Below are 72,089 nucleotides of genomic sequence, written 5' to 3'. Positions count from 1 at the left end.
TGGTTTCCTGTGTCCTATTTCTGAGGTCATCCTGGTCTCTCAACTCCCCTTCTGTAACTACAATGCAATCCCACATATCTTCTGTGATTTTCCACCCCTTCTGAGCCTGGCCTGCAAGGACACATCCACTAATGTTCTGGTGGACTTTGCTGTCAATGCCTTCATCATCCTTATCACTTTCCTTTTTATCATGACTTCTTATGGGAGAATCATTGGTGCTGTTCTGAAGATAAAAACAGCAGCAGGAAGAAGGAAAGCCTTTTCCACATGTGCCTCACATCTCATTGTGGTCCTCATATTCTTTGGTAGCATCATCTTCATGTATGTTCGACTAAAGAAGAGTTATTCACTAACTCTTGATCGGACTCTGGCTGTAGTCTATTCTGTGTTAACACCTTTGGCCAATCCTATTATCTATAGTCTTCGAAACAAGGAACTCATTCAGGCTGTCAAGAGGATCATCTTCAAGAAGGGAGAGAAAGTTAGTCCGACTCATCATTGACTTTCTACCAAAGTTCACTCCTTACTTCAATGTTCACCTCTAGAAGTATCTATGTACATTTGAGCTGTTCTTAATCTTGCTTCCTTGTTACACAGGCTCAGGAATCCATCTCCTTTCATTTTACCAACGGTTTCTTTCTTTCTTTTTTTCTTTCTTTATTTATTTATTTTCTGTATCTGTACACTTCCTATTTTAACTTGATCAGTGTTCTCGACATTAAGAACATTCAGTATCCAATTCATAGTTTTAAACAAGTACCCTCTTTTGCCACACATTTCTGACCACGTAGAGGTCAATTTTTCTTCTCCCCTTTTCCAACTAAATAGTCCAACACTTATCTCGTTTTCCCTTTCATTTAGTTTCAACCCATTTCCCTGTGGCTTTGTTCCAGATTCTAAAGGAAAATTTGCCAAAGATATTAATGAAGCTGAATCCAGTGTGCCTATCTTATTCCTCCTTCTTTAAATCTTAACATGCATGACCAGTTTTTCTCCTTAAAATATGTGTGTCTTGACTTTCATGATATCAATAGATTCTAGATTTCTCATTTCTCAGTGAGTCTCTTTTGGTATTCTTTATTTTATAGTACTGTGTCTCTAGATTCTTAGTTATTCCTATTGCTTTAAATATGATTCTTAGCAATATTATGATAACAGAAGTTTTCTGCATCTAAGACTGAAATAATCTCTTTTGAGGTGTAGATTATGTAAGACATAGCTCACAACCCTATGTGGATATATTCCAGGAATTTGCATTTTGACATTCCAAAAGTGAAAATTTCACAGTCTTGACCTTGGGAATTAGATGCATTTATATCTCTGTAAATTTGCATTATTATATTTGCTTCATTTTCCTCCACTCTATTTTCAGTTCATAATTAATTCATGTTGATATTTCCTCAAAATACATTTTGAACCTGTTTCTGATTATTTTTAGTGTGCTATCCTGGTATGAATTAGCACCTCTCATATATGAGCTGCATTATATGTTTCCATATAAGATCTAATATTTTAAGGGTTTCAGAGATGGCTCAGTAATTAAAAACATTGACTATTTTTATAAAGGTTCAGTGTTTTATTTCCAGAGTCAAGATGATGACTCACAACCTTCTTGTAACTCGAGTCCCAATCCCCTCCTCTAACCTCTGGTGGCGCCATGAATGCGTATGGTCCACAGATATCCACATAGGCAACACACAGCACACACACACACACACACACACACACACACTAAAATATATCTTGTAAAAGATCCAATATTTTAAACCTAAATTATATAAGTAGTTCCAAAACCTAGGAAAATCAGTTACTGATAGAGTGAAATCTAAAGCCTTACCACAGCTTTTAAAACTAGACAAAATTCTTCTGTGCTATTTCCCCTAATATAATAAGGATATTTCATCCTTTATCTTTCCCTTAGTGAATCCAGGGTCTTTCTTTAGAGGTATTATCACTTCTTATATAATATGATGTTTTTTGGTTTCAGAACCTTAACACTTCCCCCAACACTTATGTGACTCATTCTTCCCAATTGTGTTGGTTCAATATCACTTTCAAGGCTGGTGAGATTATTCCGTGAGAATAAGCACTTGTGATGCAAACTGATGATTTGGGTTCAAGCCATAGAACCATGGTGGAAGGAGAGTACGGACTCCATAAATTTGTCCTCTGACTTCCACAGGTACTCTATGACATGCATACATACCTACCCTCACACCAAATCAATCAGTACATTAATGTCACTTCAAATGACAGTGTCTTGGAAATCCTTTGTGAATACTCAACCTGATCTTCACTTTCTTTTTTTATTAGTTCTTGGAAAATTTTTTATAGTGTATTTTGATCATATTCTCTCCTTCTTCCAACTCCTCTCAGATCCAGCCCCCTTCCCTACCTACCCAACTTTGTGTTTTATTTGTTTTTTTTCTTTTTTACTTAGTAAGTCCCATTTCTACTGACCATATATTCTTAAATGAGTGGTCTTCACTGGAGTATGATTGAGCAGGAGCTAAGTTGTCACAGAAAACTGGCTTTCCCTCTCTCAGTAGCTATCAATTGCTAATAGCTCTTTACTACTGTTGGAATCAATGCCCACCTCCCCCTCCCTGCTGGGATTTTGTCTGACCTAAATTTACATGGCTTTTTTATATGCTATCACAACTGCTGTGAGTTCATGTGTGTGACTTCATTAAATTATTTTTTCCTTCAAAATATGTGAAATTATTTCTATGTGTAGGTATATTTGCTTTTATGCAATTAGAGAGTTAATCACATATTCTAAGACTAAGATTTATGTTCTTAAATATATTTATATAGTGTATTACTTTCATGGATTTGCATATGTTGAACAAATCGTGCATCTTTGGGCTGAAACCTGCAAGGTGGTGGTAATGCATGATTTTCTTAATGTGTTTCAAATTTGTTTTGGAATTGTGTCATTGATAATTTTTGTACACTAGGTTTCTTTTTAAATTTAATTTTATTTTGTCCTTATCTCATTCTGATATTGGATTTTGTAGAATGAGTTTGGTAGAGTCCCTTCCCTTTCACAAATGTGGGGTCATTTGTGAAGTGTTGGTATCACATCTTAACTGTAGAATTGAACAGTGTATTTAGCAGTGGTCTTTTCTTTGTAGAGGGTCTTTTACTTACTTCTTCAATCATGCTACTAAATATGGGTCTATATGAGTTGTTAATAATGTCTTGATTTATTTTTAGTAAAACATATATGTTTAGGCATTTATCAGTTTCTTATAGGTTTTACAGGTTTGGGGATATATTCTAAGCATTTTAATTTCTTTGGTTTGTGAAATAGTTGCCTTCCATTGTTAATTGTGTTACTTTTGATCTTCTCTCCCTTTTAGTAGCTTTTCTAGTGGTATGCCAGCTTTGTTTCTTTTTTATGTATTGTTTTTTGCATCCCTATTTCATCGATTTCTGTCCTAATATTCACCATATTTTACCATCTACTGTATTTATAAAATATTTTCCTCAGTGATAGCTTCAATGGATCAATATTCCTTCAAAAGTTCTTTGTTCAGTCTCCAAATATTCATGTAATTTCTGTCTCTGTAGATTTCTAGTTTATTTCTTTATGATATGATGATGCAAGAAATTATTCCTCTCTTTTTTATTTCTTATGACTTACTTTGTGAATTATAATGTGATTGATATTAAAGTAGTTTCCAAGTACCACTTAAAAAAATTTGTCTTCCTAACCACTGTGCTAAATATTCTATAGATATCATTTAAATTCAATCAATCTGTCATATAATTTCACTATGAAGTTTCTTGCTTGATTTTTTGTTGGCCGGAGCTAAAGATGAAATATGGATATTACATCACCTACTCTTAATGTATCTAAACATATCTGACACTTGGTGCCCTTTAGTATTTTTTATATAAAATTGGGAGCCCCAGCATTGGATATATACATACTTAGAGTCATTAAATTATTTGGTGATTTTCCTCATTCTTTATCTCTTCTGAGGAAGTTTAGGTAAGAGTTTACTTTATCTGATAATGGAATTGCTATGCAAACTTGTTTATAGTTTCCATTTCTTTTGTAAGTTAATCTTTATCCCGTGACGCTCATTTTCAATATCATTATCTGTATTTTTTGGTGACAAGAGATAGCTGAATCTTGTTTTCTACTCTAATCTAGGGGTACACAGATATACATACAGGTAAAACTTCTACATACATAAAATAAAAATAAATTTAAAGTAAAAAATGAATAATTTAGTAGAATGGACAATGAATTAATAATTTAGAGCTAAATAACAAAATTAACTAAAAGGAGAAATACATCATTTTTAAATTTTTTTATATTTTATTGAATGTAGAATTGAGTTGTTACTTTCACTAGGATTTTCCATTGGATGTATTTTTGACTCCTCAAAAATGCAAATTCATGTTGTTTATTGCATATAAATAAGAGAAGTAAGAAACCAGTAAATGATTAGCCAATATAAAATGTAGTTAGCCCAGATGTGTTAGCTAGCTGTCAAGTATCTAAATTTAAACTCTGTCTTCTCCACAAAGATTAGGACACTTCAAGCCAATAACTTTCAGGTCCTCTTAAAGGAAAAAAAAATTAAGTATAGAGAGCTCATATGCATACCTAAGAAGGACCAAGGAACTACTCGCAGCTGTAAGTCTAGTGGGTGGGTAAGGAATAATGATGAGGACCTACAGATGTTGACATGAAACAACATATGATTTTGACAGTCTTTAAATTTTTGGGCACTTGAAGAGAATCTAGAAACATCCTAGAACTTAACCATGATGTATTACAAAATACGTTAAAATTAACTTAAATATTTTAAGAAATTTCAGGGCCACATGGAACAATAGTCAATAAATCAGTGTTTATTTTCAATGTTTTAGACAAGGCTATATAATTCTCTATCTAGCCTTGACTGTTACGGAGCTCACTGTGTAGACTAGGGAGACCTTGAACAAAGAAAAACTCTGACCACTATCTCCTGAGTGCTTAAATTAAGGCATGTGCCACTATGCCCAGAAATAAGTCATTTTTTTTTTATAAAAGCCAAAAACTTCAGAATGAAATCAAGTCTTTCTCTAGAAGATGGATTGGGGCCAGCAGGATGGCTCAGAAGGCAAAGTTAATTACCATGCATCTCTAGTAACATGAGTTTGATTCCCAGAACCTGTGTGAAGATAACCACAGAGAAACCCTGTCTCGAAAAAACCAAAAAAAAAAAAAAGTGAAAAATAAATTTCATGAGTTATTCCTCTAAAGTTCATATATGTCCTGTAGCGTGTGAACACACATAGCACACATAATAACAGCAATAATAAAGATGATGACGTTAATGATTTTAAAAAAGTAAAAATGATTCCTCGAGCCTGGCCTGTTTGGAAATACAAAAGACTTTGCAAAGAAAATTATAGTTTTTGAAAAATTATCAGGAGAAGTGCAAATAGAGTACCACTTAGATGAGTGATAATGATCGAGGTCAGTTAAGGGCATTAAACCGTAGAAAATGAGTGATTCTAACGAGAAATCTTAATTGATGGTGGGAGAAATGAAGAAAAGCCTGCTCAGTAGTTAAGAATGCTTGCTATACATCTATGAGAGCCACAGTTTTGAACCTAGCATCCACAGAGCAAGCTGAGGTGTGTGTGGGGGGGGTGGGGATCTCACAAATACCTGTAATACCAGCTCCAAGGAATCTGATATCCTCTTCAGATCTCCAGGCATGGACACCTGAACACACTTGTGTTCACACACACACACCATAAATGTATAAAATAAATCTTAAGAAATAGGAGAGGTTAATTAGCTAATAATCGGCTTATAGAGAATTAGGAAATCTAAGCAAATGAAGTTACTGATTAAAATTGATTCAGAATAATCAAAGCATAAACCAATACCTTGATTCAAAATCTACCTCCATGAGTCAAAGACTACCTAATAAAAGAATTCTGTATCAGACATGAGAAGCAAATTTTTGAGTTGCTTACCAGGGCTGTCCAAGAGGCTCTCAAAACATACAGCCTATTGCTATTGCCCTTGACCGCTTCCTAGAGGTGGAAGTTGAGTCTCTATTGCTGAAGACATCATGCACTTCACACACAGGGCCCACTGCTTCCTGAGCTAGAATGGATCTGAATGCCTAACCACTGAGGACTAGCTTCTGTGATACCTAAAGGCACAATTCTTCCAAAGCAGGAAAACAACCAAAAATCCTACCCAGCAGATGTCCCCAGCTAGGTCCTTGGGCAGCAGAGCAGAGGGTGCCTGACTGTCTTTGCCCCACTATCACACTGATGATTATCTTGAATATCACCATAGAATCTTTGTCTGGCGACGGATGGAGATAGAGACAGAGACCCTCATCAGAGCAACGGACTGAGCTCCAAAAGTCCAGTTAAAGAGCAGAAGGAGGGAGAAGATGAGCAAGGAAGTCTAGACTGCAAGGGGTTGGGCCACCCACTGAGACAGTGTGTTTGTTCTAATGGGAGTCATCAAATCCAGCTGGACATGGTCTGAATGAGCATGTGATCAAACTGGACTCTCTGAATGTGGATGACAATGGGGATGGACTGAGAAGCCATTGATAAAGGCACTGGGACTTGTTTCTACTGCATGAACTGGCTTTTTAGGACCCTAGTCTATTTGGATGCAAAGCTTCCTAGGTCTGGATGTATGGGGGAGGGCCTTGGACTTCCCACAGGGCAGGTTCCCTGCCCTCTCTTAAGGAGGGAGGGGGGAGGGAAAAGGGTGGGTGAGGGAGTGGAATGTGGGGGGAGTGTAAATTTTTGAATGGAAAAAAAAATCCTACCCAGCTATAGTTCCTATGAAGCACATGAAAGACCAGCATTGAACAGTAACCCTAGGGGTGAATGGCCCACAAACCAACAGTTATATAACTGTACTCAAGATCTGTTCAACAAAATGGGGAACCATGCTTGGTACTGGAAATCTAGCTAACTATTCAGTGTTGATAAAGTCATGATTATTGGAGGAAATTCTACAACCCTTACATTACTAAATCAGTATAATCACTAACAAAAATCTATAAATGTTTGTATTTATACCCACAGATAAATGTAGTCTTCACTCCTCATCAAAGATAATTCTCTTTAAAACAGAAGACACCCACTACAGAAAACCACAATCAATAAAAATCAGAGATGTGGAGACCAGTCCCAATGGATACACCAACAAAACACTCATACACCTAAGGCACAAGGAACATTACAGAAGAGTGAGTAGGGGTGTTATAAGAGCCAGAAGATCAGGTATTTTGCTGTGAGATTGTGCTTCCTCGTAACGACATAAGCTATAACCATTAGTATGATCAATGTAATTGCCCAAACATTGGCTGAACAAGAATGACACCAGTGAACATGCCAAAGCAGACTGAGAGAAACTCATGAGGCCTCAACTCAACACAAAGAACTATAGGCAACTGAAGAAAACTGGCAGTGAGAAATTTGGTCTTCCCCAGGGAAAACCTCACCAACTGGATGTTCAGTGCTAAACAGTGTCAGACCTGAAATCATACATCATATAAGTAATATTATATGAGCTGAGCAGTTTATAATTTAGGAATATATGTGTATATACATATATACATACACATATGTGCATGTAATAACAATGAAAAAAGAGTCAATGGAATAGAAGGAGAGTGGGAGGAATGTGAAGAATGGTTTGGAAGGAAGAAAGGGAAAGGAGAAATTCTATAATTATGCAATAATTTCAAAAACTTAAATCAAAGTAAATCAACAAAATCACAACACCAGTTTAACATATCCCCAGGATAATCAAAAGACAAGTAACCTTTGTAAGTAAATGTGTGAATGTAAACTTCGAGTAAGAGGTTAGGAGATAGATAAAGGAAGTTTATATTAAGAACTTTGAAAACATGATTGTGATTAAAAATGGAAAGCCTACATAAGTTATCCCACACAGCCCGGAGTCCATAATTTTTCACACTCATTATCACACTTAGATATTTCTTTAGCATGAGGAAAATGACATCTCTTCTTTAAAGATATATTCAGCTGATAAATAACAATTGAATATGCTTACATGGAAATGTGATTTTTTTTTAAATATCTATGTATATAACAGGATCCTCAATACCTCTCATACTTAATTTTTAAGGAATAAATATGTACACTACATTCTTTGGGAAAGTTTGAAATTAAATGATTAATCAAGTAGCTAGCTAGTTTCACATGAATAGTTGAAGTTGCAGCTAGATTGAAATCTAGAATCCTGGGGTAGCAATATGTTCAGGGCAAGCTAACACTGTCATGTACTGGTGGAAGAGAGGATGTAAAACTGCTCTAGTTTTACTAATAGTCAGGATTAGGGCCTGCAGTGATAGTTTCTATGTTCTCAGATTGTGTCTCTCTTCATCATCCCAGGGACCAAGACAGTCACATTTTATGAAGGTTCTATTACATGTATGAGAAAGTGTAAATTTCTTTCTCTAAAGTTTTGCAATGCAGGGACCCAGTTTGTTTTGGAGTTTTATGGTGGTAATCACTAATGAAAAAAACACTGCAGCAAGAGAGTCTTGCATCTTGAACTGATGGTAATTGTTGCAATAAGCTAAGTAGGCAGGAGGCAAAGGACTCCTGGGTAATGAACTTCATGGATGCCAGTTCGCTTCCCAAAGGAACACCTTAGTAACCTCAAGAGGTCTGCTGTGAAGGCCCAGAGACCTCTGCCCAATCAAGAATATAGATCTTGAAAGGGGAATATTTTAAGGTTTGATTTACTTGTGCAGGTTTTCTCAAAGTGAGAAAGCTCAACTCATGCATCACTTATGCGTGGTTACACGTTTCTGCAAAGAAATGAAATAGGTCGTGATGGGGGAGTTCTATTTCAGCTGGAGACTCACCTGTGGCCCCAGAGTCAAGCCCTAAAGGATCCTCATTATCCAGCTGTGAGTAAGAATGTGTCAGGCAGACACTTTATCATCTTTCTTTCTAGGTTGGTCATTAGGAAAAGACCAAGAACATTCAGAAATACAAAGTGCGCCAAATGATTAGGGTTCATGGAATGTTCATATTGTGTAGAACACAAAACTAATATTGTTGAAAAGTCACTATTTATGCTCATACACAGTCATTCTTTCTTGAGATAGGTTCGCATACAATAGTTCAGAATGTACCAGGGTTAAAAATGTGCCACCATGCCAGGCATATATTCCCCTTTGTAAATGTGAAGAACCTAATCTCAAAATTAACGATTTTGATATGCTTTTAAGCAAGTATGTGATTTTTGACAAGGCATTTTGCCTTCCTTGATTCCCATGTCCTTCTTTTTAAAATGGAGAAATTGAGGGAGTTGATCTTTTAAGTTGCAACCCATTTGGACTTATGTCTCAGTAGATACAGGTCAGAGACAATGAAGTAGAGAGTAAAATGCAAGACACTAATTCTGAAAGCTTCTTGGAATATGAGAAGTGAGATATGGCCTAACTAAGAAAAGTACAAATTTGTAAATATGTTATGTCTTCTAACAGCCCTTACTCCAGTTCTTACACCAAAGGAGATGGCCCTCAAAAAAGACCCGGACAAGCATTTAGATTGACATTATATTGTTCATCAGCCATCACCTCTCTGATACATCAGACATTGTGCAAGAATTCTATGTAGTAACTAAAGTACGGAATTTATATTTTGATTTCAAAAGGCTTGCAGTTGGGCTGATGAGATGGCTTAGCAGTTAAGAAACATCCCTGTTCTTCCAGAGGACCTGAGTTAGGTGCACAATGCCCACATTAGGTGGCTCACTACTACTACTTTTTCTGACTCCAGCTTCTTAGGATCTGGCACCTCAGGCCTTCGTGGACAACTGCACTCATGTGCATATACCTATATGCAGACCACACACAGACACACACACACACATATATACATTCAAAAGTAATACAAATAAACATTTTTAAAAGCTCACAGAAAGCTACTTCTGTAGGGTAAAATACAAGGATAAGAATAACTTAGAATCTGAATCAGTATATAAGGGCAGTGAGGAAGTATGACTGGATCTCTCTCTGTCTCTGTTATTCTCTCAAATTTCTATCTCTGTCTCTTTGTGTCTGTATATTTCTCTGTGTGATGTTCAGATGACCATGAGTAGGATTCTGGGATGTTGGTTCTTTTCCTCTATCACTCTCTGTCTTAATTCTTTGAATCAAGGTCATTAAACTGAAATTTCACCACTGAAGTTAGGATGGCTAGCCAGCGAACTCTTGAGAACCACCTGTTTTTGTCTGCCAATGATAGGTAACAGGCTCAAGCAGCCTAGCTTGATTTTTCATGCAGGTGCTAGACATTCAAACCAAAGTCCTCAAGCTTGACAAGACAGAGTTCTTACCCACTAAGACATTTCCCCAGCCTATGACTGCTGGGAGCAGCAGAAAAAGATACTTTTATCCTGCATAGCCAGAGAAAGAAGTGAGCATGAGGTAAATGGAGATTTAGGTGTCTTCAGGGTCCTACAGATGAGACAAAGTTTTAATGTGCGAACAATACAAACAGATGAGTCAATATTGAATGCATGGAGCCCCTGACAATGAAATTTTGATGATAATGGTGAACATATTGATGATGATGATGTTTAAAAGCATGACTCACAATCAAAATGATAGGGTCACTCCACAGAATAAAAAGAGTGCTTGGAAGTCAGATTTCATGTCAAAGGAGGAAGAGTTTTATCAGTCTAAGTATTTCTATAATAGAGAAGGCTGTCGTATCACCACCTGGCATCGTCAGTGCTGGCAGGGGTTTGATGTTCATTTGTAGGAGATTTTGAGGACAGTTTTCTTCCTGCAGGAGAGAGTATGAGTCTTTGCTGGTCTGAGTCAGCCCAAAGAGGTGCTGCATCTAGTGAGGATGGATTATGCTACTGCATCCATCCTTCCTTCTTTTAGGTGGTGTTGAAAGCTCTTTTATCTTTATGAATGGATAGGAATAGATGGAATAGATGTTATATTTAAAAATTCAAACACTTCAGTGACATTCAAATGTATGATGGTCCTTGAGCTTCTTTTAACGTTGTATCAATGTTTATTACTGCTAGAAAAGACCAATTAAGTCGAAATGATAAAATATTTTTGAAATAAACAGAGATTTATAATTATATTGAGTGACTTGGATCTGAAAAAAATGAGTGAAAAGAGATGTCAAATTATATGAATTATATGAATAGTATATAAATATCATGAACTAGGGGACTGAGGTGCATGTGTTGTGTGTGGAGTCATGTGCATGTGTACATGTTTGTTTTGTGAGTGAGATTATTGTCATGTTTTTTACTGATAGAATAGTCTGAGAAAGTATTGTGCTTATTTCTTTATTTAGTCTGTTAGAATATTAAAATCTTTAGACAACAGGGTGAGTTTAGTTAATAACAGTATATTGTATTTTAAAAATTATATTTGTGTGTGTGCACATGTATGTTTGTGTGTGTGTTTGTAAGTGTGTGTGTGTGTGTGTGCCATGGCAAAGGTGTGGGGGACAGAGGACAAGTTTTATTAGTCTTTTCTCTCCTTCTACCATGTGGGACACTGGATCAAACTCAGATCTTTAGGCTTGGTGCCAAGTGCATTTGTGCACTGAGCCATCTCAATATCCCAGTTCACTGTATTTTTTAAAATACCAAGAGAACAGGTGTCAAGTATCTTCATCACAAAATGACAGTTACCTGACACCATACTTAACTAGCTGCGTCCAATCCTTCCTCACTTTACAGCACAATGTCCTACATAACAAATACATATAATTTTGTATAACAAGTAAAGTAAAGAAAAACATACAAAGAAGGAAACAGGAGCTTCTTAGCATTGGCCACTATAGCTTAGTTAATCCCTGAGTCTGTGCATAGTTATAATGTTTAGGAAATATTCAACAATATTTAGTTATATTGACCATAAATATCTTTTATCTGTACCAATAATGAGTAAGAGAAGTGCATTTAAGATTGGAAATAGGGAGGATTGAGGAAGTGGCCATTTTGGAGGAGAGAAGGGTGGTGTAAGATTTGCTTGGTCTATTTGAGTCTCCTTCATTTATTTAATCTGTCTTAGTTTCTATTGCAATTTTTACTAGTGCCTCAAAGAGGCCTAAAATTCTGACTGATATTTTTGAGAATAGTGGTGTTAGTTTTGTTTTCATGAGTGAATATAAGGAGGTAGGAATGAAAATATCAGTGTTTCAGGAGACAAAATCTTGAGGAAGCAAACAAGTTGAAGTTAGAACGCAGGAAATGTAATGGGAATTGCACATCCTTGGTCTGGTACACTGTTGATACTTCCCAGTATAAGTGATGCTCTTACACAATATATAAGGCAACATGCACCATGAATTAGGAAGACAAAGTTCTGAAGCCTACAGTAAGCAAGATAAGTGAGTTATAAGGTGGATGTGTGGCCAAAGATTGGTTGTGCAGAAATGGGCAGTTTAGTTCTAATTATTGAATAATTCTAATTACTGAAGACTGGAAGAGTGGGCAGGGATGGGATTCAATGCTTGCCTCTCAAAGCATGTACTAGGGGAAGTTTACACTAGCAGTCTGGGGAAGGCATTAAAAGTTTCCTTGATAAGATGCCAATGGCTAATTCCCCTCATATGTCTTCTAGATCTTACTTTATAAGCACATGAATGCTAAGCAATGGACACTGGAAACTGGAGCCAGGTAACAGAATTCATCATTTTGGGCTTCCCTTACCTTCAAGGTGTCCAGACTTATCTCTTTTTCTTGTTGCTTGCCATTTACCTCACTACAATATTGGGAAACCTGCTGATATTCTTGCTGGTCCACATGGACTCTCGGCTCCACACACCCATGTACAAGTTTGTCAGCATTCTCTCCTTCTTGGAGCTTGGCTACACAGCTGCCACCATCCCTAAGATGCTGGCAAACTTGCTAAGTGAGAAGAAGACCATTTCCTTTTCTGGATGCCTCCTGCAGATCTATTTCTTCCACTCTCTTGGAGCTACCGAGTGCTATCTCCTGACAGCAATGGCATATGACAGGTACTTAGCCATCTGCCGGCCCCTCCATTATCCTACCCTCATGACCCAGACACTCTGCACCAAGATTGCTATTGGCTGCTGGTTGGGAGGCTTGGCAGGGCCAGTGGTAGAAATTTCCTTGGTGTCTCGTCTTCCTTTCTGTGGTCCCAATCATATTCAACACATCTTTTGTGACTTCCCTCCTGTGCTGAGCTTGGCTTGTACTGACACATCAGTCAATGTCCTGGTAGATTTTATTGTAAACTCCTGCAAGATCCTGGTCACATTCCTGCTGATTCTCAGCTCCTACCTACAAATTATCCGCACAGTACTCAGGATTCCTTCTGCTGAAGGCAAGAAGAAGGCTTTCTCCACATGTGCATCCCACCTCACTGTGGTTCTCATCTTCTATGGTAGCATTCTCTTCATGTATGTGCGGTTGAAGAAAAGTTATTCCCTTGACTATGACAGAGCCTTGGCAGTGGTCTACTCTGTGGTTACCCCTTTCCTAAATCCCTTCATCTACAGTTTGCGCAACAAGGAAATTAAGGAGGCCCTGAAGAGGCAGCTGATGAGAACAGGGATGCTGTGATAATGGGTGGCAAAATGAAGGTCAAGGACAGACGTAAATATGATGGCTGAGGGATCATCAAGAGTCAGAGAGGAGAAATGAAGAATCTCATTCTTCTCTTTGTCAGGTGTTGAAGTGGTGGTTAGGGCTGCCTGGCCTTCAGTGTTATCATAGCCATTACAATATCTGCTGGAGCCACAGACAGCTTCACCCCAGAGACTGCAAAGTATACACAACCCTTCAGCATCATAGGATACTGTGATTTTATAACTTTAGATACTGGCGAATCATGCTTAGAAATATTGCCAAATATATTTCTTATCTAATACATGTAGGCTCAAAGTTACTTGACTTAATATAAATCATATAACTGTATCTTAAACAATGATTCTTATTGAATAAAATTTGGAGCAAAAATAAATGTTTCTTAGATTACTTAGCAATTTTCTTGAATAGAAAACACTAGTCTATTGGGCATATGTTTGAAATTTCACAAATTTGAGTCTAATTTATAGTTTATTGAATGACTTATCAATTCCTTGGTATTGGTAAGGTAGACCAATTGCTTTAAATCTTGATTTTACAATGTAATGTTTTCTTATAGGAATCTTTTAATAGTGAAAACAAAAACCTCTAAACCACAGTACATAGTTTCTAGTTAAAATATTATTTTCTTAGATTTAGTAACTTTAATCCACTTGATTCTTCTTTATCTGAGAATTAGAATCACATTATTATGAACATGTATAACATAATAACATTTAGTACACACACACATATGATATATATATATATATATATATATATATATATCAAAGTTGTTTTGATTTGCATTTCCCTGATCGCTAAGGAGGTTCAGCATGACCTTAAGTGTCTTTTGGGCATTTTGTTCTGTTGAGAATTCTCTGTTCAGTTCAGTATCCCATTTTTTAATTGGGTTAAATAGCATTTTAAAGTCTAGTTCTTGAGTTCTTTATACATTTTGGAGATCAGACCTTTGTCTGATGCAGGGTTGGTGAAGATCTTCTCCCAATCAGTAGGTTGCCTTTTTGTCTTAATGACAGTGTCCTTTGCTTTACAGAAGCTTCTCAGTTTCAGGATGTCCCATTTATTCAATGTTGCCCTTATTGTCTGTGCTACTGGGGTTATATGTAGGAAGTGGTCTCCTGTGCCCATATGTTGTAGAGTACTTCCCACTTTCTCTTCTATCAGGCTCAATGTGTTCAGATTAATATTGAGGTCTTTAATCCATTTGAACTTGTGTTTTGTGCATGGTGACAGATATGGATATATTTACATTCTTCTACAGGTTGACATCCAGTTATGCCAACACCATTTGTTGAAGTTGCTTTCTTTTTTCCAATGTATAATTTTAGCTTTTATGTCAAAAATCAGGTATTCTTAGGTGTGTGGATTAATATCTGGGTCTTAAATTTGATTCCATTGGTCAACCTCTCTGTTTTTTATGCCAATACCAAGCTGTTTTCATGACTGTAGATCTGTAATAGAGCTTGATGTGAGGGATGGTAATGCCTCAGGCAGTTCCTTTCTTGAACAGGATTGTTTCGGCTATTCTGGGTTTTTTGCTTTTCCATATGAAGTTGATTATTGTTCTATCAAGGTCTGTGAGGAATTGTGTTTGGATTTTTATGGGGATTGCATTAAATCTATATATTGCTTTTGGTAAGATTGTCATTTTTACTATGCTTTTGCTTCCTATCCAAGAGCATGGGAGTTCTTTCCATTTTCTCCTTTGTTCTTCAGTTTCTTTCTTCAAAGACTTAAAGTTCTTGTCAAATAGATCTTTCACTTCCTTGATTAGTATTACCCCAAGATATTTTGTGTGCTTTGTGGCTATTGTGAAAGGTGATGTTTCTCTGTTTTCCCTCTTAGCTTCTTTATCCTTTGTGTATTGGAGGGCTACTTTTTTTTTTTTTTGAGGTGATCTTCTATCCTGCCACTTCACTGAAGGTATTTATTAGCTGTAGAAATTCTCTGGTAGAGTTTTTGGGGTCACTTATGTACACTATCATATCATCTGCAAATAGCAAAAGTTTGACTTCTTCCTTCCCAATTTGAATCCCCTTGATCTCCTTATGTTGTCTTATTGCTATTGCTAAAACTTCAAGCACTATGTTGAAGAGATATGGAGAGAGTGGAAACCTTGCCTTATTCCTGATTTCAGTAGATTGCTGGGAGTTTCTCTTCATTTAGTTTGATGTTGGCTGTTGGCTTGCAGTATATTGCCTTTAGGTATGTTCCTTATATCCCTGCTCTCTCCAAGACCTTTATCATGAAGGAATGTTGTATTTTGTCAAAAGCCTTTTCAGCATCTAATGAGATGATCATGTGGTTTTTATTTTTCAGTTTGTTTATATGGTGGATTATGTTGACAGATTTTCTTATGTTGAACCATCTCTGCATATCTGGGATGAAGCCGAGTTGGCCATGATGGATCATGGCTCTGATGTGTTCTTGAATTCAATTTGCCAGTATTTTATTCAGTATTTTTGCATCAATGTTCATGAGTGAGATTGGTTTGTTATTCTTTTTCTTAGAAATGTCTTTCTGTGGTTTGAGTATCAGGGTAATTGTAGCCTCATAAAAAGAATTTGGCAATGTTCCTTCTGTTTCTACTGTGTAACAATTTGAGGGGTATTGGTATTAGTTCTTCTTTGAAAGTCTTGTAGAATTCTGAGCTGAAACCATCTGGTTCTGGACTTTTTTTGGTTGGGAGACTTTTGATGACTGTTTCTATTTCTTCAACAATTATAGATCTGTTTAATTTTCTTATCTGGTCTTGATTTAATTTTGGTAAGTGATATTTATCCAGAAAGTTGTCCATTTCCTTTAAGTTTTCTGATTTTGTGGAGTACAGGTTTTCGAAATATGACCTGATGATTCTTTGTATTACCTCCATGTCTGTTGTTATGTCCTCCTTTTCATTTCTGATTTTGTTAATTTGGATATTCTCTCTCTGCCTTTTGGTTAGTTTGGATAAAGTTTTTTTCTATTTTGTTGATTTTCTCAAAGAACCAACTCTTTGTCTTATTGATTCTTTGTACTGTTTTCTTTCTTTCTATTTTGTTGATTTCAGCTTTAAATTCAATTATTTCCTGCTGTCTAGTTCTTTTGGATGAGTTTGTTTCTTTTTGTTCTGAAGTTTTCAGATGTTCTGTTAATTCACTAGTGTTGGATTTTTCCAGTTTTTATATGTAGGCATTTAGCACTGTAAACTTTTTTCTTAAGACAGCTTTCATCATGTCCCATAAATTTGGGTATGTTGTATGGTCATTTTCATTGAATTTTAAGAAGTTTTAATTTCTCTCTTTATTTCTTCCTTGATCCATTGATGATTCAGGTGAGCATTGTTTAATTTCCATGTGTTTGTGGGCTTTCTGTAATTAGTATTGCTGTTGACTTCTAGTTTTATACCATGGTGATCTGATAAGATACATGAGGTTATTCTTATTTTTTTTTATTTGTTGAGGTTTGTTTTGTTACCCAGTATGTGGTCAATTTTTGAGAAGCTTCCATGAGGTTCTGAGAAGAAGGTATATTCTTTTGTATTTGGATGAAATATTCTATAGATGTCTGTTACGTTTGTTTGAGTCATACTATCTGTTTGTTCCCTCATTTCTCTGTTCATTTTTTGTCTGACTGACCTGTTCAGAAGTGAGAGGGAAGTGTTGAAGTCTCCCACTATTAGTGTGTGTGATTTAATGTATGATTTAAGCTTTAGAAGTGTTTCTTTTACATATGAGGGTGCCCTTGTGTTTGGGTCATAAATGTTCAGTATTGAGATTTCCTCTTGATGGATTTTTCCTGTGACTAATATGAAATGTCCTTCTTTGTCTCTTTTGATTGATTTTAGTTTGAAGTCTATTTTGTTAGATATTAGGATAGCTACACCCACTTTTTTCTTAGGTCCATTTGATTGGAATATTTTATCCCAACGCTTTACTGTGAGATGATGTCTGTCTTTGAGGTTGAGGTGTGTTTCTTATATGCAGAAGGATGGATTCTGTTTTCGTTTTTTTTCTTTTTCTTTTTTTTTTTTTTTTCTTTTTCGAGACAGCGTTTCTCTGTGGTTTTGGAGCCTGTCCTGGAACTAGCTCTTGTAGACCAGGCTGGTCTCAAACTCACAGAGATCCGCCTGCCTCTGCCTCCCAAGTGCTGGGATTAAAGGCGTGTGCCACCACCGCCTGGCCGGATTCTGTTTTCTTATCAAATCTCTTAGCCTGCATCTTTTTATAGGTGTATTGAGTCCATTTATATTAAGGAATATTAATGACCAGTTATTGCTATCTCATGTTAATTTAGTTTACATTGTTGCTGATGTTAATTTGTGTGTTTTTCCCTTCTTTGGGATTTGCTCCTATGAGACCATCAATTGTCTCTGTTTTTGTTGATGTAGCCAACTTCCTTGGGTTAGAGTTTTTCTTCTAGTATTTTGTGTAGGGCTGGGTTTGTGGTTAGGTATTGGTTAAATCTGGTTTTGTCATGGAATATCTTGTTTTGTCCTTCTATGGTGATTGAAAATTTTGCTGGGTATACTAGTCTGGGCTGGCATCCAGGGTCTCTTAATGTCTGGATAATGCTTGACCATGACCATCTATCAGACTTTCATTGTCTCCAATGAAAAGTCAGGTGTAATTCTGATAGATCTGCCTTTACATGTTACTTGGCCTTTTTCTTTTTCATCTCTTAATATTTTTACTTTACTATGTATGTTTAGGGTTTCAATTATTATGTGGCAAGCATATTTGTTTTGTATCCAGTCTATTTGGTGTTCTGAAAATGTTTTGTATCTTCATAGGCATGACTTTCTTTAGGTTGGGAATGTTTTCTTCTATGATTTTGTTAAACATATTGTAACATGAGCGGTCTGCTTGTTTGGGTTTCTGTCCCGCTCGGCCCCCCAGCTGTTTAGTCCCAGAGAAAAATCACACAGAGATCTCTATAAGTTATAAAGCTGATTGGCCCATTAGCTCTAGCCTCTCACTGGCTAACTCTCACATCTTGATTAACCCATTTTTCTGATCTATGTTAGCCATGTGGCTCAGTACCTTTTTCAGTGGTTGCAGATTACATCCTGCTGCTTCGGTGGTCTGGGCAGGAGTGGAGGAATCAACTTCCTCCTCCCAGAATTCTCCTGTTCTCATTACATCATTTCTACGTCCTGTCTGGTTTTCCTGCCTATACTTCCTGCCTGGCCAATCAGCATTTATTTAAAAAAACATGATTGACCGAATACAGACAATTCTCCCGCACCAACATATTTTCTGTGCTTCTGAGTTGATCTGCTTCTCCTTCTTCTATACCTATTATTCTTAGGTTTGGTCTTTTCATTGTGTCCCATATTTCCTGGATATTTTTGGTAAAGATTTTGTTAGACTTAATGTTTTCTTTGACTACTGACGAGTCTGTTTCCTCTATTGTATCTTCAGTGCTTGAGATTCTCTCTTCCATCTCTTGTAGTCTGCTGTTCATGCTTGTGTTTGTGGTTCCTGATCATTTTCTTATGATTTCTGTGTCTGTAATTCCCTCAGCTTATGTTTTCTTTATTGTCTCTATTTCAGTTTTCAAGACTTGAATAGTCTCTTTCATATGTTTGATTGTTTTTTTTTTGTTTGTTTGTTTTAAGGGATTTGCTGATGTCTTCCAATTTTTTGTTTGTCTGTTCCTTCATTTCTTTGAGGGAATTTCTCATTTCCTCTTTAAGAGTATCAAATATTATCCTGAAGCCTTTTTTAGGTCATTTTCTTCTGCTTCACCTATATTTGGTTGTTCAAGTCTTGCATTTATATTCTTTCTTTGTTCGGTTTGTTTGGTGTTTTGATTATTATGCACTGAGTGAACTTTCTCTTCTTGTCCAATCTATTTGGTACACTGTATGATCCTTGTACCTTTATATGCATCTTCTTTAGGTTAGCTAAATTTTCTTCTATGATTTTTATGAAAATTGTTTCAGGACCTTTGACCTGAATTTCTTCTCTTTACTTTATTGCTATTATCTCTAGATATGGCCTTTGTATAGTTTCTTCTATTTGTATTTTCAACACCTGAGATTCTATCATCTACCTTTTATATTATGTTGACCAATCTTGCCCCTCTAGTTCTTGCTTAAATTCCTATATCTGTCCTTTCCATTATTTCCTCACTTTGGGCTTTCCTTATTTATTCTATTTCCATTTTTCAGGTCTTAAACAGTTTATTCATTTCTTTCTACTCTTCCTTTGTCTTTACCCCTAGATTTCTTTAAGGGATTTATTAATTTTCTTTTTAAAGACCTCTATCTTAGTTGTATAGAACATTTACGATTTTTTTATTTTGTTTCAGCATAATTTGAATATTCAGGTGTGCTTTGGTAGGACTACTAGGCACTAATGAAGACATGTTGTTCTTGCTGCTATTGTTTGTATTTTTACCCATGGAAGTTAAACATCTAGGTTTGCAAAGATTATAGTTCTAGGGGCTGCTATCTGGTTTTATCTTCGTTGAGTTGGAGTGTTGGTCCGTGGTTGCAGTTTTTTTCCTCTGATTTTTAGAGTAGCATTGTGGCTGTGTGCTACCTGGTAAGAAATTTTCTGTGCATCATATCTACAAGGTATGGCCACTGGAGGTTCCAGGTAGACTATGTTTCTAAGTACTGGATACTGGCATTTAGGAGTAGGATTAGGCAAGGGGTCTGAGGGAATTCACAAGAGAGAGGAAAACAGAGTGTTTCACCAGGATCCGCTTATTTGAGCTCCTAGCAATGGGGCCAGAAAGTGAAGAGAGGTCACACCAGAAGGTTTGCAATAGTGTCAGGGAAAAGATTGAGAGATTGGATCTATATGAGCAGGAAACGTGAAGATCTGCAGTCAGCCTACCTGCTTCACTGTTGGGAGACAGAAATACTTTTATTTCAAAGCTGGAGCTAAATATATTAACATAAATAAATCCCCCAAATAATTTGAATGAATAGTTTATTATTATAAAACTATGCCTAATGAACAATCCTGTGTAATGATTCTATGTAAAGTAGAGAGGGGATGCTTAGGGATTCACAGATAAACAAGGCACCTGTAGAAGCACTATCTCTGCATGGGAAAAGACACAAGTCTGAGAACACAAGCAGATGATAAAACTCCTTGCAGGAAAGCTGTCATGAAGGCAGAGTGTGGTTGCCTGTGGTTGCTACATAAGCTCTAAACTTGGTTAACTTAACCATCAAGTGCTTATAGAGGGTCTTGAACAGAAATAAACTTTTAAAAATCTTAGTACTCAGTGTCAATTTTTTACATAAATCACCATTAAGTAATTTTTAATTAAAAATATTTTTCAAATGCTGTTTCCTGTCTATGCTCACTGCTACCATTACGTTTGATGATTAAGCTTTCATTCCTGTGATAAACATATTTTCATAAGAGAAGATATTAATGTGCTTGTCATTTTATTTTTGTCCAACATTATCCTCCTGTACATATTAGATCCAAAATCAGTTTTAAAATTTAGGAAAATAATTAAAAGTAAATATATTCATCTACTTGTATTTTCTACCCACTCTATGATGGACTTTTCCTGTCTCTCTATGGGCTTGTTCATGTGTGCTTATCAATACACCTTTTATGTACAAGGTATGAAGAAATCTTTGTCATCAATAAAATGTGACATATCTCAGTAAGAACATCACTTCTCCTCTAAAGGCCTCATTATTTGAATCTTCCTGAAGAAGTCTTACTGAAATCATATCTATGTCATATGCTTCAGAATTGTGATATTCTCACATGCTGCTGGAAAGGCTCATGCAAGTACATAAAGACAGTAAGGGTTATGAGCCAGAGAATCTGAGCTTTGTAGGGATAAGTCCCGCCCCTTAGGGGGCATGTTCTCCTCGGGCTAATGTTTACCTATAAATCTGGCAAATGTCCTCACAGCACTTGCTTCTGCTTTCCTGGTCTCCACAGGAACGGTGGTTCTGTAAGTCTATTTCCCCATTAAAGCTGTATATATTTTTACAATCTGTTTGCATTCATTTACGCCATTTCATTTTGGCATCCAATGTCGGGCTATTTTGCCCCCGACTCAAGCGTGTAGCCTGCTAGCTAACACAGCATGCTCCCCGGTGCCGTTTTTTAGTTCATGACTCGGGCCCCAGTGCTGAGTCCGAGATACACTGGGCCACACAGGCCCATTCTGCCCCACCTGCTCGCTGGAGCAATTAACCCCTCCCTGCCTGCCTTGGCTAAGTTTGCAGCAGAACCCCACTGCCTGAATTAGCGGAAGCTCAAGTACCTGCGGTTTTGCAACAAAAGCCTCCACAGTGGCAGATTTGGTCTGATACAAAGTGACTTGGCCGGGCGGTGGTGGTGCACGCCTTTAATCCCAATTCTTGGGAGTCAGAGACAGGCGGATCTCTGTGAGTTCAAGGCCGGCCTGGTCTACAAGAGCTAGTTCCAGGACAAGCTCCAAAACCACAGAGACCACCACTGGCAGGAACTGGTCATTGCAGGTAAAAAAATTTTCTTTTATGAATAAAATGTCTGAACACATTACCATTCAAGAATTTAACAGTTTTTTTTGTTTGTTTGTTTGTTTTTTTGTTTTTTTTTTTTTTTTTTTTTGGTTTTTCAAGACAGGGTTTCTCTGTGGTTTTGGAGCCTGTCCTGGAACTAGCTCTTGTAGACCAGGCTGGTCTCGAACTCACAGTGATCCGCCTGCCTCTGCCTCCCAAGTGCTGGATTAAAGGCATGCGCCACCACCACCCGGCCCTTAACAGTTTTTTTAATTGTACCATGTGGGAGATTTTACAAGAGGTGTCTATCACCCCACATCTATGGATCCTTCTGGGATTCGTAGTTTTCATTAGCACTAAATGGTTTGATAACAGAAATATGATAAAGTCTTTACGAGACGAATCCAGGATTCTTAAGGCAGAGATTGAACACTTAAAAACAATTGAGAATGACAACAATCTTCTCAAGAATCAGTTTGAAGTTCTCCAGGAAGAGAACAGATCTTTGTTTAACATGACACAATCAACTGAGCAAAATTTAAAAAAGGTACAGGCTGATATTAAGGAGAAATTCATTACTATGGAAGAGGGAACAGCTGATTTGGATCACAAGCTTCAGTCCCTTTCTGTAGGAACTGAAACATTAACTGAGAGAATCAAAACTGCTGAATGTGACAATCGGATTTTGTCTGAAACTTAGACAGATTGGCAGAAAGATTGTCAATACAGGAAGGCACGGTTTATGCCATAAAAATTATGTCCAAAGATGAGATGTTATCTCTAATGGACAAACTTCATACTTTAGAATCCTCAGTGAAGGCTTTGGAACATAATTCTGGACAGGAGATTCAGACATTGCAGAAGACAATGGTGAATAGAATTGAAAAGGTTGAGGAATTTCTAAATTCTGATGAAGAAGAGCAAAGGGTAGAAAGGCAAATTTTAACTACATCTGTGGGTAAATCTCTCCAGGACAATTTCCACAAAGCTCTACTACAGCTCTACCTGCCTTTCCAGTAATAACAACAGAGAAGGTGATTGGTTCTAGAAACCCTAGGGTCATCAAGGAAGATGCATGGGAGCCTGTCTGTATGAATGAACTCAAAGAAATTAAACAGGCTGTCATGACTTTTGGGGTGCACACCTCTTTTGTTAAAGAGATGCTAAAATCTTGGGCCACGACAAGCACTGGCTCCAGCTGAGCTCTGTGGTACTTGAGAGTGGACCGCAATTGAAATGGAAATGCTTATTCAGGCAAGAGGCTAGACTTTTAGAACAGCAGGAAAAAGTGAAGGGAATTGACATTTCCCTAGATAAAATTCTAGGTGAAGGTCTCTTTTCCGACCCTCAGGAACAAGCTAATTTGGATGAAAACACACTCTCCACATGTACTACAGCATCCTTAAGGGCTTGGGACAGGGTACAAGACCCAGGACAGAGAATGGAATCATTTGTCAGAGTTAAACAGGGTCAGAGAGAACCCTTTAGTGACTTTTTACAAAGACTAACTAAGGCTGTACAAATAGGGATATCTGACCCAGAAGCAAGATGTATAATGATTGAGTCTTTGGTTTATGAAAATGCAAATGTGGAATGCAAAAGGATTTTGGGGCCTTTAAAGCTCAGATCAGCGCCCTTGGAAGAATGGGTCTTGCACACACTGAATGTTGATACATTTGATTATGGCACTGAAGCATGGGTAGAAGAAGCAATTTCCAATGGTAAAAGGAGACACCAGAATACCAAATGTTTTAATTGTGGCAAAATGAGTCATATGAAAAGGAATTGTAGACAACAGATTTTCAGAAATAATAATAATGCATCTTCTAGAAATAACAGAAATAGGAGGACTCAGCCTTCAGGTTTATGTAGAAGATGTGGAAAAGGCAGACATTGGATGAATGAATGCAGGTCTATAAGAGATAGACAAGGCAACCTGATACAGATGGGAAACATGAGAGGGAGGGCCTCACAAACCCCCATGGCAAACATGGTTCAGTCATTTCCAGTTTCTACAGAGAACGTGCCTCGTCAGGACAATTAGGAAGCCCCATGCCTACTGTTTCAAGAAATAATGATCAGAAAGATAAGTTCCGTGTGTTTTGGCAAACTTCTATAAATGATCAAAGACCTAAACTGAGAGTGTGTGTAAATGGCATTTTTATTACTGGCCTGCTGGACACAGGTGCTGATGTAAGTATCATTATCCCAGAATCTTGGCATCCATATTGGCCTCTTCAGAATGTAAATGTTTAGCTCCTGGGAATTGGAACCCTATCTCAAGTAAGGCAGAGCACGAGATGGGTTGAATGTATAGGACTAGAGGGACAAATAGGAAAATTAAGGCCATATGTAGCCAATATTGCAATGAATTTATGGGGTCGTGACCTATTACAACAATGGAATACCCAAATTAACATTCCTGCTACTTCTAGAGCCTATATTTCTGAGAATAATATTAAAAGATATTACAAACGGAGAAAACCAGCCATTCAGACTGTACAAGAACAAGCAATTGATGTCCCTTCAGAGATACCAACAGCCTTGCCTCTAAAATGGTTGACTGAGAAACCAATATGGACAAAGCAATGGCCTTTAGCTGAGGAAAAGTTACAGGCTTTAGAATAGCTGGTACAAGAACAATTAGATGCTGGACATATAGAAGAATCTACCAGCCCTTGGAATTCTCCTGTATTTGTGGTTAAGAAAAAATCAGGTAAATGGAGAATGGTGACAGATCTCAGGGACATCAACACGGTTATTCAACCTATGGGCTCTCTGCAATCTGGAATTCCTTTGCCCTCTTTATTACCAAAAGGATATCCTCTCATAGTTATTGATTTAAAAGGATTGTTTTTTCACTATACCTTTACAAAAAGAAGATAGAGAAAAATTTGCCTTCACAGTGCCTACTTATAACAATTTTCAACCTTCGAGGATGTACCACTGGGCTGTCCTCCCCCTGGGTATGTTAAATAGCTCCTCCCTGTGCCAATATTTTGTGAACCAACCATTGCAAATAATATGCAAGAAATTTCCCAAATCTATAGTATACCATTACATGGACGACATTTTGTTATCTGATTCAAACATGGATACCTTGAACAGACTGTTTGAAGAAATAATGATACTTTTACCTAAATGGGGATTGCAAACTGCTCCTGAAAAGATTCAGAAGGGAGATTCTGTTAATTATTTAGGTTATAAAATAGGTTTGCAAAAAATTAAGACACAAAAGGCACAAATTAGGAGAGATCGCCTACGGACTCTTAATGACTTTCAAAGACTGTTAGGAGACATTTCCAGTCTATGACCAGCTATTGGGATAGCACCTGATCTAATAATTCATTTGAACAAAACCTTGGATGGTGATAAAGATTTAAACAGTCCCAGAGAATTAACAGCTGAAGCAGAAAAGGAACTGACAATGATTGAGGAAAAATTACAACAGGCACATGTGGACAGGGTGAATCCAGAGCTCGATTGTATTCTCGTCATACTACCATCAAAAATTTCTCTTACAGGAATTTTAATGCAGAGAGATGAGATTATCTTGGAATGAATCTTTTTACCACATAAACCAAGTAAGAAACTGAAAACTTATGTGGAAAAAGTCTCTGAGTTAATTATAAAAGGCAAGCTGAGACTTCATCAACTAGCAGGCATAGACCCAGCAGAAATTATAGTGCCTTTCACTGCTGATGAACTAAAAAAATTATGGGAAGATAATGAACCATGGCAAAGAGCTTGTGCTAATTTTTTGGGAGACATTAATAACAACTATCCAAAAAGCAAGAGGCTTAACTTCATAAAGAGAACTTCTTGGATTCTTCCTCGAATCGTCTGTGATGCTCCAATAACTGGAGCCCGTACATTCTATACTGATACCAATAAATCAGGGAAAGCAGGTTACAAATCAGAAGACTTGGGTAAGGTGGAACAAAGTCCTTATGATTCTGTCCAGAAGGCAGAATTATATGCCATTCTTATGGTGCTTAGGGATTTTAAAGAACCTATTAATATAGTTACTGATTCACAATATGCAGAAAGAGTTATTTTACATATTGAAACTGCTGAATTTATACCTAATGATACAGAACTAACCTCATTGTTTCTCCAGGTTCAAGATTTGATCAGGAACAGGCTTTGCCCTATGTACATAACACACATCCGATCCCATACGGGTCTGCCAGGTCCTCTAGCACAAGGGAATGCAGAAATTGATCAATTATTGATTGGTGGTGTGCTACAAGCCTCTGAATTTCATAAAAAACATCATGTTAATAGCAAAGGTTTGAAGAAAGAGTTTTCTATTGCATGGCAACAAGCTAAGGAGATTGTAAAGAAATGCCCTACTTGCTCTTTCTATAACCAAACGCCACTGCCTGTAGGGGCTAATCCAAAGGGCACCCAAAGGAATGAAATCTGGCAGATGGATGTGTTCCACTTTGCAGAATTTGGCAAATTAAAATATGTTTATCACACCATTGACACTTATTCAGGCTTTCAGTGGGCAACTGCTTTAAGTTCAGAAAAAGCTGAATTAGTAATCACTCATTTATTAGAAGTCATGGCTATCATGGGTATACCTACACAAATAAAGACTGATAATGGTCCTGCTTACGTCTCTAGGAAAATGAAACGGTTTTTTGATTATTACAATATCAAGCATGTTACAGGTATACCATACAATCCTACAGGTCAAGCAGTCATAGAAAGATCAAATCAAACTATAAAGGATATGTTGAACAAACAGAAAGGGGTGGAAAACACCCCCAGAAATAGGTTACATAATGCTTTGTTAACCTTGAATTTTCTCAACGCTAATGAGAAGGGAACAACGGCTGCAGAAAGACATTGAATAATGGAAAAGTCTACTGAACTAAATCAACCAGTTTATTTCAAGGATGTGCTGACCTCACAATGGAAGCCAGGAGATGTGCTGTGTTGGGGAAGGGGTTTTGCTCTTATCTCCACAGGTGAGGAAAAATTGTGGATACCATCAAAATTAATAAAGGTTCGGTTTGAAGAAGAGAAGCCACTTGGAAAAGATAAATAACAATTCATTCACAAGGATGGCTAGCATACTGATGGTAAGAAATACAGATAGGTTGGGGGAAGGGTTCTTTTCTTATCTCCACAGGAAAATACTCATCTTCAAGGAAATTAAGGGACCTGAATATTTAATTACTGATGGATGGACACATTTTGTAAGTATTAATATATATATATATGTCTTATTAAACATTTCTTTATAAATATGTAGAGCTGGTTTTGAAGTTTGACTCTGGCTCAGTCCCTCTCCAATTCCAAGCCTGTTAGTAAGAGAAAAACCCAGAGTTTCTGGAGTTTCTGTCTCATGTCAAGAGCCATGATATGGGACAGAAAGAAATATGAGTTTAGAAAACATCTTTGCTTTTCTTCATATCTATCATACTTTTCTTTGAATATATCTATCATGCCTTTCATTGAATATATATATGTATATCTATATATGTCTATATGATTAATGTTTAAGTTTTTCACAATGAACAATGAGTTTTTTCCTGAAGTGACATTTGAAGTTTCCAGGAAGAAGATGGGGCCCCACAACAACTCTACCTGGTTGATATGACGTCATGATACTGATAGTGCTACTACAAGACCTGTTTTGGGTACCAGCTGCACAAGACGATCCCAACTTGGTTAGCCAAAATGGTGCACATCTTGTACAACATTCTGGCCAGACCTCCACAAAATACTCAGAGACTATTTACAATTTTAAAAGACATTGATCTTGAAATTTAACCATCATTTTACTTTCACAGGATCCCCCAGAAAGAACGTTGCCCCCATGACAGCTGGAAGTAATTCTAGAGGACGACGTCCCCTCTCCCAATAAAGTTTTCCCCTGGGTTTAGGGACATCATTTAGGGGTTGGGAGATTGGCGAGGAATTTTATAAGCTCAGGGATCATTTTGAAAATAAAAAAAAGAAGAAGAGGGAATGATGGGATAATAGATTTGTAATTGTGAGTTACTGTTTTTAGACAAATATATTGGTATCGATTCTTGTATATTGATACAAAGTTAAATTATATTGACTATTGTATGCATGCATGTTTCTACCTCTGTTTAAAACATTTTTTATGTATTGACATATATTGTATTTATATATATATATTGTATATATTTACCATATTGCAGTGTACATTTCTACCTCTGATTAAGATACTTATATAATGTTTGTGTATTGATATATATTTACCATATTGCAATTTATATTTGTACATTTGTACAGTGTTTATATTTGGAGGTCATTATTCTCATTTGTTACACAGTTGTTTATTGTCTTAGTCTTTAAGTTAGATAGATATTGAGAATTACATAGATTAATAGTCATCTAAGTTTGTCATTTATAATTAGACTAATCAGGTTCTTTAGATATATAGAGATTATACTCAGTATAGATAGATAATCTTCAACCTCTTCAAAGAGCTGTAGAAAATGGCCTTTAATCTAACTCAGAGTTTCGTGATAGTGAGACACAATTGCTCATGGCAACACCGCTCTATTCCCGAGAGAATGTTGAGCACCAAAGACACTCCACCTGGAGCCTTTCTTTTTGGCAGAACTGGCCTTTGGGCAAAGAAATGCCCATACCTCAACCACTGACAGAGATACAGAGCGTGCATCAATGGATAAAATAGGACTGTCATATCCTGCCGAGACAGGGTAAGATAGTTTTGAAAAGTTCCTTGCCTTTAATAATGGCATGTCAGTTATGTTAGGCCTTAGCCAAAGTTGGTTGACTCAACATTGCAAACGAGACTTTGGGTGATTGCCCAGGTAGTCAATTGTCTCTGTCAATTGTTGCACATTTTGGATATATCTTGTTTGTTAAGTAATATTTATTCCCTTCTCAGATCTTTGACGAAGTTGAAGATTATATAATTGTAGTTATTCTCTACATTATTTAGACTCCTTGAGATAGAATGTTTAGCAAAACTTTTGTTCTCAATATTGTTTGTTATATTTATTATTTGTTATTATTGTATATAGTTGTATTTGGTTTAGTTCTGTCTTATTTAGACAAAAGGGGGAGATGTAGGGATATGTTCCGCCCCTTAGGGGGCGTGTTCGCCTCGGGCTAATGTTTACCTATAAATCTGGCAAGCATGCTCACAGCGCTTGCTTCTGCTTTCCTGGTCTCCGCTGGAACGGTGGTTCTGTAAGTCTATTTCCCCATTAAAGCTGTATATATTTTTACAATCTGTCTGCATTCGTTTATGCCATTACAGAGCTTCACTCCTTTTGTTTCTAATTCATCCTCTGCCTTAGTCTGCCTGACATTGTGTAATAGAAACAATTCTTTCATAGCCCATTAAAAACAAATCATCTATCTCCTGTCCTCTACTATCAAGCATGATGTCAAATCCTTGGTTCCCATAGGGATGGAGTCTTTGTGAAATGGAAGCATGGAACAGAGTTCCCTAATTAGGCACTTGGGGTATAAGAAACTTTTCCCTAAGCCCTGGGAAGTGTGTCAAAATAAAGCCTTTTCCCACTGTTTATCCCCTAAGAAACCTAGTGTGTGGTAATTATAATCTTCCTACTTGTTGGGCTGCAAAAAAAAAAAAATCAAGATATTTGGGGAAAAAAGAGGTTTCTGGAAGAAGTGAGTATAAGACGAAAAGACCTCCAGAGTCATTGTTGAGGTCGTGCCAGTGCATGAGGCAGGGGGACTGTAGCTCAGGCATGGAGGCTTTGGGGGGTTGGTTGTATTCTTTGACTACAGAAAATCATCACAAATACATAGCGAAATGATTTATGAAATTTAAGCTGTGATATTGCATCTATGGTATTTATTATCACTTCTTAATCATGGACTCAATCATAGTCTAGGATGCCTATATGTTATATATCAGAGTCAAGAAAGACACCCAGGAATAAAGAAACCCCTGACAATGACTGTAGCTTACTAATAGAGATTCTGGTTGTTCCTCTTCACCAGAGAATAGAGGAATACTTTTTTGTATAATTCTTCCCTTTTCCTACTTCAGGTTTCAATATCGTGGTTGTAAATTATATTATTGACAGAGTAATTTGACTCACTGCACAATTATACATATATCATGTTACTGCAGACCAGTAAGATAACCAGATCATAAATTCAAAAGATAGGGACATTAAAATTCTTTTAAGAATACCCATGCTTTCTCATTACATTTTTAGGCTTAGAAGCAAGCTTTGGAGTCTTTTAGACAGCCCTCACCCATGCAATATTTTAACAAATCACTTTTGCATTTAAGAAATCTTGCCTCAGTTACCTGAGGTATTGAACTGGACCAAGACATATTATGTGAAGAATCTCAGTAATAGCATAAGAAAAGAAACAGAACATAGATTACTTTTACTGTGAACATCATTTTTTAAGGAAAAAGTTTTCATGAAGAAATACCAAAAGGGAATTTATTTTTCATAGTATTTATGTTTAGCTGTAGATTTAATGTTCTACAAGATCACTAAAAAACAAGCAAAATCTTTGGCGCATGCTTGCACTCTGACTCTCCCTTGTGGGTGGATGCATTGTGTCTTAGCTCCCAAATAAGTGGCTGTTTTGGGTGGCTATCCAGAACTTGCCCTTTTTCCAGGTCCAGAATTCAGATCTTGCACTGTCAAACAATTGAATTTGACTAAAGACACAGTTTAGACTTCCATCATGTAAAGTATTATAGAAAATACTCCTAGAGACACCACTAAACCTGAGTCGGATGCTCACTATTTTCCAGCATTAAGTTAGTGGAATGAATGAAATTTTCTGTCAAAGACAATGTGTTAAAAAAAATACTTTCACAAGTAGAAAAGGTAACTTTCTGTTAAAATAGGCTGATGAATCTCCCTCTCATGAAGAAGCACAAGACTGAATGGATCATCAGCCAGATGTATGTACACTTAAGAAGGTATTTTATCAGATCTTGGTCAAATAATTTTTGCATCAAATATTATTTTCCATATATGGTTCCTTCTTGATAGCACACATTTCTGTTCACTTTTCTGCAACCAAAGCCATTTTTCTTGTCATAATGAGGGATGGGTTTAGCTAAATTAATATCATACTGATTGTATCTAAAAATAACATTTATTTCAAAAATTTCCCCTAGATTATGTAGTAAAAGGCAGCTTCTACACTACCACATTGTCAGTCAGCAGTGCATACCAATTTACATTTCTAAAGTCAACTGTTTCTTTAAAAAAAAAACAGAAGAGTTGACAACTAAATATACTTAGCAAAAAATTTACAAGTCTGATAACAGTTTAATATATTTTATTTAATTGGTTTAATATTGAGAATATTTACATGGTTAAAATTTTGTATATTTGTTCTCTTACTTGAGTGCTGATTGTACTTATTCCTTCAGCCAGCTAATAAATGCTGAAAATATGGATAAAGAGAATCAGACAAAGGTGATAGAATTCTTTTTTTCTGATTTCCCTCAGTTTGAGGATGGGGGCCTTTTGTTCTTCATCCTTCTGCTTTGTATTTACATGTTCATTGTTGTTGGAAACTCCATCATCTTCTTGGCTGTGCAACTGGATGTCCGTCTGCACAATCCCATGTACAGTTTCATCAGCATCTTTTCCTTCCTGGAGATTTGTTATACCACAGTGACCATTCCCAGAATGCTCTACAACCTAGTCAGCAAAGATAAAATCATCTCCTTCATTGGTTGCCTGCTGCAGATGTATTTTTTCCATTCCTTTGGAGTCACAGAAGGTTTGGTCCTCACAATAATGGCCATCGACAGATATGTTGCCATCTGTAACCCACTCCGCTATGCAATCATCATAACTCCACAGCTGTGCACACAGCTTTGCACAGGTTTCTTTATCCTTGGCTTCCTCATGCTCCTCCCAGAGATTGTGTGGATATCTACTCTGCCCTTCTGTGGCCCCAATCATATCCACCAGCTCTTCTGTGATTTAGAACCTGTACTTCTCTTGGCGTGTACAGACACGTCTATGATTCTGGTTGAAGATATCATCCACGCTATCTCCATCCTGACCTGTGCCTCTGTCATTGCCCTTTCCTATTTAAGAATCATCACTGTGATCCTGAGGTTTCCATCTGGTGAGAGCCGGCAGAAGGCATTCTCCACATGCTCAGCCCACATCACCATATTCCTGCTGTTTTCTGTCAGTGCATCTCTCATGTACTTGCGTTTCTCTGCTACATTCCAACCTATTCTGGAGAAGATCATTGCACTAATGTTTGCTGTCCTTGCTCCGTTTTTCAATCCTATAATCTATAGCCTGAGGAACAGAGACATGAAAGATGCCCTTAAGAACGTGTTCTGTTCTCAAAAGTTATTCATTGTCTCTGAGACCTAATGTGAGTTTACCCATGTCTGTTTAAAATATCTCATCCTCTTCATATGTTTTTGAAGCAAATAACGCTAATATTATAAATGATGCAGTGCCATCTTTTCCAAGCCAATTAAGGATCATGACCTAAGGGATAATGATATTTATAATTGGCACAGCTCAACGATTTTTTGTGTATGCTTTCACTTTAAACTTAGAATTGCTTGGTTATTTACATAGTCATTTATAAAATCTTAACAAAACCCGCATGACCGAGATTATTTGGGCTTGAGGAAGGAACATGACACTCTGATTTTAGTTCAAGAACATTTGCTATACTCTTTCTATTTAGCTAGTGATAAAATGTCATGATTAGGTGGCATGTGGTTGTTGGCATGTGTTGGGACTTTGTGTTGATTTCAAGATTTTTTTTTGCAAAGATTCTAGCTTTTTTTGTTTTTGTTTTTGTTTTTTTGTTTGTTTGTTTTTCGAGACAGGGTTTCTCTGTAGCTTTGGAGCCTGTCCTGGAACTATCTCTTGTAGACCAGGCTGGCCTTGAATTCACAGAGATCCATCTCCACCTGCCTCTGCCTCCTAAGTGCTGGGATTAAAGGTGTGAGCTTCCACCACCCTGATGATTCTAGCCCTCTTAAAGATCAAGTAGTTGAGTATACTGCCTTGAGAATAAAAACTGTGAACATAAAACATTCAAACAGTTACAGTTGATATTTTAAAAAAATTGGAACTGTAGATGGCTCTGTGGCTATGAGTTTATGTTCCTATGATTAAGTGTTCTATGTTCTTTTTCTTTTCTTTTTTTTTTTTTTTTGATTTTCGAGACAGGGTTTCTCCGTAGCTTTTTTTGGTTCCTGTCCCGGAACTAGCTCTTGTAGACCAGGCTGGCCTCGAACTCACAGAGATCTGCCTGCCTCTGCCTCCCGAGTGCTGGGATTAAAGTCATGTGCCACCACCGCCCGGCATGTTCTTTTTTCTTATCTGTCCAGAAATGTCCCTTCTGTCTCTCTTGATGTATTCCTTCTCCTTAATTTTATGTTTTCTTCCTAATTCTTTCATTCTTGATGTTTTCCTTCTAATTCTATCTTTATTTTTCCTTATTCTCTCATTTTTCTCTTTTTCCTCTGGTTTTTTTTTTTTTCTCTACAGTTTATATACCTCAACAAAATCTTTCAGGCAATACAGATATTACAATGTGGTTACATTCTGTTTTACAAGTAAATTATTACAATGAGTACAAGTGAAAAATAGAATGTTTTCCATATCCCTTACATGTTCAAACATTTTATATATATTACAGGTAAAAACTGAATTATCCCCAAGAACCCACATGCATTCATACCCAACCCACTTGTTGTAGATTAACAGAATGTAAGCAAGCAAGATGCTCTTCTCAGCCAGGTGTTTTCCTGGAAGACTTCATTTTGCAGTTCCAAAGAAAGGATCAATCATTTTATTACTTATCTTAGAATATAATCTTATAAAGAATCTTAAAGGAATCACAAACCTAAATTTTATACAAGAAAAACAATCAGTCAGCTCGGCTTTAAATCTTCAGTGTGCAGATCCACTCATCAATAGTGTTTTATATCAGAAGATTGAGGGCAGAGATGTGTATAAGGAATTAATCACCACCTTTGGTCATCAACCAATCCTAGCAAGAAAGGCATGTCAGCTAATGATAATTGAGTTTCTTTTTTCTTGTTCCCTGACCTTAAAGAGTTCCTCACTCAACTATCTGCCTTTTTAAAACTTTACATTGTTTCTTCTTGGGTTTTCACCTCAAAACTATTTGACAAAGATATCTTAGTCTAATTTTAAGTTATTTTCAAAGCTTGTTTCCTCTGTAATGCACTCTAATATCTGAATATACCTCCCAACATTAAGGTTAAAAGAATTTAAGCTAGCTGAGCTACAGGGACTCAATTCTTTCTCTTAATCATCAGCCTAAACCTCAGTCTATATTGCTCCCCAGTAAAACCTCAATTGTTCTATCCATGCAACACTTGCTTTTTTATATTTTTAATCATCAAAACTCTATTGAAACTAACATTATTATTCTTATTCAGACAGTACAGCTTAGGAAGAAATTATCTTCATAATAATCTGCAGGTAAAAATGCCCAATAGAACAGGATGTATCCATTAGATAAACATACTACATTACAGGCAGTGGGGATCTCTCCACATCCATTCACACCATGACAGATATCAGAGAAAGATGGCAGCAGAAAACATGTAAAGGCAAAGCAAAAGCAAAAGACATTCTGCCGTCTGTGGTTTCCTATCAGAGACTCACCCATTAGTGATTCACCTCTTGGTGGAATGACACCTTGAACTTCAATTGTCATCCACTGCTCGTCTGACATGGCCACTGGCAAAATATCAAACTTATTCTAATACCTTTCCCATTTCACAGTATCTACTTAGGAGCTACATAACATAGGATAGTTAACTAATCTTGTCTTTATTTTTAAAGTTTTACTGTGTCATCCAGGCTAGTCTCAAACTCACACCCTTCCTTCCCCAATCTCCTGAGTGATGGGATTACAGGCACATACCACCACACTTGACATAACCAAACCTTTGAACTTTCACTTGCTTTATCTGTAAAAGGAGATAAAAACTGGTAACTAATCTAAGATTGTAGTACATATCAAGTTAGTTGAATATTGAAACTTTCAACACAGTGTGTTGCATGAAGTGCACAATAAACATTTCTATCATAAAAAAATAAAAGGAGTTTATATTCCTTTCTCAGAGGACCTGCGTTTGTTTCTCAGCATCTATGTCAGACAGCTCACAATGACATGGTACTTCAGTTTGTGCCTGTGAATGACTAGAAGTCAGACAGATTCTTGATAGGTAGAGGGTCCACAGATAGGTAACAAAGATGGCGAACTTCTGACTTCTTCCTGACCTGAGAAAAAGGGCTAGATGCTTGAGACCTGAGGCCTGGTGCTGGTGACAGCACTTTCTGCTAGAGAACATGGATTAGGAAATGTTTATTCAAAACTGTGGGCCTATCAGTACCTAGTCTTTGTTCAAACTGACCAAATATAAACACCTCATAAAGACACATAAAACTTCCAGTTGTAGAAAAGGAAAAGAACCCACTCTGCTTTGTAGGGAATCTTTCTTTCTGTGTATCATGTTGTGTGCACTGAGTGTGTGTGTGTATGTAACTTGTGTGTGGGAGTGTATGTATGCACCTAGTGTGTGTGTTTGCACTTAGTATGTGTGTGCACTTAGTGTGTGTGAGTGTCGGTGTGCATCTTGTGTACGAGTGCGTGTGTGTACCTTGTGCATGTATGTGTGTACAAATTCTTTATGTATGTGGGTGTGTGCATGTGTAAATAAATGCATGTGTCTTTTGTGTGTGTTTGTGTGTGTACATGTGCATGTGTTTCTTCATCTTTAATAAAAGTATTTGTTTTTGGTATTTCCCTGCTGTCAGCTGGTGTATTGAATACTTTCTTCTTACCTTTAATCCTGTGACTGGCAGAGAAAATGAATCCATTCCAGATCCCCAGAAAATAACACTAAGGGTTCTGACACTCTCCTCTGGCCTCTGAGAACACCTTTATACATACAGCACATACACACACAAATACAAATTAGAAATAAAAAATAATTTAATTCTGGTAGTATTAAAATGTTCAACCTTTAGTCATGCTCCATTAAAATGCCATGCCATCATCATAACTCATTGTAAAAATTAGCATAACTTTGCAGGTTTGGTTTGCTTTTCCATTCTCTGCCCTAGATCTTATATTTGCCCACCATAAATTTTATACATTTTGGTGTCTTGTTCAGACTTCTCTCCTTTCTTCCTACAAAACTACTCCAGGAGTGTTAGGAATTAAGTAAAATCTCAAGAAAAATGATTTTACCTAGCTCCTGTGAGGAGAAAAACAAAGCTGCAAACAGTTGCAAAAGATCTTAAAAGAGAAAGAGGCCACTCTGTTTCATTCATGCACTCCACTTAAAGTTGACAATAAGACCATGTGATCATCACCTCGTTGATGTTTATTCATGAGTCTGTGGTGCGTTTATAAAGAAAGAGGTTGAATTCTGTTCCCAGTGTGGTAATGGTGTAATTACTTTATAAATCATTTAATTTTTGTGTGTTTCTTCATCCGTGATGAGTACTTTTTTTCTTTTCTTTTCTTTTTTTTTTTGTGAACGTAAATTTTGGAGAATGGAAGAAATCTTTTTATATTTAAAAGGTAGCTAAGACATTTATTACATGGAGTATAAATCTTCATGAAATTAGTTACTGATTTTCTTGGATTACTATAGTTTAAATGCTTGTTTAAATTATGTTTTGCTTTTGTTTGTTTGTTTTTTGAGACAAAGTCTCTTTACAGTTTGCACTCCACCCACCTCTGTCTGTGCGAGCCTTGTCCTCTGGCTTTCCTTACCCCACTGGCACACGCGCGCCAGAGCGCCAGAGCCGGGATGCTGGAATTAAAGACACGCAGCACCACACCACCACACCTGGCTCTGATTTTCTTGAAATCACTTGAGATACAAGTATAATTTTTCCTGTTTCTTTCAGTTTTTATGTAAAATGGTGATAGAACATAATGACAAGTTTTGCATTGGCCCGGTATTGATAATTAGTCTCTCTCCCTTTATACATGGTGAGACACAGAGGTGGATGGTGGAGCGTTTCGGATATTCTGTCTGCTACTGCCAGGCCATCTAAGATCGAAGTCACACACTTCTGCTGGGAGACTGTTGTGATCACAACTTTGCTTCATAGTTTGCTTTGTAGAGTTTTTCTAAAATCTCTTATACTTACAGAGAAATAGTTGATAAAAACAATTTTGCTTTATATATAGTGTATCATGGAAATGTTACAGTTTTTAGTTGAACTAGGAAATAACTTTAACAAATTCCCAAAGGCTTTAAGTTCCTGTTAACAGTGCATATATCTCTAAACTGCTTTGATGTTTAGCTGGGAACGTCCTGTATATAATTAAAGAAGTATTTTTATTGTTTTTTTTTTCCAGTGTAGTCTTTTAAGTTAAGTTCTGCGTTATTTTTACCAGGTAATTAGCCTTTCTACTTCACATTAGGAAAAACGTGTAATTTCTTGAAATGAAGAATTGCATTTATTTTGAAGCTATAATTTTCCTTTGTAAAAATGTTACCTTTTATTTTTGGTTTCTTATTCAAAGATGATAATTTAGTGGGTTAACTGGTACAGTAGCATTGATCTTTGAAAAGGGGATTCAACTTTAAATCTGTAATAACAAAAAAAATGTCTTGTGATATATCTGACCTTTTTTTGTTTGATATAAATAAATTTGGCACCTTAAATGTTTGTCAATAAATACATTTAAATTTTTTGAAAAAAAAGAGAGAAAGAGGCCATCTAGTGGTATGAAAATGCTGTAGTCAACAGTATGAAAGTTTTCTTTTAATCTTTTCTTCTTTTCTTTGTTATGTTTTGTAAACAAGGTGCAAAAATGGTATTTTTGACACTATAAACTCGAAGTGCATTAGTGTCGCAGATAAATTTAGTTCATATCCATCACAGAAGAAGCTTCATTTTGCAGCCGATCAAGTCTACTATAGGGAAAAGAAGGCAGAATTATTCTAAGATCGATAGCAATTGAACTACTAACAATAAATAGTGTTTTCTTGACATAACATTGAAATTTCATCCAAGAAGTCTCATCAAGAAAGTTCTGTAAATAAGACACCAATGTGCATGTAGGAAATCGCCTAAAGTACCTGCCTTTTCTTGAAGAACTTCAAGTAATCAATGGATGGTGGGGGAGGGGATAGGGTAGGTAATATATTTTTTCAATAAGAGCATCCTGATAGGTTATTCAATCCAAATGTCAACCCTAAAATCATATGCATAAAAGCAATCTTAAATTGACTCAGTAGATTGTGTGTGTGTGCACAGTTGTACCTGTGTGTGTGTCTATGTGTGTGAGTGGGGGGAGAGTATGTGTGTAAAAGAATAATGATTAAAGAAGAGGTCAAGAATGTCAGAGTAAGTAGAGGTGTTGAAAGAGGGGAGAGGGGAAGAAATACTATATAACATATTCATGTATGAAATTCTCAAACGTGAGAATAATTTGAACTAAAACGAATGGAACATCTTTAGTATTACAAACAGACATACAATGGGGAACTCTGAAGCAGGAAGACCTAACTCTAATTTTAGTCTAAACATCAGAAGCTGATCCCTCACAAGCCCAAGGAACTCAGTTCTCTTAATTCTGCCTCATGACTGTAAAACCAAACTTACTTCTACATTTTTATGAACCCTTTGACAGCCAGAGGACACATCTTTGTATGGAAAAAACTAATTTTCTTTAGTAATAATATTTGAATTAATTTTAAAGAAACACTGATATATTTAGTAACTTAGTTGTTACGAATCTTTTACTTTATTGATTAAATTTCTAAAAATCATATGACCGTTAAAGCTAAAAATTGTAGTGATCTATTTATAAATCAACTGATTTTATCATTCTATTTGAAGGTGTTTAACAATATTTTTTATGATTTTTAAACTTGACATTTAGATCTCCTTTTAAAATATATTTAAATGAGGATGCACTATTTCTGATTTTAAGTGCCTCAACTTCTTGATTCAACAAGATTTCTATAAGTTCATAAAATAGCCATGATAATATGAAAATAAAATAATAAATACTTAAAAATAAATAATAAATATGCCAAACTTCATATATTGTCCTATGTTCAATGTGATTAATGTAGTAAAAGGCATCTTTATGTCAATTCTAATAGTTTGACTTATGGTATGGAATTTCTGACTGTAAAATTTATCTTGGCTTGACTATGTTTGAACAAGGTTTAAATGAAACCATGTTTAAAGCAGTTGCTCAAATACAGATTAACAGTTAGAATTACATGGACCATTTGAAATTCTAATAGATCAACATATCTTAAACATTAAGGTTAAAGTACTAAATATGCTTAAATTTTTATTCTAAAATATAAATCATAGATTGTGATTTCTTCAAACACTTGTGTTCTTAGCTCTAGGGCTGTGTGGAGTTTGAAAGATGCTAACACAGCACATTATTATCAAGTGAGTTATTTTCTACTAATGAAGCAAATATTTACTGAAGCTGCAATATCAAGTAATATGAAGGATACTAAAAATACAACTGACAAAACATCCCCTTGTCTTTATATACCCTCTGGTTGAAAAAGAGGAGATTCTTTTTTTAGTGTAAAAAAAATAAACAAATTTTATAACACTAAGCATTATATGACTCTGTGTTGGGTGAGGAACAGAAAAGGAAACATATACTAAGTTTATCTAAAGTGAGTAGGGACTCCTTAATTTAGGATTGGTCAAGTTAGACCTCATTTAGAATGCTAAGTATGAGCAAAACATTTAAGCAAAGGAAATGGCCAATAGATTTGAGAGCACACAGGCACCAGGGGAAATTAACAGAAAGCCACAAGGGGGCGTGTTTAAAGAATCAGATTCTCCTGTGCCTGAAGTGGAGTGTATCTGAGATAGGTCTGTGGAAAACCAGAGTCAGGAAATGAGAGAGGGGTGGATCCCAAGAATTTGAGGGCTTTATGAGATTTAGATTTCCATGATTTACTCTGAACCCTGAGGATCCAGGACAGCAATTTGAGCACAGGAGAAATGATATCTGCTATGAAACTTTACAGAATCACACTTCTTCCTGTGGTGAGAGGCCAGTGCTAGACTGTACAGGTAAAACCCTGGGTTGTTAGGAAGAAATTCTAGTGATCATGCTGAGACATGATGTTATCAAGCGTATTAAAACAGGTTTGCATGTCATGGTTATTTTTAAAATAATCTCTTTTATGGAGTTTTACTACCAACCCAGCAGAAAATGGTGATAACATAGAACAAGTAGGAACACAGAGGAAGCTGGAGAAGGAAAATGAGGAATGAATATGATCATATTTCATTGTATACATGCACACACAAGATATAGAACAAAGTTTCCAAAACTAAGCGGAACTTTATTGATTATGATTACAGTGAAGATACATTTCAAATTATAATTTAAAAGAAAAATGTGTGTGCTTGAGTATTCAGTATCTAGTTACAAATATCTGACAAAAATTCTTTGCTTGTGTTTCTTGTGAAAATTTCCATCTTTTTCCTTCTCTCCTCATTTTGTTTCATTGGGGGCTTTTCAATTTTGGGTGTTCAGAATCCTGGGTATCGAAACCTGGGCCTGGGATGTACGAGATAAATGCTCTGTCATCAAGCAGTGTCCTGAGTCTCAATAACTATTTTTAAATTGACTTACCATATAGCAATTGATATTTACCCTGAATTTGTGAACAAAATTAAATTTGTTTCTAACTTGTTATCTTTGGCTTTTAAAGTATGTTTCCATTTTTAATTTTTGAAAAAATCTATAGTTTCTAACTTATTTACCTTAATATACTTTTATTTTGTTCTATATGATAAATTTAAATGCAATAAAGGAAATATACACGACTTGTCAATGTGGTATGACTTTCAGAAGGTATGATACTTTCTGAAACATTTTATTAAGATTAAAAACAATTAATAAAAATAAATAGGGGACAAAGAGTTTTGTTTTGCTTTTTTTTTTTTTTGATAAAGTGGGTTGAAAATTGAAGACTTAAAAAGTACCTGCCGGGAACATATTACAAAAAGAATCATTTTTCAGGTTGTCTTAGTTAGGAAACAGCTGAGCCAACTATATCAACCATGTGCCTATGGGTGTAGAGGAGGCAAAGGAAGAGTTATGAGGTAATTTGGGGGTAAAAAGTATGAAGCTTCAAATGTTAGGCTATGAGATACTGAATTCAATCCGATACAAACATATCAGCCTTGTAGTGTATAATTAATACTGTTTATGGCATTGCAGAACAGAAGCTAGAAAACAATACACAAACAGATGAGGAGGAGGAGTGAAATATGGTCTGTTAAATAAGATCTTCTGAACACGGCATGCCTATTGCACCCACGAACTCACAGCAGCCACATCTACTGGAGAAGATCTAAAGGAAATCAAGTCATCCGAGATTCCAGCATAGATTAGGAGGTGCATTCTAAGCCCATCCCTCCCCGAGGACACGTTGACATTTGGTATATACTGAGTGAGGGGGAATCCTTCTTATTGAGAGTATGGCCACTGGCAGACTTTGCATCCTCCATTGGATGGCTCCACACCCATGAACACTGGACTTAGTTATCAAAAATAATAATGAAAGAAGAAGCTATGAAGTCATGAGGAGATATGGGGGAGTTGGGATTCAGGGATAGGTATGATATTTGTCACTGTACACACGTATGAATTTCTCAAAGAATAAAAATGCTAGATAAAACTAAATAAGTATTAAAGATAGTATCCCATGCATAAATGTGAATTCTGGAGTATATTGTAACAAAAGTGGAAATAGAAATGATATTTTAATATACATAATCAGACATCTTTGGTTATGGAACGACTCACTCTCCAAAAAGAAGTAGGTTAAAGAGAAAATCTCGTAATTTCACACATTAGCAATTTGAGATAGAACAAAATCTGTGATTTTTCCAGTCTTTTATCATTGCACCTATGTGTTTTGGATCAATCAGTTGTTTGCTTATAGTTGGTTAATCTGCACTCGAGCCTGTGGTCTTTTGCTACTGATGAAGTAGTTGAGTTTGTTTATCTAGGGACTAGGTAGACTGCCATGTATACGTGTGTGAGGTCATCTGGGATTTGATGAAGTAAGTCAGCATGCAGATGTTCTTATGCAGAGGCTTCACATACATGAGTCTGATTCCTGGATCCCAGAAGTGGCAAAAGAGAACTGAGTTCCCAGAGTTGTCCTCTGACCTCTTCATATACAACATATATGCCCGTATCTGCACAAGTGCACATGCACGCGTGCGCACATACACACATACACACACACATCAATCACACACACACCACACACAGAGAGAGATAAAAATAAATAATTTAAAAACAATTGTTGCAAACTACTTACCTAACATTCAGAACATCATGAAACAAGTTTGAACTTTATTTCCAAATTTTATTGATCAATATTTAGATAATGGTGATTGTGACAAGTTTACTTAAGTATGTTTAAATTACAAGGCAATTTATATGTAAGAAAATGTTTTAAGTAGTAACATAAAATATAGCAGGCTACCCAGGCTGCTCTTTTGAAACCCCTTTGAACCTGAAATCCTATAATGTATCATGCAATGCCAGTCCCATTTTTGCTGAACTGAGTGTGTAGCTAATTGAATTACATGAGCAGAAAGTGGAGAATATTTGTCTTCTGTGTCAGGAAGCAGGACTTGAGCAATGATGGATGACAGGGGAATCTAGTGCTGGAAAAGTAAGATAGAACATTTACATCAGCGATTTCCAGAACTATTTCATGTGCTGTGTGTCTTACACATGAATCACAGAAGACAAGTGAAGGAAGAACACTAATATGGTATGGGGTGTTATGTCAACTTGTGCTTAAAACAGGAGTATCAATACATACTACTTCAGCCGTTATGAGTCTGGTAGACGTTCTGTAAATAAGCGGCCACCAATGAACTAGAGGCGCAGTTTATCAGGCCTGTTAACAGCAGAAGAACAAGCATCTGTGGCAATAGAAAAGGAACATCATCAGAGTCCCCAAAAGCAACAGTGAAATTCTGAACTTCCAGAAGGGTTTTAATATTGGGAACGGAGGTCTATTTCTGAGCCCAGCCATCTCTCTTCTGATGAAAAAGCCTCCCAATGGCATCTTTCATTTCCTTGTTTCTAAGACTATAAATGATGGGGTTGAGAAATGGAGCAAGGATAACGAAAGTGACAGCAATTACTGTGTCCCAGAAGACTGAGTAGGTAGCAGAGAATCTCAAATACATGACAGCCACACTGCCAAAAAACAGGAGAAAAACAGCAAGGTGGGCTGCACAAGTAGAGAAAGCCTTGTGTCTCCCTTCTGCTGAGGGCATCCCCAAAATCACCACAATAATCCGGATATAGGACAGGGCAATTACAAGGAAGGAGGCCAGAATCTCTACTGCATGGATGGCATCCACAATGACCACCAGAGATGTATCTGTGCAGGCCAAACTGAGCACAGGGGTGAAGTCACAGAAGATCTGATGGATCTTGTTGGAGCCACAGAAAGGTAGAGTGGCAATCCATGCAATCTCAGGCAGTACCAGCAGGAAACCGCAGAAACAGGATCCAGCTGTTAGTTGGATACAAAGTCTGCAAGTCATGATAGTTGGGTAACGGAGAGGATAGCAAATAGCTATGTACCTATCAATGGACATTGCTGTCAGGACACAGCCTTCTGTGATACCCAACGAGTGGAAAAAGTACATCTGCAAGAGGCAGCCAGCTAGGGAGATCGTCTTCTTCTCACTTACTAGGCTGGAGAGCATCTTGGGAATGGTAGTGGTGGTATACCAGATCTCCAGGAAGGACAGCACACTTATGAAGAAGTACATGGGTGTGTGCAGGGCCATGTCCAGCTGGACAGCAACAAAGATCACTAGGTTCCCTGATATGATGAATGCATAGACAAAAAGCAAGAGAATGAAAAACAGAAGGCCACCTTCATACAGAGGTGGGAATACAGAGAAGAGGAACTCAATTACCATAGTTTGATTCCGGTTGGCCACGAACTGGCTCATCTGTGAAGGTAAGAAAAAACATAAGGGACTTCAAAGAACTACAAGATTGCTTACGAATAGGTTCCTTTCTGTGTCTACTTACTTATGTTGAAGATAGAACAATTTCTAAATTACATAATTGCACAACAGAAGCAGTTGAAACATTTGTAAGACAACCTAATCTCGTTGACTTTTCTCTCACTGTCATAGATTTATATAAAGAAAAATAAATGTCTCAGAAGTTTTGTCTAAGAAAAATATTTCCTGGGGATTCATCCATTTTCAGAGTTGCCCCCCCCCCCTCAGCCTTACCCTCAACCTCTGTGTGACTAGCCTCAAAACTTGCACTTTGATCTTCAATATTTTGTTTTTCTATTATTTAGGGGGGACATCAGGCAAAACAAAGAAAAAATCAGGAACACTTTGGACAACAATTTTATTTATTTATTTCACTTTTTCCTCCACTAACATGGTACCTGAACCTGGCTTGACTATCCATTTCTGGATTTCTGCATTTCTGAATTCTATGACTTAGACTGGAAGGTCTGTTGTTCATCTGGTATAATTGTGTAGACTTGTCCAGTCTCCACCTTCTCTGTAGCTTTCTTTTCTCTCTTCTCCATGATTAATATAATAATTATTCAAATTAAGAGGCTCTCTAGAAATACCTATACCCAATTAGTAGTCAGCTCTGGACAAACTTATAGCTACTCCCCACACAATCACCCATCCCTCCCCAACAGAGGCTATGTCTAAGAAAGAAAGGAAAAAACCATTCTCAATTTTTAAAAATCATACCTATTATGACAATGGCTTTCTTGGAGGACGGAAGCTCCTAAAAATTAGCTGCAACAAAACTACATTAACATATACTTATTAGGTAAGAGACAATCAAATTTCTTGCAAGGATAGTTAGAATTAGTGAAGGCAATATTCACTCCCTCTCACTTTGGCTGTCTCAATATCTCATTTCCTGCTACCCATAACTCTAAGGAGTCATTCTCCAGACGAGTTTCCCTAAACATGACTTCTGCCTCTCCTTTCCTTTTCAAAAGATTCAAACACAACGATCACTTTCACAATTGTTGTCCTTCTAATGGAGTTTCAAACAAATTTTGGAAACAACTATCCTGAAAAATCAGTATTTCCACAAAATTGAGACCATTATCTTATAGTTTTATTTTTGGAAAGTTCATTTTTTTTTATTTTCTGGATCTACTTTTATCAAAATTTTAAGTGGCAATGTCCCTATGTTTATGGAAATCTTTAAGATTCCCCCTGATAGAGCAACCATTCTCTCCTCTAACCATACTTCAATTGTTCTCTTTTTTACAACTAATGCCTCTTTCAGAATTATCTCCCCGCAAAAAAACTCAAACCTCCTTAGGAAGAATCCCACAAGAAATGAAATGATGCCATTAATTAATTCTTCTGCAGTGATAATAATATTAGTCATACACGTTTGCTTTGTATACATTACATAATGTGTTCCTACCTATGATGGATTAAGTTATTCTGACACAATAGAGAACCTGACAACAAATTAAGGGAAATAACTGTTTCAAATTAAAGTAGCAAGGACATAGAGCAGTAATTTAGCACAAGTTTGTTTGTCCTAGGAGTCTATGGCCATCTATTTAAGAATCCCTACATTTATCTTTATAGCTATCCTGAATTTAGGGTAATAGAGCAGATGTGATTTCTTCAGGGGGTCAAAACGAAATTAAAATAAATGTACTGAAGATTAGGAAAACTAGTTCGTAGGAGATGCTTTTCATTTTATTTGCCAAATATTGAGGGAGGGAAAAGAAGAGAAATGAGCTTTGAAATGAAATAAACAGTGGTACTGAGTTGAAGATCAAAACCTGCAAGGGAGAAAGATGTGAGCAACTGGAGGTATCCTCTGACTAAAATATTAATTCTCCACCCTGCCTTTGTATTGAATTTCTCTTCTGCAAAACGAGGCACTGAATGTGCCAAGCAGGAAATGGAAGAACTATGATAAAGAACAAGAAAGTTCACTGAAAAGTATCTCAAAGAAGTCCAGCAATATGATTACTTTGTTATTCTCAGCCTGAGGTTCCTCTCACCAGTAAGAGGTCTCATTATTTGTGATTTACACATTTGTTTATCTTACATTCAAGATTCTTTGATATGTGCCAAATCCTCCCTAAGGTTCAAGAACTATAGAACAGTCAACAAAAATCATTCTTGCTTATGAGACAATAAAGGATGTAAAATAATTTGTGGAATGATAGATAAGTAACAGAATATACAGAGGTCACTCTACAAATATTATTTGTACAATAAAGAGATCTGATTTAGTGCTTAGTGATTAAACAAAAACATTAACTTGATCTTTGACTTCCTAAAAGACTATGATTATTTGAACCAATGAACTTTAGTTCTCAAAAGACATTAACTATCAATATCTTTATTATACCACTGACCTCTATTCCTTCTAGTGTTCTTTTTGTATTTTATGTCTCATAACTGAAATTCTTTCCTAACACAAATAAACTCCAAAAACACGGGCCTTTACCCTGTGAAGAAATAGCTAGTTTCTCAAGAGAAGAGGGTTTGCAGGAAGGAGCAGATAAAGAAGAGAAGTCTCACTGGATGTTGAATTTCAATAGCTGTCTGCATAACTTACCCTGTTTGAGGCCACAAAACACTCCTCAGATCCTCTGCAGTCAGGGTTACTTATGTATACACTGGTGAGTATATAGATGTATCTGAATATTTCTTGGGGGACTACATAGAGTGGAAAGATAGCCTTTCTTGGGAGTTTCACTTTAAATGATGCAGTATCTAAAGGAAGCATTCTAAGCTTCTCCTCTAAGGGACAAATACAGTAATGAATGATCCCCTAGGACCATTCCCATGGATTCTCCTGTGACCTATCATTCAGGAGCACCAGTAAATGCAGTAGATAAAAAATTCACAATGGGCTTTGAAGAAGACCCATTCAGAAAACATAGCTTTCCTCTCAGTGTCACATCCATTTCTCTTTCCTTCACCACCTATGCACACACACACACACACACAGTCACACAGTAAAGTTTTCAAAATGTACATGCTAGATAAATTCATACTAATTTAGAAACTTAGTTATTTTTGTTTGTGTGGCTGTTTACATTTCATTTATTTATTTTACATTCCAACCACAATTTTCTACTTTCCTTCTTGCCATTCCCTCCCCTCATCTCCCTTCTGCCCCATCCACTTCTCTGTTTCTGTTCAGAAAGATGGCAGAGCTATGATAAGGGACAAGAAAGTTCACTGAAAAGTATCTAATACTCCAAAGGGTATCAACAAAGCAAGGCATATCAAGTTGAAGTAGGACCAAGCACCTCCCATTATATTAAGACTGGACGAGGAGACCCAGTATGAGGGATAGGTTCTCAAGAGCCAGTCCAAGTTTTAGGGAATGACCCTGCTACCATTGTGGGAGGTCTCACAAGTAGACCAATGGAAAGGGGGTGCATTTCTGGGTCAAGCAGAAACCTGATGCAAGGGAAACTCATGTGAATCTACAAGGGTGACCCCAGATAAGACTCCTAGCAAGGGTGAATACATACCCTAAACTGGTCATCTCCTGTAATCAGATTGGTGACTACCCCAATTATCATCAGACAGCCTTCATCCAGTAACTGATAGAACAGATGCAGAGAACCATGGCCAAACATTTGGCTGAACTCATGGAATCCTGTTGAAATGAGGAGGGATAGTAGGAACGAGAGAGATAAAGAATATCATAAGAAAGCCCACAGAAACAACTAATTTAACTCATAGAAACACACAGAGTCTGAACTACCAACAAGGGATCATGCATAGGACAGAGCTGAGCTTTCTACATATATATGACAGCTGTGCAGCTTTTGATTTTTAGACAATTTTTAAATTTAAATATATTTTATCAATATCTTACCCTTCTTCAAGTTTGTCCTGATTCTTTCCTCCTCCCTACCTAACTTTAAGTTCTTTCTCAAAAAAAATAAACGAAATATCTAATACAATAATGTCTTAGTTAGGGGTTCTAGTGCTGTGAAGAGACACCATGACCACAGCAACTCTTATTAAAAAAAAGAGTTTAATTGTGGTGGGTTACAGTTCAGATGTCCAGTCCATTATCATCATGATGGGACATGGTAGCATACAGGCAGGCATGATGCTGGAGAAGAAACCGAGTGTCCTACATCTTGATCCACGGGTAACAGAAAGTAGACTGAGTCTACATGGAATGAAGATTGAGCAAAGAGACCTCAAAACATGCCTACATAGTGACATACTTCCTCCAACATGGCCACATCTCTCTGAGCTTATGGGGCCAATTATATTCAAACTACCACATACAACAATACACCCAAAACCTAGAATACAAAATATATCACCCAAAACAAAAACCACAAGACTGCATCCAAATAAAAACACACACCCAAACTGTGGAGACCATTTTTGTTGGTCATCTACTTTTGAACATGAGATCTGTTCCATGATGGATATACCCAGTATTTCTCCACAGGAGAAAACTGACCTGCCCTCTTCCTGCAGATATAAATGCAAGTAAGTTTGATGATTCTTAAAGCTTAATTCATATCAATTGGTGAACATTAATTGATTAAACTTAGAATGCTATAGCTATATCAGTAAATGCAGAGGAAACTCTTTATGACTTAAAAGAAAACCTATATGACTTAAAGGGAAAAAATCCTTTACACAGTTTGACTAGCAGAAATATGACAAAGTCCAGCTGGCAGGTCATGAAGATATGACACTGTGTCTCCTAGCTATGATAGGAAGGCTACACCATTAAATATCAACAACAAGGCTAACTAAACTTGGACCAGTCCAACAGCAGTTGGCATTCCGGCATAGATAGGAATATCTCTCAGGGCCTCATCCCTAGTTGAGGTAGGGATGTATGTTATTATGAGCAAGAGACAGAAAGTAGAGGCAGATTTAGGGATGACATAGAGATGAAGTAAATTACTCCATTGAAAAAAGGAAAGGAAGATTTGAGCACCTTAAATCAGCAGTGAGTAGAGGACTGTCCATACTCAATGTGAACATACATCACAGAACATGCTTATAGCTGAGCAGACTGACTAGGTTAGAAGAGAAGCTTAGGGACCCATAGGTAGGTAGAATACAGCAGAAGCACTGTCTCTGCAAGAGAGGATACATAAAGCCTCAGAACCCAAACAGATGGTGAGTCTCTGAAGTAAAGAAAGGAAAGAATATGGTTGTCTTTAATCACTACCCAATCTTTAAAGTTTATTTATCAAATTCTTACTTAAAATTGATATTTTTAAAACATTATGGTCGTATAGGGTTAATATTTATCTATATATTAATATGTTGATTGATTAAATTTGGCATCAGACAATTTTACACATGTATAAAATGCATACCAACACCCCTCAATCCCAACTTCCCTACTATCTATTTCTCTTCTTCCCCACTTATCTCTCTTCTATTCATTGTTTGTTTTGTTTTGTGACCTACTGAAATTAACCAGCTCTGACTGTATAACCATAGATTTGGAGCTGTCCACTGGAGTCTAGTGGACTCATTACAAAGACTTAATATAACCATTGCAGTTATTAACTCTCAATAACTCTAGTAACCTGCACTGAGGCTACTGAAGATGGACTCCATTTTTCCAAATTTTAAATGTATTTTAAACTTTATTCTTTGTCCATGATTACGATGTCTCTTTTAAGGCTTAACATTTCATTCCTATTGTTCATATTTTTCTTCATAGGAAAAAAAATATAATGTGATGTTCATTTGGTGTTCTTCTGCAATTACCTTCTTGGGAATACATATTAGGTCCAATTCCAGTTTTAAAAAAGAGGAAAATAACAAAGGAAAAAAGAATAAAATAAGGAAAACATATTCCTTTACATATGAATCCTATGAGGGACTTTCACAAACTCTCCATGGGCTCACTTATATGTTCTTATCAACATAGATTTCATGGAGAAGGAATGGTTGTCCTTGAAAGTTTTTCTTTCCCAAGCCTTATGGGGAGATCTCTGGTGTCACCATAAAGTGACAGATTTCAGAGAGAAACCCATGCAGTCCCCCACTTCTAACAGCTCTATGGTCTTTTGGATTGCTCTGAAGAAGTTCTACCAAATTTAATCTATCTCAAGTGCTTCAGAATTGTCCTGTGCTCACAACTGTTGCAATGACCAGCGCAGAAGAGAACTTGAACTTTGAAACATGGGTTGTGAGCTTTATTCCTTTGGCCCCAACTTCTTCCCCTGACTCATTTTTATCTGGCATTGTGTAATATAAATAATTTTTTACACATTATACACAAAAGAAAAGAAATTATCAACTGTCATTTTCTGTCTAGTCTGACTTAATTCTAGCTTCCCATATGTATAGTCTTCATAACACAGAAGTTGGAAGATACTTCTCCTCCTGTACAGCCCATAACATTACTTCCTTGTTTTGTTGACAATGTGGCTCTCATATGCCTGAGCTTCCCTGCCACTTTCTAACTTCTACTAGTGAGGGACATTGCACAGATGTTTGCTGTCTTCCCCCATATTTCAGTCCTAAGGAACAAAGATATTAAGGATGTCGTTAAGAAAATGTTCTGTCCTCAAAAGATGTTCAGTGTCTCTGGGAGATAACATTAGTTTATTTGTGCATGTTCCAAAACATCTCTTTCTGTGCATGTTTTTAAAGATAATTCATTTGTGTAATTATTATGCATACTTTCATGTTGTTAGTTTTTTTCCATTTTTTTCTACTTTTTGTTGTTTTGTTTTTGACACAGAATTTCTCTGTGTAGTGCTGCCTGTTCTAGAGCTCACTCTATAGACCATGTTGGACTTAAACTCAGAAATCTGCCTGTCTCTGCCTCCCAAGTGTTCTGATTAAAGGCATGTGCCACCACCACTTAGTTTCTTTCCAATTTTCCAACCTAATGAACATCAAATGATGTTCTGACATGGTATCCTAAGGAATTTCAAAACAGTACATGTCAAAGACTCTTTTTTTAAGAAAAAAAATTAAAAAGAAGCTTTTATTTATTTTGTAGCATGTGCATTTTAGGAAACAAAACACAAGAAGCCAAGAATGTTACCCAGTCACATGCAGCTCAGCTTGCTGTGTCCCTCTGGATGCTGCAAGTGTACATACATCAGGTAACTGAGGTTACACAGTATGTACCATGCTTGCCCCCACATTGTGATTATTCACCATCTAAAACCCCACGCTACATGAGTATGTTGATAACCAAGAATACACCACGCCATCTCAATCTGTCAGACAAAGCTGTAATCCTGTCTTCCTTGACAACAAAAATTTCATAGAAGACAAAAATGGCAGCAGGCCTCTAGATAGAAGTACTGGTGAAGAAAGACTCTTAAATAATATAATTAAAATAAGAAGTATACTTGAATTTTTTGAATTTTTAATGTAAAACATCAGTCATAGGTTGTGATTTTCTCAAACTATTTTTTACCTAGCTTTAAAACTACTAGGAACTAAAATGATGCTAACATGCTATGTAGTAAATAGTTACTGAGACTGCTATACCAGGTAATATTTTAGACACTGGTGATTCAATTGACAAATATATATAATTATAATTTTGTTTTTTATAATAATTAATAATTATATATATTAAACATTAAATATAACTACCAGTTACAAAAGGGTAGAGTACATTTTAATGCATGAAAAAAAGAAAAAAGCAAAATTTTAGAAAATGATCAAGAACATGAAATTATATACTTTTTGGAAAATAGAAAAGTAAATCTAGAAAAATGAGTTGATCAAGAATAAACCAAGGAACTGTAAATTAAATAAATGGGTCAATCTGAAACTCATTTAGGATGCCACAAAACCTTGAAGAAAATGGGGGATAACCACATGGATTAGTGGAGAGAGTATCCAGGTACTAGTAACAGCCAACAGGACATGAGGGGGCCTGCTGAAGAAGTCAGACTACCATGTCTGAAATGGAGTGTGCCTAGCTATGGGTTATATAAATGTTCAAAGAAATGATTGGGAGTTTGATCATTGAGCTTTCCATGGCTTTGTAAAATTTAGACTTCCCTAATTTATGCTGAAAATTGAGAAGTCATTAAAGTGTTTAGAGCAGAGGAGAGATGCTATTGGTTTGAAATCTGAAGATTGATTTTGATGTTTGTACATGGAGCATAAATTTTATGAATGAACAACTCTCTCATGAAGGTTTAATGCCAAGTGAGCAGAAAACAAGTGGGAATACAGGGAATTGAGGGGAGAAAGAAGCTAAGTATGGTATTATTTCATTGTTTACATGTATTCTCAAAAATAAAGAACAATTAACAATATGAGAAAAAATCTATTCTTAATAAAAGGAAAAATAAATGATGGGGCTTTATTGATTATTGTTTCCAATAAAGAGAAATTAAGATCATAATTTAGGTATAAGTGCACGTGCCTACTTATTGTTTTTATCTAATAAAAATTTAAAAAAATATTTTTATGTTTCCTATGATTTCATATTTTCTAATTCTATTTCATTAGAAATATCTATTTTTTTACAATCTTGTTTCAAACCCTGGACCTTTCACATATAAGAAATGCTCTGTCACTGAGCAGTATCCCTGACTCCTAAAATCATTTTTTAAACTGATGTCACCAGACAGTAATTGAGTTTCATATTAATTTTCAAATAAACTTAACTTGGGTCTCTAATGATGATCTGTGGCCTGAAATATAACAGCATCTATTTTAAACTTTTGAAAAATTATGAACTTATTGACAATAAATGACATCCTTTCTATTTACTATAATAGCTTAAATATATTGAAGGAGATAGATACCAACTGTTTGGCCATGCTAAAAGTGTGATATTCAAATGGTATAATCATTTCTATAATAATTAGTGATAAATTCAAAAGAATTAATAGAAGTAGTAGACAAAGAAGTGTTGTTTGATTAAATGGTTTCAAAATTAAATACTTGATGAGGAATAATCCAGAAAAATGTGATAAGATAAAATATTTTCACCAATGCTCTTAGTTTTGAAACAGCTGCATGAACCATATGAACCAAGTGCTAATGTGTGTACATGAGGCACAGAAGAGTCATGACATAAAAGTGGGTAAATATAATGAGTGTCTAATGTCAGATACTAGGTTTAATCCGATGTGCCTATGGCGGTAATGAATAGACTTTGCAAGAAATTATATACTTAGGTTAGCATTCCTGACTTTCTGTAATAGGAGGGAAAAGAATGAAAAGGCCAAAAAATAGGGAAGAGTGCTACATAAAGTATTCTCTTCTGACTTCTGCATTCATGAACTCCCAGAAGCTGTGCTTGCCTGTGTAAGACCAGAACAAGAACAAGCTGGCCCAAGCTCGTGAATAGATGAGGGAGGTCCTTTTTAGGCCCCTTCCTTTACTAAGGAGCTATTGGACATTGGCAGCTCCTGAGAGAAGGAGGATCATTTTCTTGGACAATTTGTTCACTGGTAGGCTTTACATGCTTCAATGCATAGCCACATACTCTTTTATTAGGGTCAGCAGTAATTTGACCTAGTTGGTTGTCAAAGAAGAAAGAGAAAGGAAAGGAATAATTAGAATGAGAGGAAGCAGAAGAGGAAAAAAAAGGAAGAGGAAAAGGAAGAGAGGAAGCAGAAGAGGAAAAAAAAGGAAGAGGAAAAGGAAGAGAGGAAGCAGAAGAGGAAAAAAAGGAAGAGGAAAAGGAAGAAGAGAATAATAGCTTCATGAAGCTAGCAGTGGATATGGATGAGCTTGGGGATATAAGGTAAATATAATCATATTATACATGTATAAAATTCTAAAAAATAAGGAAGTAATAAATAAGAATAAAAAATATTATCCCTGATGTGGTGAGAATGCTAACATATAGATATATGTTTATATGTTATAGATATATGCTTAATACATGCATATACTTGAAGTAACATACAGTGTGTGTTGTTTTAAAAGTGCAAGTAGAAAGGATGGTTTAAGAGATCTAATTGGGTATCTTGTTATGGAACAAAATCTCTTCAAAGTTTAATGACTTATCAGCCTGTCTGGGTGCTGGGGGCGAATCCTCAGGGCAAACAGGCAGGCGGGAGTTCCTTTGTTTCACTGGCCTGCCTGCACCAAGCAAGGTAGGCACTTTGTTTACGAACTACCCAACCAGCACGGAGATCTGAGCTCGGTACAAGGAGAGCCATCATTGGGGTGAGTTTGTGACCCGTGGCAGCAGCCCCAGACAGGGAACTCAGAAGTTCCTCACACACACACACCCCATCCCTCCTAGGCTCCCTGCAGAGACTCTACTCCCTGCAGACTGCCTCTCTCTTCCTATACCACCCAGCTTGCATCCAGAACCCTTCTTCCTTCTGCCCCCTTCCTTCTTTGGGCACATAACACCACCTAGCTCAGCCTGTCTGGGTGCTGGGGGTAAATCCTCAGGGCAAACAGGCAGGCGGGAGCTCTTTGTTTCACTGGCCTACCTGCACCACACAAGGTAGGCACTTTGTTTATGAACTACCAAACCAGCACGCAGATCTGATCTCGGCACCAGGAGAGTCATCATTGGGCAAGGAGAGCTAATCTTGGCACCAGGAGAGCCATCATTGGGCACGGAGATCTGATATTGTCACCAGGAGAGACATCACTGGAGCACCAGGAGAACCATCACTGGGGAGTACCATCACTGGGAAGGTACAACAGTAAGCAAGGAGACCTGATCCTGTAAAAGAAGATCCATAGGAGGGCATTCGGAGGAAGAGATGGGCAGGCACCAATGCAAGAATTCACCCAACAATCTGAAAAAAAAATATGAAACCACCAGAACCCAGCGACCTCACAACAGGAGGACACGAACACCTTAATCATGAAGAAGTAGAAAAAATTGACTTTATGAAAGTGATTGATGCCCTTAAACAGCATGTAAAAAATGCCCTTATAAAAATGGATGAGAAGTATAACAGAAAGTTTGAAGAATTGAGTAAATCAGTGAATGATACCCTAGGAAACCAAGGAAAAACAATCAAACAGATAATGGAAACAGTTCAAGTCTTGAAAACTGAAATGGAGGCAAAGAAGAAAACACAAACAGAAGGCTGGCTGGACATGGAAAATATAGGTAAACGAATAGAGTCTACAGAAACAAGCATAACCAACAGAATACAAGAGATAGAAGAAAGAATCTCAGATTCTGAAGATACCATAGAGAAAATAAACACGCTGATCAAAGAAAACAGCAAGACCAACAAACTCTCATCACAAAACATTCAGGAGATATGGGACACAATAAAAAGACCAAACCTAAGAATAATAGGAGTAGAAGAAGGGGAAGAAGCACAGCTCAACGATCCAGAAAATATATTTAATAAAATTATAGAAGAAAACTTTCCCAACCTAAAGAAAGATATACCTACGAAGGTTCAAGAAGCATACAGAACACCGAATAGGCTGGATCAAAAAAAAAAAATCCCCTCGCCATATAATAATCAAAACACAAAGCATACAGAACAAAGAAAGAATATTAAAAGCTGCAAAGGAAAAAGGCCAAGTTACTTATAAAGGTAAACCTATCAGACTTACACCTGACTTCTCTATGGAAACCATGAAAGCCAGAAGGTCCTGGATAGATGTACTGCAGAAACTAAGAGACTGTGGATGCAAGCCCAGACTACTATACCCAGCCAAACTTTCATTCACTATAAATGGAGAAAACAAAATTTTCCAGGATAAAAACAAATTTAAACAATACGTAGCCACAAATCCAGCCTTACAGAAAGTAATAGAAGGAAAATCACTAACCAAGGAGTCCAACAATGACCACAATATCTCAGACAACTAGAGACCCTTCCCCAGCGCAACTCGAAAAAGGGAAACACACAAAATTTAATACTAAAAAAATGACCGGAGTTAACAACCACTGGTCATTAATATCACTTAATGTCAATGGACTCAACTCACATATAAAAAGGCACAGACTAAGAGATTGGATATGAAAACAGGATCCAACATTCTGCTGTTTACAAGAAACACACCTCAATTACAAAGACAGACACCTACTCAGAGTAAGGGTTGGGATAAGGGTTATCAAGTAAATGGACCTAAGAAACAAGCAGGTGTGGCCATACTAATTTCTAACAAAGTTGACTTCAAACTTAAATCAATCAGAAGAGATGGAGAGGACATTTTCTACTCATAACAGGAACAATTCATCAGGATGAAGTCTCAATCCTGAATATCTATGCCCCTAATATAAAAGCACCCACGTACGTAAAAGAAACATTGCTAAAACTCAAGGCAGCAATCAAATCGCACACATTAATAGTAGGAGACTTTAACACTCCTCTCTCACCAATGGACAGGTCAATTAGACAGAAACCTAACAGAGAAATAAGAGAATTAATGGAGGTAATGAATCAAATGGACTTAACAGACATCTATAGAATATTCCACCCAAAAAGGAAAGAATATACCTTCTTCTCTGCAGCTCATGGAACCTTCTCGAAAATTAACCTCATACTCGGTAACAAAGCAAACATCCACAGTTACAAAAAAATATTAGTAACCACCTGTATCTTATCAGATCACCATGGATTAAAGCTAGAATTCAACAACAATGCTACCCCCAGAAAGCCTACAAACTCATGGAAACTGAACAGTCAGCTACTGAACCATACCTGGATTAGGGAAGAAATAAAGAAAGAAATTAAAGTCTTCCTTGAATTCAATGAAAATAAAGAAACAACATACTCAAACCTATGGGACACTATGAAAGCAGTCCTGAGAGGAAAGTTCATAGCACTAAGTGCCCACTTAAAGAAAACAGAGAAAGCACACATTGGAGACTTAACAGCCCACCTGAAAGCTCTAGAAAAAAAAGAAGCAGACTCACCTAGAAGGAGTAGAAGACTGGAAATAATCAAACTAAGGGCTGAAATCAACAAAATAGAAACACAGAAAACAATCCAAAGAATCAATGAAACAAAAAGCTGGTTCCTGGAGAAAATCAACAAGATTGATAAACCCCTATCCAAACTAATCAAATGGCAGAGAGAGAATTTGCAAATTAATAAAATCAGAAATGAAAAGGGGGACATAACCACAGACACAGAGGAAATTCAGAGAATCATTAGATCTTACTACAAAAGCCTGTATGCCACAAAACTGGAAAATGTTGAAGAAATGGACACTTTTTTAGATGAATACCATATACCAAAGTTAAACCAGGACCAGGTAAACAACCTAAATAGACCTGTGAGTCGCGAAGAATTAGAAGCTGTTATCAAAAACCTCCCTTCCAAAAAAAGTCCAGGACCAGATGGTTTCAATGTGGAATTCTACCAGAACTTCCAAGAAGACCTAATACCTATACTCCTAAATGTATTTCACAATATAGAAACAGAAGAGTCATTGCCAAATTCCTTTTATGAAGCTACAGTAACTCTGATACCAAAACCACACAAAGACTCAACCAAGAAAGAGAATTACAGGCCAATCTCACTCATGAACATCGACGCAAAAATCCTCAACAAAATACTGGCAAACCGAATCCAAGAACACATTAGAAAAATTATCCATTATGACCAAGTAGGCTTCATCCCACAGATGCAGGGCTGGTTTAACATACGAAAATCTATCAATGTAATCCATCATATAAATAAACTGAAAGAAAAAAACCATATATTAGTTTCATTAGATGCTGAAAAAGCATTTGACAAAATTCAACATCCCTTTATGATAAAAGTCTTGGAGAGATTAGGGATACAGGGGTCATACCTAAATATAATTAAAGCTATTTACAGCAAGCCGACAGCTAACATCAAATTAAACGGAGAGAAACTTAAAGCCATCCCACTAAAATCAGGAACACGCCAAGGCTGTCCACTCTTCCCATACCTCTTCAATATAGTTCTTGAAGTCTTAGCAATAGCAATAAGACAACATAAGGGGATCAAGGGGATTCGAATTGGAAAGGAAGAAGTTAAACTTGTGTTATTTGCAGATGATATGATAGTGTACTTAAGCGACCCCAAAAACTCCACCAAAGAACTTCTACAGCTGATAAATACCTTTAGTAATGTGGCAGGATACAAGATCAACTCCGAAAAATCAGTCGCCCTCTTATACACAAAGGATATGGAAGCAGAGAGGGAAATAAGAGAATCATCACCTTTAACGATAGCCACAAACAGCATAAAATATCTTGGGGTAACTCTAACCAAGGAAGTGAAAGATCTATTTGACAAGAACTTTAAGTCTTTGAAGAAAGAAATTGAAGAGGATACCAGAAAATGGAAGGATCTCCCTTGCTCTTGGATTGGGAGGATCAACATAGTAAAAATGGCAATTCTACCAAAGGCAATCTATAGATTCAATACAATCCCCATTAAAATCCCATCAAAATTCTTCACAGATCTTGAGACGACAATAATCAACTTTATATGGAAAAACAAAAAACCCAGGATAGCCAAAACAATCTTATACAATAAAGGAACTTCTGGAGGCATTACCATCCCTGACTTCAAACTCTATTACAGAGCTACAGTAATGAAAACAGCGTGGTACTGGCATAAAAACAGAGAAGTTGACCAATGGAATCGTATAGAAGACCCGGATTTTAACCCACAAACCTATGAACACCTCATTTTTGATAAAGGAGCTAAAAGTGTACAATGGAAGAAAGAAAGCATCTTCAACAAATGGTGCTGGCACAACTGGATGTTAACCTGTAGAAGAATGAAAATAGACCCATATCTATCACCATGTACAAAACTCAAGTCCAAATGGATCGAAGACCTCAATATCAATCTGACACACTCAACCTGATAGAAGAGAAAATGGGAAGTACCCTACAACATATGGGCACAGAAGATCGCTTCCTATGTATAACCCCAGTAGCACAGACATTAAGGGCAACATTGAATAAATGGGACCTCCTGAAACTGAGAAGCTTCTGTAAAGCAAAGGACACTGTCACTAAGACAAAAAGGCAGCCTACTGACTGGGAGAAGATCTTCACCAACCCCGCAACAGACAAAGGTCTGATCTCCAAAATATATAAAGAACTCAAGAAACTAGACTTTAAAAGGATAATTAACCCAATTAAAAAATGGGGCACTGAACTGAACAGAGAATTCTCAACAGAAGAAGTTCAAATGGCCAAAAGATACTTAAAGTCATGCTCAACCTCCTTAGCGATCAGAGAAATGCAAATCAAAACAACTTTGAGATATCATCTTACACCTGTCAGAATGGCTAAAATAAAAAACACCAAGGATAGCCTTTGCTGGAGAGGTTGTGGAGAAAGGGGTACCCTCATCCATTGCTGGTGGGACTGCAAACTTGTGCAACCACTTTGGAAATCAGTGTGGCGGTTTCTCAGAAAAATTGGGATCAACCTACCCCTGGACCCAGCAATACCACTCTTGGGAATATACCCAAGAGATTCCTTATCATATGACAAAAGCATTTGTTCAACTATGTTCATAGCAGCATTATTTGTAATAGCCAGAACCTGGAAGCATCCTAGGTGTCCTTCAATGGAAGAATGGATGAAGAAAGTGTGGAATATATACATATTAGAGTACTACTCTGCGGTAAAAAACAATGACTTCTCGAATTTTGCATGCAAATGGATGGAAATAGAAAATACTATCGTGAGTGAGGTAACCCAGACCCAAAAAGAAGATCATGGGATGTACTCACTCATAATTGGTTTCTAGCCATGGATAGGGGGCCACTGAGTCTATAATTTGTGGTCCTAAAGAAGCTAAACAAGAGGGCAAACCCAAGGAAAAACATATAGTTATCCTCCTGGCTATGGGAAATAGACAAGATTGCCGGGCAAAAAATTGGAATCTTGGGGGTAGGGTGGGATGGGGATAAGGGGAGATAGAGAGAGAAAAGTGTGAAGGAGAGGATGAGGGGAACTTGGGGAAACGGGATGATTGGGGATAAAGGAAGGTTGGATAGGGGAACAGGGAAACTCATATCTTAGTTAAGGGAGCCACCTAAGGGTTGGCAAGAGACTTGAACTTGGAGTGGCTACCAGATACCCAGGGCAATGTCCCCAGTTAGTTCCTTGGGCACCTGAGGTAAGGGAACCTGAAATGAACCTATCCTATAGCCATACTGATGAATATCTTGCATATCACCATATAACCTTCATCTAGCGATGGATGGAGATAGAGACAGAGACCCACACTGGAGCACCAGACTGAGCTCCCAAGGTCCTAATGAGGAGCAGAAGGAGGGAGAACGTGTACAACGAAGTCAGGACCACGAGGGGTGCACCCACCCACTGAGACAATGGGGTCGATCTATTGGGAGCTCACCAAGGCCAGCTGGACTGTGACTGAAAAAGCATGGGTTAAAACCGGACTCTCTGAACATGGCGGACAATGAGAGCTGACGAGAGGCCAAGGACAATGACACTGGGTTTCGATCCTACTTCAGGTTCTGGCTTTGTGGGAGCCTAGACAGTTTGGATGTTCACCTTCCTAGATCTGGATGGAGGGGGGAGGACCTTGGACTTTCCACAGGCCAGAGAACCCTGACTGCTCCTGGGACTGGAGAGGGAGGAGAAGAGGAGTGGGGGGGAGGGGGAGAGGGGCAGGAGGAGGGGGAGGGAAATGGGATGCGGGGAGGAGGCAGAAAATTTTTTTTCAATAAATAAATAAATAAATAAATAAGATTAATGACTTAAAACAAAAAAAATAGCTTCTTAGTTTCATATCCTTCGACTAGAAAAACAGGTGATTTTCTAGTCCTTGGTCATTGTATTTGTGCTTTCTGCATCAATTAGTTTTTTACTTGCAGCTTGCTAAGGTACTGTCCTACCTGTGATTTTTCACTTATGACAGGCTAGTTGAGTTTGTTCGAGCAGTGACTAGGTAGGGTAGCAATTATATACTTAGCAATTATATACTTGCTAAGAACTGGCACACAGACACCCTGTTACATTGCACTGACCAATTTAAGTCAAGGGGACTTAAGGAAAAGGGGAGATTTCATTCTTTGATGGGAAGAGATGTCAATTTACCATCCATGCTGTATATAGGAAAAGGTTATATTCTGCTGCTTTTGAAGATCTCTGGCATTCTCAGGCTTTGCTGAACTCTACACTAGAACTTTCAAGATACTTATGTAGGTGTGGACTACAATGGGAGGCAGTGGAATCTATTTAGAATTTTAGCAAAGCAAACACTTACCAAGTATTTTGTTTAGAGTCAGTAACTTTATTTCAGTAAAAATTATATATTCAAAAAAACTGTAGGATTTGAAAAATGTAAGTACTTTTGAAACATTTAACTACTAAAAGTTTTAGTCCCCAATTCTACTGATAGCTATTCTTGCTAATATAGTTCTACAATTATAATACAGAAATAATTTTACTATAATATACAAGTAATATTTATTTTAATAATAATATAATTATAATTTCCAATATTTATTATATATATATATCAATGAATAGCTATACTTCATTGAAACTCTTTGTAATGCCTAACATTAAGAAAAACTCATGAGAAAGTATGAAAGGAGCTTTCCATTAATTAAATCCATGGGGAATTCAGATTTAATTCCCTAATTACTAAAGGGAAATACTGCAGTAGATAAATCTCACTAAAAAGGCTTTAGTAATAGGCATAACAGTCTTATTTGATACATAGATTTCAACCAAATAAATTCAAAGAAGGGAAGAGACCTCATTTCCTCAGGTGGAGGTAAGAGAGTAATTCACCTGTTTCTGAGATATAGGTGGGGCATCTGTCTGAAGAGAAAACTTCTAAGCGGGTAAAGGGAGAAAGTCACCTAGCTAGTATTCCTTCCACTAACTGAGTAATATTGGGGATTAGGATTCTTCTTGGGGAAGAAAAACATACGTGGAACAGAAATCACTGAAAATATTACTTTGTTTATGTGGTATATATCATAATACTACTTTTTACCACTATGCTGTTTCCTTCTATTATGACACCATCAGAGTTTTCTGGTTAAAATTAGGACACAAGAAAAAGTCACAGCATTGCCTGATGCTTTGGCAACTTCTGATGGTGGCAGTCCATCAGTATGTGATCAGTCACACACCAGCTTGCTCTGCAGCTGAGGCTATCTAAGTCTCTGTACTTTCCCTTGGTTGTGTTTCCCCTGTCAGCAAAGAGGCCTCACTCTCTTCTGAGCATCTGTATGAGTAACAGAATGCTTCACAGGAACAGAGCTGATTTCTGTCTAATTGTCTTATCCACAAAGAGGGGATTGAAATATGCCAGTCCTGAGCCTAATAACAGTCTCATGAGTGATCATGATGAGAGCTGAGACCAGCACCTTTTCCATGCACTACACTAAGATGGTGGAGACTGCAGCAATTACCAAGCCTGTGATAGAGTGGTATAAATAGACAATGCATTGATGATATACATTGATAGCAATAATGAACTGAATACCAGTAAAGAATTATAGGGCATGGGATTATAGGGACCCGCTATGGTCAGGCCAGGGCAAGGACTGAGGTTGACAAGAGAACTAAGAATATTGTTTGTTTTCTCTTTCTTTTGATGCCAGTGGTGATAAGAATAATTTTTTAAAAGTACCTTAGGAAGTACAATTTCAGCCCTTTTGAAGTGGGCTTCAGGTGGCTGAGGAAGGAGCTGTAGGCCAGCCTAATCTACAAAATGAATTCCAGGTCATACTGAACTGGATAGCAAGCCCTTGTTTCAAAAAACAGTTTACTTTTTTCTTCTATTTCTGTTAGATATTTTAATTTTACTTTGGATCTCCAGTCGGCCTTTGGGACAGAATAATGCTAACTTAACACACATTTGTCCTTGGCTTTGAACATACAGATATCTGGATAGATACTGGTGGGATCTTGTAACCATCTTCAAACCCATGAAGAGTGGCAGGCATATCAGAATCCTTATGGTTTTCAGTAGCAAGAGACCATAATTTGGTCATAGATTTTCCCTGGGTAAGCACAGGGACTGGTGAGCCAGGTGAGGTGTGTGGATGAAGTAGAGAGCTGAGATTGCTTCATCCAGGACATCTACCATCTCTCAACTTCCAGACAAAAATGTCCTGATTTTTAGCATCTTCTTTCTTTGGCTTAATCTATCAGGTAAAGTCAGCAGAGATATCACTCAGAAAAAAATATTTACATGAACAATTTGCTTCCATCCTTTAAGAATACCCTTTGCTTCTGTTACAACTTATCCACATACATTAGTATGGTTAGAGACATGTTCTGCAGAATCTGCTTATGCCAAGACCCACTGGCAAAGTTCCAGATCGACTCTAAGAGTCTTGGAAATGATAAAGTGGCCACAATGTGCTATATACCACCTTGTATCTCTTACTGGTACACTGGAAGAGCTTCATTGTTTGCACCATCGTCACCTGACATCATGCCTCCTTATTACCCTGATAACTGCCCCAAACTTTCGGAAGGACCTCAGTTGGGTGGTGGAAGCTGTCCACTGTAGCTGACAATATTGACAACAAAGCCCTTAGTCAGTCAATGAAATTATATGAAGAAAAGGCTGTAATTGGAAAAAGCCAGTTGTGTTAAATGGAAGTTGAGGGTCAGAGGGGTCACTGCAGATGTGGAGTTCCTCCAATGGTACTGACAAGGTAAATGCAATGTGGAGAATCAAGATAGAGCACAAGGTCACTACTGGCAAACTCTCCCCAAATTCTCTAAGTGTGTTCTTTAAAACTGAAACCCCAACCCCACCTTGTTGTACCTTTGAAAGCTTATGTTTCTATTATTGTGTTCTCCCTTCTCCAAAATGTCACATAAAAAAAAATAAGCATCATGAATCCTTTGACTTCTTTCTCTACATCTGACCTTAATTCATGCTTAATTCATGTTGTGTGTAGCAACAGTTCACTCCCTTTTATTGTTGAATGGCAACTCCTAACAATAATGTACTACTAGCTTTTACAGCTGTCAATCAGAGGTCATTTAGGTAGTTGCTTCCAGTTTTATAATCAAGTTTGTTGTAACTATTTTGTTGCAAGTTTGGGTGTAAACACAAATTTTCATTTCTATTAGGTTGAAATGAGTTTCTGGATCAATAATTAAACATATGTGTAATGTTATAGCAAGTTGCTTCTATAGCGGCTGGAATTTTTGACAGTTCCACTAGCAGAGCATGAGACCTGGTCATTCCATGCTCTTTCCAGGCTTAGTATTATCAGGTGTTTTGAAAAAAATTATTCAATAGTCATTTTGTAAGTGCATAATATTGGCATTTTAACTGATGATTTCTGACACTGTTGTTGATGTATTTTTGCCCAATCTCTAGCTATCACTTTTTTTTAAATATTAATCAAAGTTTTTAACTATATCCATTTAGAATTGTAATATTTATGTTTTCTTGAGTGGATACTGACAAACAGTTATTGCAAAATCACCTTATAATACAGCAAAATATTCCTTTTAATTGGGTTTTAAGACTAATTTGTGTGTTTTTTTTTTCTTTCATGGATGTTGGCTTTTGTTAAGTAATCTTCACTAATTCAATTTGTTGTATCAAGCTTCAACTCAAAATGTACATTTAAAATAATGATGTTCAAAACTGGTGAATTGAATGGGATATTGATGAATTTTCTTACATACTCTTCAGTAACATGTTTTATATGCTATATAATCACAGAGATTAGCAAAGGTTTTAGTAGTTTGGTAATACAAGGGAAGAACTGAAGCCCACCATGAAGAGATTATCTACAAATGTAAGTTAAGGATGAGATAGATTAGTAATTAGATAATATAAAATTATATGTGTACATTTGTACATTCATACCTGTGTGAAGTGTCAAATAAAAATGAAATCTTCAGAGTTGCAAGACTGGGTTTTACAAAATCTTGTTTCTAAAAATCTGGATGATTAGTGTCTATAAGACTATAGTAATGTTTTAATTTTCTATATGTACTTCATTTTCCAAAAGCTGCTAAAGTGATACTTGTCAACCTTAGTCAGTAAAAAAAAGTTCTTGATAACATTTTTTCACATAAATACATTTTCAGCAGTGAGAGCCCTAGAAAATATAGAATTATGCCATATGTTTTTTATTAGCCCCTCACACGTTATTTTCTCATTTGGGTGTTCAAAATTTGTGTCTAATGCTATCCAAAGCTTTAAATTATTTTCTGGAATGATTTTTAGAACTGTTGATTGGGGAAAACTTATTTTCTTCCTTGGTGGGAGAAAATATGCATACAGCATAAAGAAATGTTCTAGTTAGACATATGAGTTTTTATTTTCGAGGAAGAATTGTTTATTTTTGCTCAAGTTTTAGAGCACAGCCCATCATGGTAGGAAGTCATGACTGCAGAAGTGTGGGGTGAGCAGCTGCATTGTGTCTACAATCAAGAAGCAAAGAGAGACGAATTCTCAATTTACCTTCTCCTTGTGTTCAGTTCAGGATCCCAGAACATGAGATAGTGTCACCCACATTCAGGGTAAGCATTTCCTCTTCAGTTAAACATTTTTAGAAATGCCCTTATAGACACAACAGAGGTTTGTTTCCGTGTTGATTCTAAATCCAGTCAAGTTAACAACGAAATTAATGATCACTACATGGAGCCCAGAGAACATCCACATGTTCTCCGAGAATATAGGTTTCCATGTGCAGATGGAGTGAGGTGGGGTGGCCTCCTGAACTGTGGAAGGACTGACTGACTGGTCTGATGACCAAGATACCCACAAATCAAATGTGTAAGAATCGCCCACCTGGTTCATTTTCATATTTCCTCTGAGTTATAAATGCATCTCTTAGATGACTAATTTGTCTGCCAGGGCAGCATCTGAACTATGTGGACAGTATTCCCAGTGCAGCTCATGCATTTCTTGGCATTGTTTCTACAGAGTACACCTCAATCCTCTAGCCACTTCCAAGACACCTGGCAGTAAGAACTAGTCTAGAATTCCACATTTGGCTTTGATCATCTAACCCACACATATTCTATTTTCAGAATTCAGAGTCTGAATAGGGAGACTTGGGTAGTCTCTCATAGACTGATACTTTAGGGTCCATATTGAAAGCTGCCACATTTCTCTGAACACTTCTTTCTAGGCTCCTTGGTTTCTGTTGACTAGATTTGTCTGCTTCTAGAAACAGTTTCCTGCATACATTTCACATTCATGCTGTGCCGGAAAACCCAACCCATTTCTTGAGTCACACACAAAGCTGCTTTTATGGGATGGTGAAAGTAAAACTCTGAGAACATGAAACACTCAGCACAAAGCAAAAGTATCTCCACATTGGTTATATGGGCAGTAAGATAATCAAATGAGAATCAAATACTTTATCTAATCAACTTTGAAGATGCTTCTGAGAATGTTCTTTGATATGTGACTCAAAAAAATTGAAATTAATATAAAAGGCATTTTAGAACACTCACATTATCCTACTTTATTTTAGTTAACGTTCCTTACAAACTTTGCCTATTTTAGTTGTTTTAGACAAGGTTCCTCTGTGTAGCCCAGATTGTCCTCAAATTTACTCTCTAGACCAGGCTGGCCTTGAACTCACAGAGATCCACCTGCTTCTGTCTTCCGACTGCTGGGATTCACCATTACTTTCAGCAAACCTTAGATTTTTGATGTGTTATTTTCATTTTTTTTTTTTTGCTTTGTGGTACCGAGAATTGAATACAAGACCTTGAGCATGATAGTAAAATGTTCTACCAATAGCTGTGTCCACACTCTATTTTCTGTTTGTATTCTTCAGTAGGACATACATTTTATGAAGACAGTTTCTTCTTCACTACTGGAAGCAACAAATATCTGAGGGACAGCACTGGTACCAAGTGGATATCTATTTCTTAATCCAAGAAGAGAGAGAAATAAATAATTTTTTAAAATTTTGCTTTCCATTTAGTTTTTGAATGAACCAATAAGTCTGACTTTTTACCTTTCATCTAGGAATTGAGCTGTGTAATTTTACTCATGAAGATAAACTTTGCTCAAACTATAATGAGAAGTAACAGAACCACTTCAGTGACAGAATTCCTCTTTTCTGGCTTTCCCAAGTTTGAAGATGGTGGTGTCCTCTTCTTCATCCCTTTGTTCTTAATTTACATATTCATTGTTATTGGGAATCTCATTGTGTTTTTTGCAGTCAGGATGGATGCTCGTCTTCACAACCCCATGTATAATTTCATCAGCATCTTCTCATTTCTGGAGATTTGGTATACAACTGCAACAATTCCCAAAATGCTCTCTAACCTCATCAGTAAACAGAGGACAATCTCCATGATTGGCTGCCTCTTGCAGATGTACTTTTTCCATTCACTGGGAAATTCGGAGGGTATTTTGTTGACCACAATGGCTATAGACAGGTATGTTGCTATCTGTAATCCTCTCCGGTATCCAACTATCATGACCCCCAGGCTCTGTGCTCAGCTCTCTGCTGGCTCCTGCATCTTTGGTTTTCTTGTGTTGCTCCCAGAGATTGCATGGATATCCACACTGCCCTTTTGTGGTCCCAACCAAATTCATCAGATCTTCTGTGACTTTGAACCTGTGTTGCGTTTGGCCTGTACAGACACCTCCATGATTCTGGTAGAGGATGTGGTTCATGCTGTGGCCATCATCTTCTCTGTCTTGGTGATTGCCATCTCTTACATAAGAATCATTACTGTGATCCTGAGGATTCCCTCTGGCGAAGGACGCCAGAAGGCCTTCTCTACATGTGCTGCCCATCTTGGTGTCTTTCTGATGTTTTATGGCAGTGTCTCCCTCATGTACCTGCGGTTCTCAGCTACTTTTCCACCAATTTTGGACACAGCCATTGCACTGATGTTTGCAGTTCTTGCTCCCTTTTTCAACCCTATCATCTATAGTCTGAGAAATAAGGACATGAAGATTGCAATTAAGAAGCTTCTCTGTTCTCAAAGAATGCTATCTACATCTGCAAGTTAATCTTCTCATAAATGCCTCTCTCTCCAGATTTAACTCCAACATAGTAAACCATAAAATTAGCACCTAATTCACTCATTGGTACAATGATATTCCTTATATCTTTGTTGCAGATCTTCCTGTATTTATTCTGTTTGAACATATCTCATTTAGATAGCAAATACTTGTCTAGATTACAATGAAGGGTGAAATATACAAACGAAACATTGTTTTGTAAACATAAACTTTATACAGAACTACTATGTATATTATATATGCATTAATAACAAACACAGATTGTAAAATAAAACACTTAGAATAATATCTATAGATGTCAAAGTTGCTTAAATGGTACTGCATATTTAAAAAATTATTAGTCAGTTTTTTGATTCTTATTTTTAATGTTTGTAACTTTAAAGTAGGATTTTTTTTTGATTTTTTTTTATTCTTTTTTACTTAAAATTTCCAACTGCTCCCCGTTTCCCATTTCCCTCCCCCTCCTCCCACATATTGCCCCCTCCCCCCGCTCCCCTCCCCCTATCCCCACTCCACTTCTCCTCCCCCTAGTCCACTCCCCCTCCCTCTCGATACTGAAGAGCAGTCCAAATTCCCTGCTCTACATGAAGACCAAGGTCCTCCCACTTCTATCTAGGTCCAGGAAGGTGAGCATCCAAACAGGCTACGCTCCCACAAAGCCAGTTCATGTATTAGGATCGAAACCTAGTGCCATTGTCCTTGGCTTCTCATCAGCCTTCATTGTCCGCCTTGTTCAGAGAGTCCAGTTTCAACCCATGCTTATTCAGTCCCAGTCCAGCTGGCCTTGGAGAGCTCCCAATAGATCAGTTCCACTGTCACAGTGGGTGGGTGCACCCCTCGTGGTCCTGATTTCCTTGCTCATGTTCTCCCTCCTTCTGCTCCTCATTTGGATCGAGAGAGAGACAGAGACCCAATTTGGATCAACCGTCTGAGCTCTTAAGGTCCAAATAAAGTAGGATTTTTTTAGATTGTGATCTCATATATTAATTTAAAATTAAGTGAGCTGTTCAAAGCCATTTTGGAATAATGTTAAAAGCAAGTGTTAGTCATTGACAATGGTTCAATGGTTTCTTATGTTTTAAGTAATGCTATAATACAAATATATTAAAAGTATATATTTAGGAATCTTATATATGGCTATTATTTCCATCATTTTTGTTCCTATTAGTTCTCAGAGGCCAGGAAGAATTCTATCTTCATTCTCTTTGTAAATTTTGGTTAAATTCATCCAACTTAATTAGACTATTTTGTTCAAAATTATCTTGGCATATTTACAAAAAAATTAAAGGTAGATAGATAGATAATAGGAACTGCCTGTGAGATGCATTGTTTTTATAACATATGGGTTAGATTGCTTTCTACAATTCAAATGTAGATTCCCTGTATTAATAAAGCAATTGTTACTCATGTATTAAAATTTTATTTCACCCCCAAATTCAATTAACATGAAGTTAAGATTACTAAGTATTGAAAATTTTCAAAGATAATGAAGAGTTAAATATTTAAAATTACATTTGTATATTTGAGATGGAGTTTTTTTTAACATTGTGGATGACTTGGGGGCTTAACAGCTTTATCAAGGTATAATTGTTACATTTAAAATTCACATATTTTATTTTTTCACACAAGCCACACTAAACAAATTCATCAGGTTTTGCATGTATAATTATTCACATATATTTAGCAATAATAACTAAAGAAAGAAAACCTATCATAGAAGGGATGGAGTTTTAACAGCCTGAAATGTCAAAAATCCTATATTTTCTTTTTTTTTTTTTTTTTTTTTTTTTTCTTGCTGATTTTTTTTATTAATTAATTAATTTAATTATTAAAGATTTCTGCCTCTTCCCCGCCACCACCTCCCATTCCCTCCCCCTCCCCCCAATCAAGTCTTCCTTCCTCCTCAGCCCAAAGAGCAAGCAGGTTTCTCTGCCCTGTGGGAGGTCCAAGGACCACCCACCTCCGTCCAGGTCTATTAAGATGAGCATCCAAACTACCTGGGCTCCCACAAAGCCATTACATGCAATAGGATCAAGAACCCATTGCCATTGTTCTTCAGTTCTCAGTAGTCCTCATTGTCCATTATGTTCAGCGAGACCGGTCTTGTCCCATGCTTTTTCAGTCCCCGGCCAGCTGGCCTTGGTGAGTTCCCGATAGATCATCCCCATTGCCTCAGTGTGTGGGTGCACCCCTCGCCGTCCTGAGTTCCTTGCTCGTGCTCACTCTCCTTCTGCTCCTCCTTTGGATCGTGAGACTTCAGTCCAGTGCTCCAATGTTGGTCTCTGTCTCTGTCTTCTTTCATCGCCTGATGAAGGTTAATATTCAGGGGGATGCTTATATGTTTTTCTTTGGGTTCACCTTCTTATTTAGCTTCTCTAGAGTCACGAATTATAGTCTCAATGTCCTTTATTTATGGCTAGAAACCAAATATGAGTGAGTACATCCCATGTTCCTCTTTTTGGGTCTGGCTTACCTCACTCAGGATAGTGTTTTCAATTTCCGTCCATTTGTATGCAAAATTCAAGAAGTCATTGTTTTTTACTGCTGAGTAGTACTCTAATATGTATATATTCCATACTTTCTTCATCCATTCTTCCATTGAAGGACATCTAGGTTGTTTCCAGGTTCTGGCAATTACAAACAATGCTGCTATGAACATAGTTGAGCATATACTTTTGTTGTATGTTAGGGCATCTCTTGGGTATATTCCCAATAGTGGTATTGCTGGGTCAAGAGGTAGGTTGAACCCGACTTTCCTGAGAAACCGCCACACTGCTTTCCAAAGTGGTTGCACAAGTTTGCATTCCCACCAGCAATGGATGAGAGTGCCCCTTTCTCCACAACCTCTCCAGCAGAGGCTATCATTGGTGTTTTTGATTTTAGCCATTCTGACCGGTGTAAGATGGTATCTTAATGTTGTCTTGATTTGCATTTCCCTGATTGCTAAGGAAGTTGAGCATGATCTTAAGTGACTTTTGGCCATTTGAACTTCTTCTGTTGAAAAGTCTCTGTTCAGCTCAGTGCCCCATTTTATAATTGGATTGATTAACCTTTTACGGTCTAATTTCTTGAGTTCTTTGTATATTTTGGATATCAGACCTTTGTCAGTTGCGGGGTTGGTGAAGATCTTCTCCCAGTCAGTGGGTTGCCTTTCTGTCTTAGTGACAGTGTCCTTTGCTTTACAGAAGCTTCTCAGTCTCAGGAGGTCCCATTTATTCAAAGATGTCCTTAGTGTTTGTGCTGCTGGGGTTGTACGTAGGAAGTGTTCTCCTGTGCCCATGTGTTGTAGAGTACTTCCCACTTTCTCTTCTATCAGATTCAGTGTGTTTGGACTGATATTGAGGTCTTTAATCCATTTGGACTTGAGTTTTGTGCATGGTGATATATATGGATCTATTTTCATTCTTCTACAGATTGACTTCCAGTTTTGCCAGCACAATTTGTTGAAGATGCTCTCTTTTTTCCATTGTATACTTTTAGCTCCTTTATCGAAAATCAGGTGTTCATAGGTTTGTGGGCTAAAGTCAGGGTCTTCTATTCTATTCCATTGGTCGACTTCTCTGTTTTTATGCCAGTACCAAGCCGTTTTCAGTACTGTAGCTCTGTAATAGAGTTTGAAGTCAGGGATGGTAATGCCTCCAGACAATCCTTTATTGTATAAGATTGTTTTGGCTATCCTGGGTTTTTTGTTTTTCCATATAAAGTTGATTATTGTCTTCTCCAGATCTGTGAAGAATTTTGATGGGATTTTGATGGGGATTGCGTTGAATCTATAGATTGCTTTTGGTAGAATTGCCATTTTTACTATGTTGATCCTCCCAATCCAAGAGCAAGGGAGGTCCTTCCATTTTCTGGTGTCCTCTTCAATTTCTTTCTTCAAAGACTTAAAGTTCTTGCCAAATAGATCTTTCACTTCCTTGGTCAGAGTTACCCCAAGGTATTTTATGCTATTTGTGGCTATCGTGAAAGGTGATGCTTCTCTGATTTCCCTCTCTGCTTCCTTATCCTTAGTGTATAGGAAGGCAACTGATTTTTTGGAGTTGATTTTGTATCCTGCCACATTACCAAAGGTG

At 37.0% G+C, this 72,089-nt stretch overlaps 5 protein-coding genes across 5 annotated transcripts in view; 4 read left to right on the top strand and 1 right to left on the bottom strand.

Moving 5' to 3' along the window:
• LOC130875187 (olfactory receptor 6N2) overlaps positions 1 to 502 on the top strand; it is a 954-nt gene extending 452 nt beyond the window's left edge. The window contains exon 1 of the mRNA XM_057770928.1: positions 1 to 502. This exon is cut by the window's left edge and continues 452 nt beyond it. Within this exon, the coding sequence (XP_057626911.1) occupies positions 1 to 502 (502 nt within the window).
• A 12,162-nt stretch (positions 503 to 12,664) lies between these two features.
• LOC130875106 (olfactory receptor 6N1) lies at positions 12,665 to 13,600 on the top strand. The gene has a single exon (XM_057770789.1). The coding sequence runs from the start codon at positions 12,665 to 12,667 to the stop codon at positions 13,598 to 13,600; it is 936 nt and encodes a 311-aa protein (XP_057626772.1).
• Positions 13,601 to 31,501: 17,901 nt separating this feature from the next.
• LOC130875058 (olfactory receptor 6K3-like) lies at positions 31,502 to 32,449 on the top strand. The gene has a single exon (XM_057770695.1). The coding sequence runs from the start codon at positions 31,502 to 31,504 to the stop codon at positions 32,447 to 32,449; it is 948 nt and encodes a 315-aa protein (XP_057626678.1).
• Positions 32,450 to 43,141: 10,692 nt separating this feature from the next.
• LOC130874831 (olfactory receptor 6K6) lies at positions 43,142 to 44,098 on the bottom strand. The gene has a single exon (XM_057770354.1). The coding sequence runs from the start codon at positions 44,096 to 44,098 to the stop codon at positions 43,142 to 43,144; it is 957 nt and encodes a 318-aa protein (XP_057626337.1).
• Positions 44,099 to 67,056: 22,958 nt separating this feature from the next.
• Positions 67,057 to 68,004, top strand: LOC130874979 (olfactory receptor 6K3-like). Its single transcript, XM_057770571.1, has one exon. The coding sequence runs from the start codon at positions 67,057 to 67,059 to the stop codon at positions 68,002 to 68,004; it is 948 nt and encodes a 315-aa protein (XP_057626554.1).
• The last annotated feature ends 4,085 nt before the right edge of the window (positions 68,005 to 72,089 follow it).

Source organism: Chionomys nivalis, chromosome 5 (assembly GCF_950005125.1).
Source record: "Chionomys nivalis chromosome 5, mChiNiv1.1, whole genome shotgun sequence".
Lineage (NCBI taxonomy): Eukaryota > Metazoa > Chordata > Mammalia > Rodentia > Cricetidae > Chionomys > Chionomys nivalis.
This window is presented reverse-complemented; position numbering and strand designations above follow the sequence as displayed.

Bases quoted from the DNA above. Each gene is read 5' to 3' on its own strand.
- LOC130875106 (XM_057770789.1), top strand. From the start codon at position 12,665: ATGGACACTGGAAACTGGAGCCAGGTAACAGAATTCATCATTTTGGGC.
- LOC130874831 (XM_057770354.1), bottom strand. From the start codon at position 44,098: ATGAGCCAGTTCGTGGCCAACCGGAATCAAACTATGGTAATTGAGTTC.
- LOC130874979 (XM_057770571.1), top strand. From the start codon at position 67,057: ATGAGAAGTAACAGAACCACTTCAGTGACAGAATTCCTCTTTTCTGGC.
- LOC130875058 (XM_057770695.1), top strand. From the start codon at position 31,502: ATGGATAAAGAGAATCAGACAAAGGTGATAGAATTCTTTTTTTCTGAT.